Source organism: Candoia aspera, chromosome 8 (assembly GCF_035149785.1).
Source record: "Candoia aspera isolate rCanAsp1 chromosome 8, rCanAsp1.hap2, whole genome shotgun sequence".
In the NCBI taxonomy this organism is placed as follows: Eukaryota; Metazoa; Chordata; class Lepidosauria; order Squamata; family Boidae; genus Candoia; species Candoia aspera.
Genome location: NC_086160.1, coordinates 20,726,108 through 20,798,196, shown reverse-complemented (window position 1 = coordinate 20,798,196; position 72,089 = coordinate 20,726,108).

Below are 72,089 nucleotides of genomic sequence, written 5' to 3'. Positions count from 1 at the left end.
CTACATTGGAACAATATCTCAGGGCTTTTGTTAACTACCAACAAGACAACTGGGTCGATTTACTCCCATTTGCTGAAGTCGCTTACAACAATTCCGTTCATCAAACCACTGGCCAAGTTCCCTTTAAAACAGTTTTTGGACGTGACTTTGTTCCTATTCCTGAACTTCCTCATCCTCAACCGCTACCAGCCACCCTTGCTGAATGGGCAGACTCTCTTAAAGACTCATGGTCTAATATTCTACTGGCTCTTAACCATGCCCAGGCTGCCTATAAACGCCATGCCGATGCAAAGCGTTCCCCGGAACCATCCTTTGTGGTCGGGGATAAAGTCTACTTATCAACTAAATTTATTAAGTCTCCACAACCATCTAAGAAACTTGGCCCTAAATTTGTCGGCCCTTTTCCAATTGTTGCTCAGCTCAACCCTGTTACATTTAAACTTGATTTGCCCCACAACCTTAAACGTTTACACCCTGTTTTCCATTGTAGTTTACTCAAACACTGCCTGTCGTCGGACCGTTGGCATCCACAACCCATTCCTCCACCTCCCCTCATGATTGACAACCAGCAACACTTCGAAGTGGCATCCATCCTCGACTCCCGCCGCCTACGCTCCCGTTTACAGTACCTCGTCCGCTGGAAACATTTCCCTCATCCTGAATGGGTTGCTGCTCCAGACGTCCATTCCCCTCATCTCGTCACCCAATTCCACTCTGCCTATCCTGACAAGCCGGCTCCTTAGTTTCTTTTGGGGGGGCAATATGTCATGTTCCCATTCCAATGTCTGGTTAACATTGTAACATTTCACATGTCTTCTTCTGTTCCGTGTTCCTTCGCCCGGGGTTTTTCCATTCCTTCGCCCTCCGTTGTTTGGAGGGCTTGGAATGCATGTTTGGGTTTGCGCTCCTGTTCAAGGTTACTTTCCCAGGCGCGTCTAACAGCTTCTAGCACCTGGGAGGGGGAGCGTTCTGACGGGCGATGGGGCGGGATCTGCTTACAAGCAAAGCTTTTAAGTTTGTATTTGGCGCGCTTTTGCTCATTCTCAGCTTTCTCTGTATTTGCATACTATTCCTTTAATAAATCAGTTATCTTTAAGCCCGAGCTTGTGAGACTGAGTATTTGGGTTTAGGCAATCGTTACACAAAAGCAAAGATGGCATATCATCTGAAAATCAATGTTCTTCTGCTCAACTTGGCATCTTGAGAAACAACAGACAGATCATGTACACATGAAATGTATGTTTTAATTCTCCAAGGAAAACTCACAAACATATGAATGCTAGGAAGACTAGGATCCACAAGGAATACAAAGTATTATTTTCAGAGGAATATGATATGACTTGAATTGACTGGGGTCTTTTATTAACCATTAATTAGTTAACCAACCATCCTTGTTTTTTGTTTGTTTGTTTGTTTTTCCTGACATCCTGAATACATGGGTAGATATAGTAACGTAAAAATTATAGCAGCAATTTCAAAGGTCATTAAATAAGAGAAGCTAAAAAATGTGTATGATTCTTCCCAAGGGAGAAACCTCAAGAAGTTTCCTAAAACAAATTTCAGTGTCATCAAATAATAATTTTTTCATGCAATAACATATAATCATGGCAAAAACTTTAATTGAGAACTGATAAATTAATGCTCTGTGGACTGATTGAACATAAAACTCTACTTGATCAAGAGATGCCTTTTGCTTGAAATGTAGCTTTAGTGTCACTGACTCTTCAGCACCTCTCAGCCTACTGACCCCAAGATCCAATGGGGCATCTTTCTGTCTTTGTCTCCCTACGTATACTTGCTCCCCAACTCTGCCTGATAAGTTATAAGCTTTGACTATCCCTTCATGCATTTTCTTAAACAAAGCTTTGCTCTCAACCTGCTTCACTAGTACTTACTCAAGCAGGATTCCTGCTCTCTGGAACACTCTCACGCACAAATACAGTTTCTCCAATACCTTTAAACCAATCTTTTGCCGTTCAAACCATATTTCATTGTCATGTTCTCCATCAGCTTCTCACCTCAACCTATTACACCATCCATCCATCAGGAGATCATCATAGTGGCCCTCCAGATGAATCATTAATATCTGCTCCCTCTTTTCTTGATGATGATTCTACAGGGCACAGGAGTAGATTCTCTCATATTCCAAGATTTAGAAACTGTCCACAGATGGGGTACCAAGAAACAAGAAAGCGAGAGAGTGAGAGAATGGATATACAATCCAAGCTCAAAAGAAGATGTTATTTTCAGTCAGATTTCCACTGAATGATTAAGCAAGTGCTACCTTTCTTATAAAGAAAAAGCTGAGAAACTCACAAGATCTTAAAATGTGTTGGAACCCAAAACAAACATGCTAATGAATAAGTCTTGCAAGTTTCTAGAAACACTGATAAAATCCTTGGACTCCACCTTGAGAATGAGATGTTCTTTCTTCTCTGTCTCTAAGTGGGCTATCACAAAGGTTAGGTCACTGGTGAAATGAAAGAACTGATGGATGGTGAACAAATTCAGAACTGGTATCTTTTTAAAGCTAGAAATAAAGTTTCAGACATTCTTCTCAAGGTCTACAGATTATTTCCAGATGCTTTTATAATTTAATGAAAGCCTAAGTCTTTCTTCATTTTAACTAAATTAATTTTAGCTGCACTAAAGGGGAAAAAAAACATAAGCATCACAGCTTACTGTAAACCAAACCTGCCAAGGAATTAAAAACCTCATTTGCCTGTGCTAATGTTATTGCAATAATTATAAGAAAATGTGTGGTTTGTGAATGATTTGCCCAGAAATTAATATAAGGTTTATGAACAAATTAAGCAGATTACTTCTTTTCTGTTTAAACTGTCCTTTATATACTTCATAATCTTTATACTTAGCTACCTTAGTCTGATTTGAAGAGGCTGTACAATGACCTTTTTTGAAATTATGGTACTCCACAATTCAACACTTCACTAATGGGACTAAAAAAAAACAAAAACAGAAACAGTCTTTAATCCAAGTGCTGTGATTTTTAGAAACATTTTGGTGAGTCCAAGTATTAGCATCTAATTACATCATACTAATGCATGACTATGACATGAGGCATTTAAAAATCATAATTAAGGTAAAATCACCTCAGCTTAGAATGTAAGCTTAACTCTGTACATACTAATAGCATATCACTAGAGAAGACGCTTATTATTCCATTCATCTTCCCTCAGTAGCGAACCTCATGAAGTAAACCTTACAATATTATATGCTTTATATGTAAAGCCAATATTATGTGCTTTACAGCCTTCAAAATTAAGTTGGAAAGTATACTGTCTAGCCATCTACTTTTTATATTCTGCAGCCAATCTGTGCTGAATTATCTTTATGACTCAGCAGTTTATGGTGCAAGACCATTTTTGAAAACTCAGTTCATACAATGGAAAGTCTTAGTATAATGGATTCAGAGCCCAATCTAAATTGACTGGATATGCCAATTGGGCTGATTCTGTTCTCAAACATTTGCCTAATTGCGACTGTTTCACCAAAGAGCAGTTGCAATATTAAGAATGTTACAGGCTGTGTAGCAAAATCTCCAAACATAGCTGTCATGAGTAATGATGGCGAGCAGGAAGGGGCTCCCATCCAGGGTGGAAAACGCTTATTCAGTTTGTTAGGATTCTGTTTATGTAGCAGTAATAAACACTAGAGAACTACTTCTCGTCTCAGTGTGATTCTCATTGTTAGGACATCAATTCTAACAAACTCCTACTCCCATCAAAAGAGGGAGGAACAAAGAAAATAAAGGAGAGACATTTGGGAAATGTCTTCAGAAAACCAAGAAATTCGGCAAGCCATCCAACAATTGGCAGCAGCCCTGCAACAACACCAACAACAGGTAGATCTCCAGATCAACACATTACAAGCTGCCATGTTACAGCAGTATCTCAGGTGTTACACCACTTATCAGCAAGACAATTGGCCAACCCTGCTCCCCATGGCAGAATTTACATATAATAACTCTGTGCAATCCTCTACCATGATGTCTCCTTTCCAAGCACTCTACAGGGTTAACCCTCGGGTGTTGCCCTCCTCCTCCCAGCAGGGAGCTGTTCCAGCCGCGGCTGATTTTCTTAAAGAGCAACAAGACGCACAGGAGTTGTTAAGGAGCAGCTGAACAGGGCAAAGAGTGCTTACAAGAGAGCTGCAGATGCTCACAGGCAAGAGGGGCCAGCGATTGCAGTAGGAGACAAAGTGTGGCTCTCTCCAAGTTTTTGACCTCTACCAGGCCCTCCAAGAAGTTGGACTCTAAGTTTGTGGGCCCTTTCACTGTGGTACAGCAGATAAATCCAGTGGCTTATCACTTAAGGCTGCCAGCATCCATGAAAATCCATCCAGTCTTTCACAGAGCCTTGCTAGCCAAGGACCCTCCCCCAAGTGCCTTACGATCACAACTGCCCCCACCAACTCCAGTAATTGTGGAGGGGGAGGAGGAATATGAAGTCGAGGAAATTCTGGACTCTAGGAGGAGGGGAAGGGGCATCCAGTATTTAATACACTGGAAAGGGTACCCTGAGGAAGAGCGCACGTGGGAGAATGCCAGAGATGTACATGCTCCAGCACTGGTTCAGCGGTTCCATCAGCTTTTTCCTCACAAACCCAAGCCTCACACTCTACCAGAGATTCCTCACTTGGCTGAGCAAGCAGAGGAATTCGTAAGTTTGCACCTTCCACCCCCGCCTGAAGCCTTGACTCCAGTTACAGAGGAGGGGGGGGAACCACAGCCCTCCACCTCTGACTTGCATTTCCCAGGGGGGAGGGGGGATGACTCTTCTAATTATCTAGCTATTTTCCAGCAGCAGCCACCTGGGCCAGACACGTTATCAGACCTGGAGAGCAGCACTGATTGGAGGAGTTTTCCTTTGAAGAATTTCCATCGTTGCCCAGTTCCCATGGGAGCTTGGAAAGAGAGATGGACTCTTATCAGATCTCTGGAAGGGAGGGGGCTGAAATGGAATGTGAATCTGGAGGGGAGGGTGATGTCATGAATACTGATGGCGAGCAGGAAGGGGCTCCCATCCAGGGTGGAAAACGCATGCGTAGTACTGAGGAATTAAGCGGCCATTCAAAGAGACACAGATCAGGCCCGCCTTAGCTTTTGGGGTTTATATGTCTGGGTTTTTCCCACGCTTATTCAGTTTGTTAGGATTCTGTTTATGTAGAAGTAATAAACACTAGAGAACTACTCCTCGTCTCAGTGTGATTCTCATTGTTAGGACATTAGCACCAGTTAATGCATATAGCATTTCTACATGGTTCTGACTGGATTAAATTAAAGATGTACTTACCTACCATACTGATATAGGTGCATCTCATAATCATTCTTAAATGTAGACACTAAGGGCTTTTCTGCACTGCAGCCTTCAACTGCTTGTCTTCTATACATACACCAGCTGGAAATTGTGTCCTAAGATATCCCTTCCTGGATTTCAATTTCTTTGCCCACAATGGTGGCCATGTGTTCTCTCTGGATTATGATTACTTCTGCCCCCGTATTGATGAACTTCCCTGCTTATTTTTCTCTCCCATCCATGCCAGGAAACAGGGCCATCCCTTTTCTGAGAAAATCTCAACTCTTGTTAGTTTCACCAATTTAAAAAGAGAGGAAAAGATTCCACTACTGAACCAGCAAAAAATATCCACCCTTTCATGGCAAGCAGCCTAGCAGCCAAGTAGGAATGGACTGTTGGCAGCAGAGATCAAGGACTGGGGAAAGGGGCATTTGCCCCAGAGCACACACCAGCCAACTGGATCAGAGGCATCTGTATAAAATGGAATGAAGAACAGCAGATGGACTAGATTGGGAAAAATTAGTGATCTATAAAACTTATGACAATTGGTATCCTGCTCAGCTTCAAACCTTTGTATTCAGTTCCCAAATGCCTGCTAATTTTTCTTCTAATACAGTACCTGCAACATGTTAGAGTGAGCTGGCATGAATGGGAGAAGAAAGGCAGAAGGATTGGTTTACACATTTGGATTGATTTTTGTTAACATTACTTAGGATGTTTCAAAAGTAAAATGTATTGTCCTAAAATATAGTGTGCTACACAAAATTTTATGATTCTGCATATTCTGTAGCACAGAGCACAGCTGTGTAGATTAGACATTAAAGATAAGATGCCAGGAAGGAGTTTGATTCTTGCTGACTTTATCCATTCTATGTAGCAGGAAAGCAGATTACGCCGCTTAGAAACCAGGCAAAAATCTCATCAATTCCATGTGATAAACAGGGCTGATTATTGGACATGGTGCCTTCCCTGTTGGAATAAAGGCCAACTCAATTTTTTATCAAGCATCTAACTTTGCAGTAATTAGCAATGATAATATATTCAAATACATGATTTCTCACATTTTAATGAAGTTGGGGAACTGACCCCCCACATCACACATTCAATCAAATTCAAATCACGTATAGTGAAATTTGTTTTAGACAGTTTAATAAAGAAGGGCTGTAGAAGTCACAATAAAGATCTCTAATGAGTTTTTCCTGTCATACAAAAATCACTGTCAGTAAAAAGAGCACACAAATTAAAACAGATACTTAATAAAGAAGACAACTGACTCTCATCTTATTTAATAGGGTGTCTTGGAAGAATTGTTAAGCTGAAAACACCAGAATAATTAAATATTTCTAAATATTTCTCTCTGCTCTCTTGAGCAAAGAAAAGGAAGGGGGCTCCAAGTATATCATGCAGAGAGTTTTTCTATAGATTTATGGCAATTTGAAGTGGTTTTAAAAACATTTTTTTTAAAAAAATGTTGAAAGCTTTTACTCTGAAGTTATTTCAGCTTCAAACTTCATGTTTTAATACTCAGAAATATCAGATAAGCCTGTCAGAAACTATTTTAAAAAAAAAATTAACTATCCTTATAAATGAAACTTTAACACATTAAGTATTTCCTGAGCCTGATCTTGCAACTCTTTGCTCTTAAAACCACTGATGTCCTATACTTAGTGAAAGAAATATTGGTTGGGTTTTCTTAAAAAGAAAAACAAATGACTTATTTTATAGTTTCCTTTTGATTTCCTGCAATATTTTTTTCACACATCATCTAGATTTTAACTCTTGTTCCATGTCAAAATTCTCTGTATGTAATCAAGTAGATATCACAGAGGAAGTTAAACTGTCTCTTTTCCTTAATGTCCTAGTTTACTATATGATTGGAATTAGTATATGCTAGAAATATTTGAACATACATACCCCTAAACCAGGAGTCCGCTCAGTGATTTCAATGTGCGGCCCTATACTCAGATATGCAGGCCAACATTCATTATTTTGAAAGCACCTGGTGTGACAGTAGCCAGGTTTTCTGAACAACTTCCTAATATATTGTATGAATACAACTGAATACAACAGCCAGCCTTTCAGATGTTGATGAACTACATCCAAGCATATCTAACCATTGGCTATATTGGTTGAGACTGGGAGTTATAGTTCAGTAACTTAAGGGAGATATCTCTAGAAAAAAATCCTACTGGTAGAATGACTAATTCTGAGCTTGACAACAAATGGGATGGCTGGTAGAAGTTTGGTTGCTTCTACCAGCCATCCCATTTCCCCATGCCAGGGGGAATGTTCTTTTAATCTTGTTCCTCCAGCTGTTCTGCTGTCCAGAGGAATTATCATGAGAATGAGGGTGGCCTGGTAGCTCAGTATGTGGAACTTGGAGAAGAGGATTGTCTTCTGACAGGTTGTATAAAGTGTCTTATGATTACTGTTTCATCTGTCTAATATCTTATCTATTTTTTTATTTGGTATGGACAAATAAAACTTTTATTGTTGGGGCTGTTGTATTGTCAAATGTTGAAATAAATGCTTAATGATTGTAATGCTGATATTGCTGGTACTGCATATTGTTACTGAGTTGCTTTCTGCTGCTCATTTGAATTATAAGGTGTTTTAAATGAACTGCAGAAGAGTTAATGCAATATGATGGATCTGTTTTGCTGGAATTTAAATTGCTTATTCTACTCAAAAGTGGTTCAGACAGACTACAAGTGGAAAATGCGGCATGTAAATAAATTGACATGCTGAGCCACTTGATCCCCATTTTTAACCAAGGTAACATATATAGCCAGTTCATTTTTCCTTTCGTTTTTATTGAACATATGTAGATGAGAATATAAGCAAAAGGAAATAAAAAGCATATAAAGGAAGTATGAAAGCAAAGTAGAAATAATGAGATACAGGTGGATACCAAAAGGGCTAAAATATCATAAATTCTGCTATTATCTAAAATACTATTAATCACTTATAATACGGTATAATATATCAATACTGAAATACTAAAAACAGAAACCAAAAGTCCTTATTGAATTTTAAACTAAAAATACCTGATTAACACAATATAAATCCCTATTTAAGACAATAAACTACAATATATTAAGTCTGTACTAGAAACCTATTTTTCCATAAAACTAAAATGTAGACTAAAAAATATCCAGTTTAGGGGTGTGGTATAAATCCATGTATAAAAGTATAATCCAGTTAGAATTCAATTCTTCATCAGATTTGCTTTTTTAATTACAAAATTATTTTGGAAAGTTTATTTAGCCATTGCAACCAATTCTTAACCATGATTAACAATTTTAAAAAATCTATGACACTGCACAAATTCTCACCATATTGGCTTGGCATAGGGAAAACAGAACTATGTAAAATTACTAATGAAACTGTACTTGTGGATATTTCTTCCATACAAATAAAGAATCTGGATAAGAATGTGGCATAAATGTATACTATAGTAAACTTTCCCTAAACTTCGCAAATATTCACAGGTATGCAAATCATCCTAAAGTTTGGCTTTTATCTAAATATTTTGTCCTACCACTGAAGCCATTTAATGATGTGATATGCAATAACAGGGACTCTTATGTCTGCTTATTTTCCAAGATGATAAATGCCACTGTTTGCCAGCAATGCCCAACTGTACTCAAAACAGGCCAAACAGGCCAGTTTCAAAATACATAGGGCCATCAAGTTGATATCAGAAGTAGCAATGTTCAGAAGGAATACAGATGGCCCTTTAACTTCCCAGGAACTTCAAAGATGAATTTTAAAATGAAACAAGTTAATACTGTTCATCAAGAGATTAGTCTCCTGTGGCATGAACATGGACAAAAGTTTATTTTATCATACATGTAAATCAGTATCCCAGTACAAATATGTCTGTGCCCAACAACTTTTTTATGAATAGTCACTGCTAATTATCTAATTATCACTGTCTTATTTTTTCTCCTTTTCATTTCTGACTGTTCATTTTACATGCCCTCCCCAAGTATACTTGCAACTTGTGATAACACTCTGTGCATCTCATCAAAAAGTGTGTGCTGCAATAAATGTGTTAGCTTTTAAGATGTAATAAACCCAACTTGATATGAGCACCTTCCCAGATCTTGTTAGGGATGTATGAATTGGTTTCACTGTCTTAAAACCAAAGTTTGTTCCATACAATCCACGTATAAGGGAAAATTGCCAGAGTTGGAGAAAATGTATCATCCAAAGACCATTTCGTCCAATCTACAATTAGTCCAAGAAATGAAAATGAGATTGTCTGATTTAAAATATGGGCTGAACCTAGGCTGACCATACATCCCAGTTTGAATGGGACAGTCCCATTTTTAAAACTTTTCTAGACTGTCCTGTCATTTTAATTTAAATGTCCATCTTGTCCTGTTTTCTTAAAAACCTTACTTAAAAATTTGAAAGTTCCCACGAACCTGTCAGAATGCAGTCTGGCTTTGACTGGAAGGAGGGGGAGCTCAGCAGAAATGGCGGGAAAAAAGCCGCAGAGCTCAACCCAGCGGGAAACCTAAAAAGACCTAAAAAACAGGATCAGCTAAGAGGCAGTGATCAAAGGGCGAGCATTGGCTCCTTCCTGAAATGGCGGGAAGAAAAGAATGTAAAAGCACAGCCAGAGGAGGAACGGCTTGTCAGGGACAACCGTTCACTAGACTCTCCAGCCCAGCCTTGCCTCTCACAAATGAAGGAATCCAAAGATTCCCAGCCCGAGAAAACCGGAGAAGTTCCTGCCTGCCGATCCAGCCCATCGCCCAGCCCTGCCCCGTTTTGCCATCCCAATGTCCTGTTTTTGTCTCAAGGAAATATAGTCAACCTAGCTGAACCAGATTTTTTTTTCAACCCTTACTCCTTGTCTATACTTAACCAATTAGATTGAAAACACTGCCCCAATAATTTTATTGATCTTCACTTTTATAATCTGACCCCTTGCTTACCATTGTTGGGCAGATAATAAAATAGCTTCAGGCTGCATTCTCATATAAGATGAACAAGACCTAGGTGACACATTCTTCTATTATTCCATGAATACATTTGAACATATTTTCAAAGTAATTTTAAGCTAAAAGGTATGAACTTCTTAGCATTTATCAATTTAGATATTTTAATTAATTTTTAGGTAGTATCTCTATAATTAACATTAGCACAATTTGTAATGTATGTGCATAAAATGATTACTAACTCCATTCACTATAGAAAAGATAGAGATTCCAGTTGTAAAGAATTAGTTAGCATGTATATTAAAAATGATAGCAAAACATTTTTAGACCCCAGGCCATAACTCCATCCCCTTTTTCCCCTACATATGTCTTTCTTGGATTAAGTGCTTGGTCTGGTGTTAAACTGTGATAAAGTCTTTGAAACTGGTTTATGAAGAGGTAGAACAGATTGAATGTTGAGAGACAAAAAAGGGATGGAAATACAATCCATCCCAAAGCCTCAGTTAGTTCTGCCCAAAGTCTCTTTTTTCTTGGTTTTCTTTGGAAGACAGATCAATGGAAAATTGTAGGGTTTATATAATATTGGCCACCCTAAACCTACCATTCAGTGGAATGAGTTAATCAACTTAAACAGATTATAGAGTTTGGCTGTCATAACAGTGAAGCAAATTGTTATTTACTCATTTCATTTTTATGTTTTCATTATTAGGAATAGAAAGTGACTATGGGATTTTCTGCTTCAAGTACTAAAACAACTTCCCTGGCTTTGGGTCCTCTGCAGGGTGGGGAGCCATTTGAAGTTCTATTTTAGAGGCTAAAATGTCTTTGGGTAGCCCTGAATATTTGGGTTTATTTGAGAAGATATAAATTGGGCAAAGGCAAAAAGCAGCACACTTCTACAAAAGAGCAGGATAAATGCTTCATACCCACAGGCAGTCCAGAAATGACTTCCCATCTTTTTCACCATTCCCATTTATTTTGGTCTCAAAATATGCTTTGCTCTACTTCCCAAAAAGATCTAACTTATATCATCCAAGGCAGGTGGTGGCTGTCACCCAAGGAAGATCTCTGTATCACTTCTTGAGGAAATAGCAATCAATCAACCCAAGCATTTGGCCAGTAGAATAAGAACTGACTTACTCTCTCTGTTATTCCAATTGTGGGAATTTATGTTAAGATGACAAATATACCAAAATTAATTAAACATAGTTAGGAGAAAGCTAATTATAGAAAATATGTCACATTCCATTTATATGCCCACTGATAGAAGTAAGAGAAAATCCCTATTTCTGCTAAGTCATTAAATATATGCTAAGTATGGTTATGAAAGGAAAAGATGGGATACTGTTCAGAGGGAGGAAGATATAAATGCAGCTCCAGCTGTGCTAACAGCAGCACAATGATCCACAACTGTACCTTATGTGAACTGGAGGTCTGAATTAGATCATTATGTAAGAAACAGATGCTATGCTTTTAGATAAAAGAACTGGGATAGGGGAATAAGTTAAAACAAAACCCAACCTCAGAATGAATAAAGTATCTGCTGCAGTACCTTCTATTTCTTTCCATCAGAACTGTCAGCCAGAGATCTTAAAAGAGGAATTGGAAGTTACACTGCATGGCAGAAAATTGTATGCTACTGGCAGAAGCCTCTGGAGTTTATTTTCACTATTTTCTGATGGGTTTGCTGGGTCTTTTTAGAAAAATTGAAAATGTACAACCTGTATAAGTCTTGAAGAGGTCTGGTGTGCAATTTCACAGTAGGTTCTTTCAAAAGCAATTTTATTTTCAGCTTCTATACTTCATGGGGTGTGTGAGAGAGAGTTTTAATTTGTAATTTGGGTGTTACAAATTTCTCATAGCCTTCTTTGAGGGTTATATTGTCATGAGTGAATACTAAACAATTATTAGACTCATACATCTGAAGAACTGAAAATGATCCTAGGGTTTGCTGTAAGACTACCTACCTATAAAAATAGCCAAAGAGATGCCTCCATTGGGTAGCTTAAAATGAGGATAGTTCTAACATTCCTCTTGTAGTATTCATAGATTTTAAAAAATCCTTTCCAGGTAGAATGTAGCAATGAAAAGCAACATGGCAGACCTGAAGCTCTTTCTGAAGACTGGATAAGGTGCTTCTCTAAAACTAACTTAAGCTTGCAGTAAACTAAAAGATACCCAGCTGGGGTATAAAATATTTTAAAATGTTAATTACATAAGAGTATTCATACAAACTGCAGATAGTATGATAGTAGGGGCATTCCCTCTTCTCTCGGATAATAGCATATGAAGACGCATATTTAATTTTAAAACAAGGCATGCTTGATCTTTAAAAGTTGCATTTTATTTGTAAGCAGATTTGTGCAGATTTAATGAAATTAACTATATGATCAGTCAACTGAGATTTCTTTGATTGAATGAAATAATATCATGCATTAGAAAAGACAGAATATAGAATATCATTAATCCTTTGAACTGATTATGCTTCATTAGAAATAAATCCTTTTCAGTATTGTTGCTGATTATTCTAGCCTCCTTGTAGTTTATTTATAAAATTAAGACATTTATATACTGACTTTTGCTCTGAATGTCTTACAGTATATCATTAATAAAATGACATAATTAAAAATAAAATCTATATCAACAAATTAAATTATGTAATCGGTTTATGCATAATAAACCCTGAGTATCAAAATTCAGTGAGGGAATGATAGCTTTGAATATATTCAATTTAATTTTTTTCATTAATATTTAAATTTATCCTTGTCAAATTTCATTTCCTTGTTTTCAGACAATTTCTTGATTTTTATATGGATTGCTTCACTTACTTTAGTTATTTTTATGTTAAAAGTACTTCTCCCATTCTTACATTATCTGTTTATGAATTCCATGCAGAGATCTCAATCCCACTAGAAAGAAACAGATTCATACAAATTAAACTGTTTTGTTCTATAATAAACAAAATTGGTAGAGGGGAGTCACTGCCAGGGGTGTCACGGCCAGACTCCAGAGAGGCTGCCTAATCCTACACAATAAGCAAAATAAAAAGCTGAGATTCAGCAACAACAAAGTGTTGTTGTTTACAATGTTTGTACAACATTGACGTTCACTCACTCATACCCACCTATATATCTCCTGCCACAAATGAGTTGGCTCAACCTGGGTTTGGGAGAGACAGCCAAATGGCATGGGTGAGGATCTGAATGGAGGGATCTTACCACAGAAGCCTCTACAGCTTGTTCTTTTTATTCTTTGTCAACCAGCAGCATCTGTCACACATACCTTTCCAGATCACCTCAGCCTTTAAGGTTGCTGAGTCAAATGTGACTTACTGCATGGAATTAACTAACATTTTTATCTGTGGTTCGTTGTGCTCCAGTCCTTTTCTGATCTGATGAACTGCTTCCTGGTTCCATGCATCAGCACATAACCATAGCATGTACCCAGCTGCAGACCCCATTCTTCCATTCCCAGCTAGTGATAAATTTATTTTATTTTCCCATTCCAGTTGTCTAGGAGTATAATAATTATTGGTGCCAAGTTGCTAATTGTCTCCCAAAATCCAGGAAAGGCTAAAATATGGTTCCTTCCAACCAAACCTATAGCACCAAGTATTCAATCTCTTCTCATCATAGCATTATTTATGTGTCCCTTACTATGAACCTGCAGCCAGAACCCTAGTTCTACATAATCATTATATACAATGTTTAACTCTGACTGTGACATCAAACATCAAAATCCAAATCAGCGTGTTCTTGGACAGGTCTAGTTGTTTCCAGAACCAGAATGGTTCTTAAATTGGATTTTTAAAATGTGGTAACCAGCTCATGGATACATGATGAAACAAAGCAGAAATAAGAGAGCTTAGATGCAGTATAATCACTATGTGCCCAAAGAGAAATGATTGTTTGAGGAAGTGGTAAAAAGTATAAATCAGAAATCTCTAAATGCACTAACTTCATACTGAAAAACAGTTGAGTTCCTAAAACTATAAGAGAAAATCTTAAACTTACCTGCCAAGTCGCCTAGCAAACCACTACTTCCCTGCTAATTCAAGAGTTTGTACTTGGCTAACCTGACATCCTGTGAAGGGAATAAGGAAAAATAGAAGCATTTTTATAGGTGCTGCTGTAAGAATTAACAAAAGTAAAGATGAATAAACAGGTCTGCAACTGTGACTTTTCAATGCTTGGGACAAATCTGAAAAAAAAAATCAAAGAATTGGACCAGCAAACAATCACACTTCTGCTGAGAAAGGGCAAGGGTTTATCAGTTCAAAGAAAAAGGCTCTACAGCAGAAACTGATATGGACGCTTGTCCATACTGAAGATAATCAAACACAGGAGCAAGCCTGGTGGATGAGAATCACAGCCATAGGTGGAAAACAGAAAATATTCTCATTGCTGGAACTCAAAGGAAGTTTTCAGGCTCCTGTAGGTAAAACAGGTTCTGAGTGTTCATGAAGAAAGATGCCCTGAAGAATGAGACATGATGGTGGATCCCTCATGTTCTTGACCGACCAGAACTTGGCAGTAATCAAGTTCTCCAGATTTTCCAAAGGTAAACTAATTTCCTAGGCTAGAACTCAGCAGAAGTCTCAGATACAGTTTGGCTATATAAGAAGCTTTATTGAATATACAAGAAAGAAGCCATATAGCCATACACAGCCAGCGCCAGCATAAAGGAATGAGTACCCCTTATATCCCAAGTGGTTCAAACCCATAAGTTTTTCTTCCTACTCTTCCCATTAATCAACTAAATATTTTCATGTCACTTGGTTATTTTGAAGCTGAGAAACAGCTGAGTGTTTACATGATTTCCAACTACTGCCTAAGAACTGCTGGCAGTCAACATATTTCTCTGGCATAAAGGGAAGAGAAAATGCAACTAGGCCCTATAAGAAGATAAAATCATGGTAGCTAATGACACACTACTATACATGTGTACAGCCATATCTATTGGCTTGTGAAGTATGCTGTCTGCCAGGAGCGTGCATCAGGGAGGTGATAGAAGACTTATCCACTAACAATTATCTAATATATGTTTGTGTAGAGAGTCATAGAGAAGATCTTGGAGAAACAAAGAAAACATTAGAAAGAAACTCAAACTGGCACTGCCTTAATTTCCTGGGGTAAAGAAGGAGAGAAGGGAAAACATAGTCAGGTTTTAAGATTCTGTTATTATACCTATATCAATAAAGCAGAGTTCCATTCATTTTGGATAGGTCTAGTGGACTACCTGAAAGGGCTGACATCAGGGATATGTAGACAAATAATTCATCTGTATCATCACACACTTTCAAAACTGTGGAAAGATGATAAGTGTTTCTTCCAACTGATGGAAAAGAACCAGGAAATGAAAGATGTCAACACCAGGCTGCACAGGAGAGATTGGTGTCTGGGACCATAGTCTAGATGAGAGTTCGATGTTTTGTTAAAGCATGTTGAGCTTGAGTAGGACAGCTTTAAGTCAAATCCTGGTTGGGGGGGTTTGGAAATAAAAAACCTTGAAGAAAGGACCTCACATGAAGACTTCTGCATTATAGAAAGTGGAGGTATCGCTGAAATAGGACCTGTTAAATCACTCAGTGAAAAATCAGAAAGAATATTACCTCATAAAGTTCATAGTGTTCATTAGCTATACACTAATGTTCAGAGTATGGAATATAAATTGGATAAGCTTGAGCTCTTGGTTCAGAAAGGCAAATGTGATTTAATAACTGGAACAGAAACTTTACAAGATGGCTCCCATGACTAGAATATTTCAGTTGAATGATATAATTTGTTCTAAATGAATAGAAACTATAGAAAAGGAAGAAGAGTTTTATTGTGTGTTAAAATATTCATTCCTGTTCAGAAATCCATATGAATGAACTTGGCAATGCTGTGAAAAGCATCTGGGTTAAAACAAGTAGAGGAACAAATGCAAGCAATACTGTTGTCAGTGTCCACTTTCACTTGCCCAGCCAAGTAGAAAATGTGGATGATGCCTTCCAAAAGCAAACTGCAAATCTTTCCAAGAAGCATGAATAGTGCATGGAGACTTTAATTACCCCAACATCTGTCAGGCAATAAATTCTGTCAAGCACAGTTCTTCCAGAAAATTCCCAAGTTGTCTTGCTGACAACTTTCTTCTTCTAAGAATAGAAGAAGGCACAAGGAGGGTCCCATGACAGGTGAAGCTAAAAAAGGATGGGTGCAAAGATGGGTGCAAACAAGTCCAATGTGGGTATGCAGAACAGCAGGAAAAGCCAATTGGGCTACAGAGAAAGCTTAGTGAAGGACTCTGTAGGAAACAGAAAGAGGAATATGTCACAAAGCAAAAGAACAAATAGGTCATTTGGAAATGAAGAAATGGTGTTAGAGAAGTGTACTCAGAATGTATTGAAATTACAAAATGATGCTAAGAATAAAAAAAGGGGGATTTTTTAGATAGGTTTAATTTAAGAAGAAAAGAGTATGCCAGGTATTCAGGTAAAATGCCAACCAATAACAAAGAAAAGGAAGAACTGCTCGACTCAAATATTGGTTCAGTTTTCTCCAGCAAAAAATGTAAGAAGGGGAAAGATTGAACCATGAGATGAGTAGGAACATGGCCAGGGAATATCTCTCTACTCTGAAGGACTTTAAATCACCAGAACCAGATAAACTACATCCTGCCCTGCTGATGGCTAATCTTTGAGAACTGGTGAGATGCCAATGGCTGAAGGAGAAGAAATATTGTCCTTATCTTCAAAAAGGGAAGAAGAATATCCAATTGATTACAGGCCCAGAAAACCATACATTGATACCTGAGGAGATTTTAGAACAGATGACACATTAATATTTAATTTTTTTGAGGGAAAAGTGATAATTACCAGGTATCAGTCTGGATTTGTCAGGAACAAATCTTGATGAATTAAACCTTTGTTTTGATCAGGTAACTTCCTTAATAATTTTAAGAATGCTGTAGATATATCTAAATTTCAATAAAGCATTTGATAAAGTACCTCATGACATGGCGATAAGCAGCAGTCAACATAGCTGAGTTGAAAATTGTACTGAATTTGTACCTTATAAAATTGGAAAGAAGGATTGAGAGGGGTGCCAGAAGAATCAGCCTGACTCCTTTCACTGCTCAATAGCCTGACTCCTTTCACTGCTCAATCTTTTTTATTAAAGATCCACAGAATCTGACAAAATGGGCAAAAGGACAAAATGAGTGTTGTAGCAGTTTTGATACTTTTTAATGGCTGTGAAATGAGATCTTCAGTCAATCAATCAAATCTTTACTTTGATCATAGACCAGCATAAAGTACAATCAGGAAAAATTACAACCATTTCAATAATAACACTGAAACTTGGAAGATATAAAAAGATAACTAAAAGCTAGGATTGCTAATGTAATACTATAATCTATGGACTAAAGACAAGGAGGCTCTGAAGGCCACAAAATAGATGTATAAACAGAAAGATTTTAAAAAATAAAAGAGGAATTCTCAGCAATTTTACTTTCTTGACTACATTGGTAATTGGACCAGTGTAAAAGCACATGGTTTTAATAGCAGTTGTGTTACACAGACAGGTTCTCACACACATGGGGACTTTGATAATCTCCCATTAAGAACTGAGGAGGGTAAAACATCAAGCCTGAAAAAGCCTCTTTGCTGGGCAGGGGAGGCTAAAGTAATGTGTGATGTCACAACACATGTACAAGGGGGCTTTATTTTTATTTATTTAAAAGATCTATATCACCACCCATCTTAAATAACTCTGGGCAGCTCACAACGTTAGAAACAGTAACTCTAAAATAACCATAAAACAATAAAAGAGTAAAACGGTCAAACAAAAACCAAAACCCTGTGCCTTAACCATCTCCTTAGGATGCCCCGCAGCAAGCTCCAATTACCCTATTCCATTCTTTTTGTTCTATCTTATCCCAGCAGATTTCTGTTTTATTCTATCCTATCCCAGAGGATTGTGGATCCTATCCCATTCTTTCTGTTCTACCCTATCCTATCCCAGCTTACATCATGATAGCATATTCCTTGTTTTATCAGTGCCCGCACCATCCCCAGACATTCTATCAGATTTGCAAAACTGGATGAGATATCTAAAATAGGCCAGGATAGAGAAGATCCCACACAGATAGAGGAAACAACAGCCAAGCAAAGAAGGGTGAGAAAACTGCCACATATACACCCTAGCTGTTGCCTTGAGCATTTTAGAGGGGATGGGGAACATTAGTTTGTTTAGTTATGTACTGCAACTTTGAAATGTACTGTTCAGTCAGGGGGAGGGAGGGAGGGAGGAAGCCTAGTTTTTCAACAAGCCCACTCTGAAGGACTCTCATTGAATTCAAGAGCTTAGTGTTGTTTAAAGTTATTCATGTGTGACGCTGCCCCTTGCATTTCCTTAACACAAGTAGTAAGGCTGTTCGGAAGTGTTTTTAATGCAATATTTCGTCTTTTCCTGCCCCAGGGCAGAGAAGGGGAATCTCCCCTCAGAGGCCTCCTGTTAGTGGAGATCCAACAGCAGGCTTGTTAAAGTAAATTGCAAATGAGTTGTTTAGGAGAACTTGAGAGACTCATCTTCTCAAACTCATGATGGATTCTGGGTTAAACCATAGCTGCAGACTGTATAATGGATATTGTGCACAGACTTGGAGCTCAAAACACCTCTCCCACATGCATACTCCAACATACCATACTACTCATCTGATCAGGGTTTATTAACTTGGCATCATCTGAATTGTCTCCCAAAAGATAGATCATCCAGGGTATGGCTTGTTCCTTTCTGTAGTTGTTTTCACATTTATGCAGCTGCAGCTCAATACTCACAATAGAAATTTTGAGATATGAACCATTGGCATAAACCCTTGAAATGAACCCATGAAGAACCATGAAGAATAAGACTTTTCAGAACTTTCTGAAACCCAGACTATAATGTATGTTCCAAGCTGGTTATTTGTTACAAAATTATATATGGCAATTGTAAAAGACAGGAGTGAGAAAACCAAGTTGCTTAGCAGATGGATTTTTTATTATTATTTCATATCAGCAGCAGAGCCAATAATTGCAGACCTTAATCGTTGGTGTTATCAGTGAAAGTAAGGAAATACGCTAACTTCATCAGTTCAATTGTAAGAGGAAATTGTTATGCCATTTTAAAACCATGATTACATACATACTATTTTCCTCAGCTGCATTAACATCTATAAAGATGGATGATCCACATTTATTTTATGAATAGGCTATTCCAGTTTCCTATATAACTACATGTTAATCTCAGCCCAAAGCCTTGCCTATGATTATATCCTGTACTAAAATTTATGAATGTGTGTCTCTCTTTATCAAGCAGAGAGAAGAATTAGTTCCATGATAACGTAGTGGGCATTTTCAGCGTATAATTCCCCTAAAAACCTATTCTGATAATTGAAGATTGTGATTCAGCAGTGCTGATAAAACTATTTTCATTCTAGTTTTCTAATAATTCCAGTCCAGATGATTTGTTTACTGCTGGAGGAGGAGGAGAAGGTTGTCTTATATTTAACCTGGGTCAGTATTCCTGGGGGCATTTTACTGAAACTAGTGTTAATGTAGGTTAATGCATTCAGACTTACATCTCTGGTTCCTATTCTAATAGCTATTTTCAAAGATCTTCACTAGATTTAATGCCTATTCCATGGTATAGAATTTTTTAATGAATTTAAACCTGTCACCAGGTGAATAATGCCATTGTATTTATATGTCATTTATTTGCAGTTTTTTAAAATTATCTATAGATAGATAGAATAAAATCAGTGATAACGGTTAACCACCATGGACGGGTTATGCCAGGCTCACGAGATATCCAAATGGAGTAAACAAGCAAATATAAATAAATAAAGTTACGCTCACTGCATTTGAGAATTTCCCAGCAAAAATACAGATTGTGTTCAAGCACATGGCAATTTGTTCTTTGAGACGTTGCAACACTATTCTACATTCTACTAAGACAGATTACTCTGTAATCAAATAAATATTCATCAAAAATTATAATATTCAAAACACAATGCGTGGGATTCCAGAAGAGTCACATTTGGGAGATGGGCGGCTCTATAAATAAATAAAAATCTGTCATAGATCCTAATGTTATCATATTGGAAGCAAAGAAAGGCTGCAATGTAACATTGCTGAATTAGAAGTAAAGCAGGCAAAAGTTTCTTCTTCTACTGTGTCTGTTAACCTGGTTATCATTGTCTACGGGTTCCTATTATGGCTAATAACTAATTTGGGGAGACCAGTGTCAATGATGCAGTTATCACTGTATGGATTTTCTGGATGTTATAGTTCCTCTGAGCTTCCTATTTCTGTACCCATCCTCCTTCTGATGTAGTAAATCACAGTCCATAAATTCTTTGGCCATAAAATAGTTATTATTTATTTGAAGATGCCATAACACTAATGTGACTACCCAGGTGGGAACAGTTATAATCAGCAAGACTTCCAGAGTGCACACAGCTATGCTGTACCAGAGGCATCTTTCTTTTTATCCTTACCACAGCGTGGCCACACCTGTCCTGTTCCTGTTTTTTTCCTCATTTCTATGATATTCCAAGTGACTAACAGTGCAGCATTTTTCATTCTAATGACTACATACATTTTATGCCACTTAAAGATTGTTGTATTGCATCAAGAAACCACATTTTAATGCCTAAAGGTTTCTGTGAAATATCAAAGCAGTCTGCAACTTTCAATTTCACACCACCACTGCCAACAACTGTATTTCTACTGGATAAGTATCTCAGGTATTTACCACCAGTCTATCACACTGTAAAGAAAAAGGTGAGAACACCAGCCAATTAAAATACTATTTTAAAAAGTTAAAGTTTAGTCTATTTTTGTGCTGAAGTTCATAGAATATTAAAACCATTCAGGATCTCACAAATTATTCCTATGAGAATTGAATAAGGTTAAAGATTTTAGCATTGCCTACTTTTTCCCTACGTAAACAGTATGGAGACTAGAAGAACAAAGCTGTCCTTTGGATTTGGGACTTCATTCAGAATAATAAACCTCTGCCTCTAGCTGAATGCCAACAAAATTACATGAATATCTTTTAAATGCCTGCAGAAACCCCAAAACCAAATATTTATTTCTTATCTAATGGATGAAAAGAAGATTATAAGACCATTGACCAAATTTGAATTATGTTGTGTGACTGTAAAGACACTACTTAGAGTTTGATTTCAATTATTTATGGGTAGTTATTCTCAATTTTGTAAAACCTCATACTTAAAATCTATCTGGGAACCATCTGTGTGTATTATTCTCTGTTCACAAAAGGATAGTATTTGTTGTAACAATATTTAAGGTCAGTTGCCTCTCAGCTTGATGCCTCCTCTTTCAAAATGTTGTACAAATGTCAGGTGTTGAAGAAGGTGTGGATAATAAGCATAAATAGTTATGCTGCACAAAATCAAAACTTTCTAGGGAGAAGTTTTGCAATTGATAAAGGATACGATGATCAGAAAAATCCAATTAGTCTAATATTCATTTTGAAGAAAGAAAGAAAGAAAGACAGACAGACAGACAGACACCACATAATTAGGTCTTGATTTCTCTCCTGTTGTGCACAGTATGACTGAAAACAGCAACATTGGTGGTTAGCTTCAAATCTGTCATGGCAAAAGTGGTTATAGAGAATGTGAAAGTTAACCTGACCTCAAGTATTTTTTAAAAAAATTAGATCATACAGCTATATTTGAGGATATTTGTTTCTTTTTCTTTTCTGTTACCTATGAGGTTGTCCTCCGTCATTCAACTATTTATTAAAGAATGTTTTATGAACTGTATATTATATTGCATTGCCATTTGAAAAGAAGCATATACAATAATAATACACTTTTAAAAGGATTTGGATTAAATGGCCCCTAACAAAAGACTTGGCATTCATCAGAAGTCTTTTGTTGCATTTATATCCCACACTTTCTCCAGGAATTTAAGACAGCTTTACATCTGAGTGTGACTAAGGAATAATGATTGACCCAAAGCTATCTAATGATGATCTGCAGTTCTAATCCAGTACTCTAATGACTACAATAGTATCCCTTGCAATAGGCACTAGGAACAGAATTAGGAAATGAGTAAGGGGACATTTATTCACTAGAGACCTTATTTTCCACTTCAACCCAGAAAGCCCCAGTACAAGGCTGACACTTAATGTGATATTTATGAGATCTAGCACAAAGTTGAACGTATTGGAAGGAAGGAGGAAGAGGCAGGAGGAAGTTAATGTAGTGAAGTAAAAACAAGCATAAAGGATGAGAAAGGGTTACTACGAGACAGAAAATCAGTCTGAGAACAAATGCATGGGGGATCTGTTTCCAGACACTGGATAATCCACTCAGTGTTCCTCATGCTTACAAGTCCTTATGCCTTGGTCTGAGCTCATATTGCTGACTAGTATCCAACATGGGTTGGTGTAATCTGTGTAGCAGCTTTCCCAACCTGGGCACCCTTTAAATATGGATCAACTCCAAGAAGACCATTTCTATGAATTCTTGTTGTTGAACACTAACATCTGGAGCCCTGAGGTTGTTCTGGTAGCCTTTCTTTCAACAAAGATCTTCCGGATCTAAAGGCAATTTCACACTACCACCATTTTCACTTTCCTGTCTCTCCAAAAGAGTTTGGAACTAAACTTCACTGGTCTCCACTGCTATTTGTCCTGAACAATGGGGAACTTGCTGATAATGCACTGAGCCAATTTTTGCCTTCTTCAAGTGGCCAATAGTAGAGCACACCAAAAAAAAAAAAAAAACCTGCCACTATTGAATCATGGAGAAAGAAAAATCCCCACTATCCTATTTAGCATGCATGTGCGCGCGCACACACACACACACACAAGCCAACAAACAAACCACTGCTGCCCAGAAAGTAGGGAGAAGGAAGAGTTCCTTCTACTGAGATAGTGGATCACTCAGATGCTCTAAAAGAAAAAAACAAGTTTATTCCCATTTGAACTAGCCTAGGATAGACCCAGGAAAACTATTCTCTCAAAAAAGAACCAACATCAGCTGATCAGACAGATGCAGAACTAATTTTGAACTGCCCAATGTCTTCACATGGAAGTATATGTAAGGAATTCACAGCTACAAGAGTTGCAAATCCAGTCTATAACCATTTCAAAACTGAATGCAGGTCACAAGCTTCCATAATCACTTGAGCTGTATCTGTTGTCAGAAGTGGGGAATAGGAATTTTACAGATCATTACTCTGAATTTTAATGAACCTTTTCCCTTCCAATTTTGCACAAATATGCCACACCAGCAAGAAGGAAAAGTTGCTTCTAATATTCCTTTTTGCTTTTCCTAGAGTTGTAATACTGCCTAAGTTTCACTAAAAAAATGTAACCATCTAAAATGGGGTCTAATTCCTTTACTTTCTGAAATTAGCAACAATCACACACATGCACAAATTGTACAAAGGGGGGTACATCTTCAGTGCACTCATAGCGTCATGCTGAAATAATACAAATATCGAGGACAGGGATATCAAACCATTTCTTCTGAGGCATTTCTTTTCACTTCCCAGCCTTTTGTAGTACAGAAAAACAATCACAGAATGCGGAGCATTTTCTCTGCAGGTTTTTCTTCATATAAATCCTTATCGTCTGTCACTGGCATAAGATGCAGAAGCGAGGTGAGATAATGCAAATGCTCAAATGCTGTCAGTTCAAATGTGAGCAGGCATTGTGTGAGATGATGAAAAAGGCTCTCTTGCATTGGAGCTTAAGCAGAAACTTTCTAACGGGGAAAAGAATAATATTCTAATCCTGACATAAAAAATCAAATTAAACCTGCGGCAACCAGCTAGGCTCCTGCAGTATCTATCAGAGGATATTTTTTAAAATTTGTTTTGGTTTTTTATGAGAAAGCCAAGAGCCTCGGAGTCTGTTTTCCTTATGATATTTTTTTATTGCTATTAAAATAACAACAACAACGACAACAACAACAACAAAGTAGCTAGGGAAAATAGCTATTCACAGAATAAAAGACATAAACAAGACATAAATCAGGAAAGAAGAGGAAGAGGCTGGGCAGAGAAAGCGAGAGAAAGAAAAAGGGACTTCTTGCTCTACATTTCAACAGCACCTTGAATAAAATGTGATGCTGATGACAGAATGTCAAGTGTGAGAAGGCTGTAGGAATGATAACATTTTCTCTTTAGGATAATTACATGCTACATTTTTTTTCCAATCTGGACCAGATCCATCTATCCACCAGCACCAAATAGTTCAGGGCAACAGCAGTTTCAATTAAACATTTGGCTACTTTGCAGAGTTAAAATTGTCAGGTAGCAAGGCTTTCCTAATTTTCCTTTCCATTTAAATCAGATAAATCCATCAGTTAAAAATATATACACAACTCAGAGAGCACCACCATTACATTTTCTCCATAACAGTTTTTACAAAAACGTGGGGGCTTCTTTCCTTGATAAATAAATATTTCATTCTGTTCCACCACTGTAGATATATTGAAGCAAATGTTTCTGAGGGTTCTGGAGAGTTCAGTTCCACAGGTATTATTAATCATTTAGTGTATATACATTTTCTGAAGGAATTTATTCAACAGTTATTGCCACAGAAGTAATATCCTGTTTTTTCGGTGCATGAAATATTAACAGTCTAGCACAGACACTGCTGCTGACTGCACGTGGTGTTAACAAAGTCCTTTTTTTGGCCAAGAAAGTATAACAGACACTATCAAAGTATTAACAGTTAAAGAACAGCTAGATTTTGTCCTAGAGAGCTAAAGTAGAACTTGAGCAGAACATGTGAGGTCCCTATTTATTGACTGATGTTTATTTCCAATGTTTCTATGCTACTTCTGTCAACTGAGTCTAACCCTACGAAAGCATGACATATATAACCACATTGTCAAAATATGCCATAATAAAAATACATATGGGGGGAGAGATGGAGACCAATGCAAAATATATAATCAAACCTATATACAATATAATGTGTTGTGTGTGTCCATCACACATCCCAGCTACATTCATCTATTCTGTTCTTCAGATAGAATAGTCCTCAAATACTCCCCAAATAAGCCAAGTCTTATTAGATTCCTGAGCATCTAAAGTGAAGGTGCCGTTCTTATTTCAGGAAGTAAGATAGGAAAAGGGAGTCCTAGCAGAAGATACTTGCTTCCATGTTCCTTCTCACAGTACCTTGCAGGGGATAGAAGTTTCCAGCCTTCTCACAGATCTGTACTGGAACAAGATCTTCTGGAGTTGGAGAAATGGTAAGTAAATAGACTAAGTTAATGTGAAAACAACAGAACTGAAGGGTTTGGTTAATCTAGCAATAAATGTGTGAAATCTAATTTTCAAAATAAATCAATAGAAATAAGTGGGTTTATATCACATTCACCTAAATGGGATTTATGTGCATCCAATTCTATATTAGCCTTTGAGAGGAATGCTTCACAATACATGGAAGCACATTCAAATGCCTTCTTTTCAAATAAAGCAGTAACTTTGCCTGCGAGGTTCATGTGCCAGCTTTGGAAGCTGCTCCTGGCTGTTTTGCAGAGACGTGCATGCTCAGCCATTTTGCTCCATATGGTGCACTTCTCTGAAGACTTTGCACAGTCCTACTCCATATGAAGATCCAGGTTTCTGCTTGCACATTGAATGCAGACTATGAGTGTCCTCAGTTTATAAGCACCATTGCCAAGATCTTAGTAACAGAAAATGCGATTCTCACAAAGACTTCTCTAATGAGATTTATTGAAAGTGAAGGCGAATTAGTTTACAAGAATCTCAATGACTAGATACTTTCATTTTTAGAACCTAATTTAAATCTCAGTTGCTAGGGTAGTACTTGTCTAATTCTCTTGCTAACCACCATTTGATAGACAAGAGAGATTGCTTTTCGTTTTCCTAATAAATGAAGAATGTGAAGATGTTTCAGAGGTCACTTTGTTTTCCAAACCATCTTCCTCTTTCCTGGGTTCTAAGAAGACCATAACAACTATTAATGCTAAAGTTTCTACAATTTATAAATGAAGAACAGAAGAAAGATGTAAACATATAGTACAGTACATTCAATTGTTTTGTCTCAGGCTATTTTGTCTGATTAAAAAAAGCCTTATAGTAACTCATTCTCTAGTAACTATGGTATCTATGTCTAGTAGTATTAGTAGTGATGGTAATTAGATTTGTTGTAACCCTGCAACAGTCTTCTCTGGATTCCAGTGTAGCCAAAATCATTTCTGAATGCCTTGTTCAAGTGAAGGCAGTTCTTTTGCCTGTTTGGCTATCAAAATAATTGCCAAATACAGTAATTCATCTTTTAATGATGTCACCATCTTCAGTTCAATCTCTGTCAGAAGTAGCTCCTTCTCCAATGTATTTCTTGTGTTGGATATCCCTCAGGAATGAATCAGAAAATTCAAAAATCTTGTTGGCTATCAACTGTACTTTTAAAGATCCCATTGCATTTTAGTTATTTATTTCAGTAAATATCTAATGCAGAAACGAGACCAGGTGGCACACAAAAGGAGAACGTTCCCAGCTTATTGAAAATTACAGTATTACAACTGTGATTCAAATATCTTTTTACAGTACCTGATATATTTTAAAAAACAGCTGTCCATTAAAGGCAATGATATTGATATTATGATATTATGAGGAATTCTTCCATCTTCAGAGCTTCCACTGGTTACTTGTATTTAAGTTCTATTGAAATCAAAGAGTTTCAGCATAGCTTTTTTTCAGCATCTATTTTTTTATTTGTAAAAACAATGCTTTTTTTAAGTCTTACCATGTTCATCAACAAGATTAGGAATTTTATCCTTTATCTCAGTGTATACCAGTCTGCAGGAGGAATGTGTTAGACTTTTTTCAAAAAAACTAATTTTAGTTTTTAGTTGGAATTTTAACACATACACACACATACACGCAAGATATATTTCAGGTTTCAACTATAAGGATAATTTATAGCTCGCATTCCATACTCAGTAGTTGTGCTATTTTATATTCTAGTACTTTTGCAATTCTTAGATGAATACCATCTGGTCTTGCCAACTTATTTTTCTTTAGCTTATCAGATTCATTGGTTCCACTGAAACGGCATCTGATTTCTCTTTAGTTGGACATCATTTGCATCTCAATGCAATTAGCATCACCAGCTGGGCAAAATATGTCCGATTTCCAGGAGGGTACAACACCTGCACATTTGAAACTCTGTGCCTTGTCTTTCATTCCCTTGTTCATGCAATTTAAGGTGAGTTTCCAAGCTCTTCACCTAAAGAGCAGCATTAAACTTATAGTGATTTTATGCAATTAACAGGTATTGAAAATGTAATAAGCTATTTATTCTTAATAGGGAAGAGCAGTAGACTCAAAGATCTTGACCTTAAAACACATTGCAAAGTATTTCCCATATACTGCTGCCTCTGGGAAATATTTGTTATATTTTTTTTAAAAAAAATCTGTCATCCTGATATTTATAGAAAAGCTTAAATGGGATTTATCTCCTAATCATCATTAATATCCACATTTTCATTAGGATATGTTTGGATCTGCAGATTTGTCATCAGTTCAGATTTTATTTGCCATGCTCCATAGCAGAACTAACAATGTCATCAAAGAACTTGGCCCTGTGTGAGCATCTACTAGTGTTAGCCTTTCAAGGTTCTCCAGACTAGTAGTACAACTATGAATACTAGCTCTACTTTTATTATAAGGTTACATTAACAGTATCTTGCAAGTCTGAATGTATTTCTTCCCCCACCCCACCTTTACTTTTATTCTACAGAAAACTAGGGAGGGTCCCTTCAGAGATGCTTCCCACACTTCTTCCGCTTCTGAGGGCTGAGATGTGTTTTGCATGATGGTTGTCTAGTCTGCGGCTCTTGCTCCTGCCTCCCAGTGTCATTCCCATGTACCATTACAACTAGCCAGGATCTGTATTTTGCTATGTTTTACAAACTTGAGACACAGTCAGGTACCTTCCATACACAATTAGCTTTTGCAGAAGAGTTTCTGATAGAACATATAATTACCCTATATTTTCCACCTGTTATCTTATTTTCAGTGCAAAATATAGCATTATCTCCTCAGGCCCTATTAGCTCTATTATTTCAGGATACCTATTAGAATCCAGGCCAGTGGTGCACATTGTTACAGAGATGTATTTGATTATTTTTACTTTTGCAATATATTACCATTTTTTACAACAAATATGTTTATATTACCCAGGAAATATGTTTGGTATGAGCACAACAGAAATAATGTCAATTTTATTCATTTTTATAAAACTTTATTAATTTTCAAAGTATAGTTAAAATACAAAAGTTAGAATACAGAAAAGATAGAATACAGAACTAAAGAAAAAAGAAAAACTATAAAAGTGCAGAAATAGATAGAAAACATAGAAGGAAAATGACTTCCGACCTTCTCCAACACAGATATAAATACATACTATACAAATGTAATCTCTTACCATTAGTTAAACCTTTTGTAACCTTATTTCTATAAAATCAAACCATTTAACGATCAAAATCCAAAATCAAAACTTCATTTTTTTTCAGATACAAGGAAATAGTCCAAAAGCGGTTTCCAAATAGTAACAAATCCAGACATGGTATTTTTTCTTCTCAATGCTGTCAACCTAGAGTTGTCGCAACACAAGATGGGTGGTGAAGAAATATGATAGATATGATAGATAAATAAATAAATCTTAGCCATTAGTGCCAATTTCATCAATTTAATCATCCATTCTTCCTTTGTGGGAATTTGTGGATCTCTCCATCTTTGTGCATATAAAAGTCTTGCTGCTGTTGTCATATATAAGAACAAAGTCCCATGCTGAATCTCAAGCTGTTTATCCATCAAACACAAGAGAAACAGTTCTGGTTTCAATTGTATATCCACTTTAAGGATCATTTGAATCATAGGGCATATTTTGTCCCGGAATTTCTTAGCCCTCTCACAAGTCCACCAAAGATGGTAAAAAGTTCCTTTGCCATGAGAACATTTCCAACAAACATTTGATACTCCATTAAGCATTTTTGATAACTTACCTGGTGTTAAATACCAGCAGTACATCATTTTATAAAAATTCTCTTTCAAATTATAATTTGAAGTAAATTTCAACCTTTATTCTACATGTTCTCCCATTGTTCAAGCACCATATCATACCTAAAGTTCTTAACCCATTTAATCATACAGTCTTTGACATAATTGTCTTCTAAAATCATTTGCAACAGCATTTTATACATCTTTGTAATAACATGTTCATTATTTGTACAAAGCTCCATTTCAAATTGTGTTTTTTTCATTAACAAAATTATAAACGTTTTTGTCCAAATTAAATCTTTCTGACAGTTGCATGAATGTAAACCGGTGACAAGTATGACCTTGCAATTCTAATTGCTCCCTTGTTTTAAGTTTAGGTTCACCTTCCTCAAAATTCAACAAATCTTTATGTCTTAACCAGCTTGGTTTCCCCAGTTTCTCTTTAAAAAAAGTTTCTTGAGGTGACAACCACGTTGGTACATTAGGAGACAACCTTAAATTTATATTTATTCCAGATCCTCAATATGGCATGCCTAACAAAATGGTTTTTAAAATCTTTATTAACTTTATCATGGCACAAATAAGTGTGCCACCCAAATCTCAGATCGTTTCCTTCAAGTTCCAATAATTTCTTATTCTTCAGAGTCACCCAGTCCTTCATCCAAAGCAAACAACAAGCATCAAAATACAATTTCAAATCAGGTAAACCTAAACTCCCTCATTCTCTAGAATCTTGTAATAATTTGTATTTAATTCTTGGTTTCTTGCCTTGCCAAATGAACTTAGAAATATCCTTCTGCCATTGTGTGAATGGTACATCTGTTGTCAAAATCAGTACAGCCTGAAAAAGAAACAACATCCTAGGCAGAACATTCATCTTAGCCACAGATATCTGCTCCATAAGAGACAATTGTAACTTTTCCCATCTTAACAGGTCTTTTTTAACATCATTCCAAATTTTAACATAGTTATTCTGAAACAGCATGCAATTCATATTTGATAAAATCACCCCCAAATCATTTCAAATCTTCAGCAAAGGATCGTTACCTTGTCGCGGTGCTGGAGCTTGAGCACCTCAATGATGCCATGAGCTAAACCGTGAAGGGCCACCCAAGACGGGAAGGTCATGACAGAGAGGTCAGACTAAATGCGATCCCTGGGGAAGGTAATGGCAACCCACCCCAGTATTCTTGCCGTGAAAACTAAATGGATCAGTACAACCAGAGATATGTCGGTATACCATCGGAAGGTGAGACCCCCAGGTCGGAAGATGGTCAAAATGCTACTGGGGAGGAACAGAGGATGAGCTCAACTAGCCCCAGACGTGATGACGCAGCTAGCTCAAAGCCGAAAGGATGGCTAGCGGCCGACGGTGCTGGTGGTGAACAGCGAATCCGATGTTCTAAGGATCAACACACCATTGGAACCTGGAATGTAAGATCTATGAGCCAGGGCAAATTGGATGTGGTTATTGGTGAGATGTCAAGATTAAAGATAGACATTCTGGGCGTCAGTGAACTGAAATGGACTGGAATGGGCCACTTCACATCAAATGACCACCAGATCTACTACTGTGGACAAGAGGACCACAGAAGAAATGGAGTAGCCTTCAAAATTAATAGTAAAGTGGCTAAAGCAGTGCTTGGATACAACCCAAAAAACGACCGAATGATCTCAATTCGAATTCAGGGCAAGCCATCTAACATCACAGTGATCCAAATATACGCCCCAACCACAAATGCTGAAGAAGCTGAAGTAGAGCAGTTCTATGAGGATCTGCAGCACCTACTGGACAACACGCCTAAAAGAGATGTTATTTTCATCACAGGAGACTGGAATGCTAAGGTGGGCAGTCAAATGACACCTGGAATTACAGGTAAGTATGGCCTGGGAGAACAAAACGAAGCAGGACATAGGCTGATAGAATTTTGCCAAGACAATTCACTCTGCATAACAAACACTCTCTTCCAACAACCTAAGAGATGGCTTTATACATGGACTTCACCAGATGGACAACACCGAAATCAGATTGACTACATCCTTTGCAGCCAAAGGTGGCGGACATCTGTACAGTCGGTAAAAACAAGGCCTGGAGCTGACTGTAGTTCAGATCACGAACTTCTTCTTGCACAATTTAGGATCAGACTAAAGAGATTAGGGAAGACCCACAGATCAGCTAGATATGAGCTCACTAATATTCCTAAGGAATATGCAGTGGAGGTGAAGAATAGATTTAAGGGACTGGACTTAGTAGATAGGGTCCCAGAAGAACTCTGGACAGAAGTTGGCAGCATTGTTCAGGAGGCGGCGACAAAATACATCCCAAAAAAAGAGAAAACCAAGAAGGCAAAATGGCTGTCTGCTGAGACACTAGAAGTAGCCCAAGAAAGAAGGAAAGCAAAAGGCAACAGTGATAGGGGGAGATATGCCCAATTCAATGCAAAATTCCAGAGGTTAGCCAGAAGAGATAAGGAATTATTTTTAAACAAGCAATGTGTGGAAGTGGAAGAAGACAATAGAATAGGAAGGACAAGAGACCTCTTCCAGAAAATTAGAAACATTGGAGGTAAATTCCAGGCAAAAATGGGTATGATCAAAAACAAAGATGGCAAGGACCTAACAGAAGAAGAAGAGATCAAGAAAAGGTGGCAAGAATATACAGAAGACCTGTATAGGAAGGATAACAATATCGGGGATAGCTTTGACGATGTGGTCAGTGAGCTAGAGCCAGACATCCTGAAGAGTGAGGTTGAGTGGGCCTTAAGAAGCATTGCTAATAACAAGGCAACAGGAGACGACGGCATCCCAGCTGAACTGTTCAAAATCTTGCAAGATGATGCTGTCAAGGTAATGCATGCTATATGCCAGCAAATTTGGAAAACACAAGAATGGCCATCAGACTGGAAAAAATCAACTTATATCCCCATACCAAAAAAGGGGAACACTAAAGAATGTTCAAACTATCGAACAGTGGCACTCATTTCACATGCCAGTAAAGTAATGCTCAAGATCCTGCAAGGTAGACTTCAGCGGTTCATGGAGCGAGAATTGCCAGATGTACAAGCTGGGTTTAGAAAAGGCAGAGGAACTAGGGACCAAATTGCCAATATCCGCTGGATAATGGAAAAAGCCAGGGAGTTTCAGAAAAACATCTATTTCTGTTTTATTGACTATTCTAAAGCCTTTGACTGTGTGGACCATAACAAATTGTGGCAAGTTCTTAGTGGTATGGGGATACCAAGTCATCTTATATGCCTCCTGAAGAATCTGTATAACGACCAAGTAGCAACAGTAAGAACAGACCATGGAACAACGGACTGGTTTAAGATTGGGAAAGGAGTACGGCAGGGCTGTATCCTCTCACCCTACCTATTCAACTTGTATGCAGAACACATCATGCGACAAGCTGGCCTTGAGGAATCCAAGGCTGGAGTTAAAATCTCTGGAAGAAACATTAACAATCTCAGATATGCAGATGATACCACTTTGATGGCTGAAAGTGAAGAGGAACTGAGGAGCCTTATGATGAAGGTGAAAGAAGAAAGTGCAAAAGCTGGTTTGCAGCTAAACCTCAAAAAAACCAAGATTATGGCAACCAGCTTGATTGATAACTGGCAAATAGAGGGAGAAAATGTAGAAGCAGTGAAAGACTTTGTATTCCTAGGTGCGAAGATTACTGCAGATGCTGACTGCAGTCAGGAAATCAGAAGACGCTTAATCCTTGGGAGAAGAGCAATGACAAATCTCGATAAAATAGTTAAGAGCAGAGACATCACACTGACAACAAAGGCCCGCATAGTTAAAGCAATGGTGTTCCCCGTAGTAACATATGGCTGCGAGAGCTGGACCATAAGGAAGGCTGAGAGAAGGAAGATTGATGCTTTTGAACTGTGGTGTTGGAGGAGAATTCTGAGAGTGCCTTGGACTGCAAGAAGATCGAACCAGTCCATCCTCCAGGAAATAAAGCCAGACTGCTCACTTGAGGGAATGATATTAAAGGCAAAACTGAAATACTTTGGCCACATAATGAGAAGACAGGACACCCTGGAGAAGATGCTGATGCTAGGGAGAGTGGAAGGCAAAAGGAAGAGGGGCCGACCAAGGGCAAGGTGGATGGATGATATTCTAGAGGTGACGGACTCGTCCCTGGGGGAACTGGGGGTGTTGACGACCGACAGGAAGCTCTGGCGTGGGCTGGTCCATGAAGTCACGAAGAGTCGGAAGCGACTAAACGAATAAACAACAACCCCCAAATATCTGACCTTTTTTCAATTTTAACACCAGTCTTACCCATCAACAATTCTTGATTATGCATAGTCATATTCTTAGTCAACATCTTTGTTTTTTGTTTATTTACTTTAAGGACAGCTAATGACCAATCTCCTTCAATTTCTTCATCAGGTATTCAGCAACTTCCAAAGGATCCCGTAGTATCAAAACTAAATGGTCAGCAAAGGCCCTCAATTTGAATACTTTTTTTTTATTTTTAGACCCTTTGTTTGATCATCTTGTCTAATGTCTCTATTCAAAACCTCCCAAACTAAGATAAAAAACAGAGGAGACAAAGGGAACCCTTCTCTTGTTCCTTTTTTTATATGGCATATACAGTGTCAATTTTATTCATGATGGTGCCAGGATTAAGGAAGTTTGGGATATGAAACCATATATGTTCTTAATCTTTCTTCCACCCATGGTAGAGGGCAATGGTTGTTTCTACAGTCCTATAGTAACATGTGATTATTTATGTTATTTATTTATTTAATATCCCACCTTTATTATTTTATATAAATAACTCAAGGTGGGGAACATACCTAATACTCCTTCCTCCTCCTATTTTTACCACAACAACAACCCTGTGAGGTGAGTTTCCATAACTTTTGCACCACTGGCCTGGATTCTGACAGGTGTCCTGAAATAATCCTGAAACTTATCTTGTATTTGAATCAATATACGTAAAAAGAAAATCAAAGGATTTTTTTCAATAAGTTTATTAAGGATTATATTTAACAGATAAAACTAATACAAGCACCTAATACAAAAATACATTGAAAAAAAAGAAAAAAGAAATAAAAAATATTAAAGAAGTGCAGAGCACCCTCTCCACCCCCCCCAAAAAAAAAACAGAAAAAAAAGAAGAAACTTCCCCCTTCATCTGCAGCAGATATATTCAACATTAACAACTTATCACTGTCTCTTAAAATAAAACCAAATACATCTTAATTCCATACCTCAGCCCATTTTCTATAAAGTCATCTCTAAATCTTCAGATCTCCTTATTAATCAGCAAAGGACCAGTAAAAATTAAAAGAAAACAGAAATAAACAGTATATAGCCACCTCATCCATCATTCTGAATCATATACTGATCAAGCAGAGGCATTCCAGAAAATGAAAAATATGCTGGCTTATTTTATAGAATGCAGAAGTTTAAGGATTTCTTTTAAAATGTTGTGGAAACAGAGCTATATACTCCAGCAATTAATTTCACCTTTATTGAGAAAGTTTCTGGTGATGAATATAGTTTTCCTGTTGCTGGTATTTTTTATTGTCGTTTTTTTTCTTTTACTTCTTAAATCATGACTCTGTAGTTGACCTCACATTCTTGTTTTGAAAATGAGAACATAGGAAATGTCTGCAGAAAGATAATTAGCAAAAGCATCGTTTAGGTCGAGTCAGATTATTTCTCTTAGCTTTTAAACCAAGTGCTTGAATTTTTCACTTTCCTTTCTCAGAGAGTGAATTTTGAACTCAGGCACACTAGCTATACAGAAGAATAATCAGTCAGTGAAAACAAATACATTTTGTGCCTGCCTCTGTCAGTCAGGAAAATAATTAAAAACATGAGTGCTTATGTGGTTCCTGAAGAACTTCAAAAGTGTTCATAATCACGGAAAAAAGAATGCCATCTGTTCATTGTTACAACGTCTTAGGTGTTGCTGCTTTATTCTCCCAACAATACTAATAAAGAGAAGCTGTCAGGTCTTTCTAATGAAAAAGACATTTTTCTCTATCTCCTTCTTTCCTTAAAAATGTGTTCAAGATCTTCCCACACTTTTCAAGTTTACCTCCAGGTTTGGGAGGGCTGATCTCAAATTCATCCCAGCTTAAAGGGGCGTCAATCTTTGTCACTTGTTGTCTTCTAGACCTGTGCATCATTTATAAACATACTCATATGCACATTCTCTGTGGAAGGCAGAAGCCAGAAGAAAAGGTCACTGTTCTATAATGGTAGAAATGAGATGCTTGTGAGGGAGGAATAATAGTAGGCCTTCCTCAGATCTGAATGGCCGGGCAGTTCAGGTCAGGGTGGCAAAGGAAAGGAGTAAATTGTTAAAAGCGAAGCCACTGCAATTTCACAGACGGTGCCTTTTCTAAAAGGAAGGCAAGATGTAAGAACATGTGGGGTGACAGTCATGTCTTTGAAAAAGCTGTGACTCTGCTCACAATATCCCAAGGGAGATGTGCTGGTAAGGTTGTTTGCCTTGCTTCATCTGGGCTATTCATCTTAAGGAGCAGTTTACTAGGTGATAATATATTCCAGTGCTGTGAGCTCTTAAAAAGCAGGATTTTTAATAGTTCTCTTTCCTGTGCAATGCATGTTGCTATATTCATCAAACACCCTACTATTAGAAAATCAAAGCCCTTTCAGTGGTGGACGGACAGGTTTTACTACCATGAAATAGCCACAACATTTCTCAGTAGGCCTCAGTAATGATTGTAACTTAGTATCTTTAGTGGGAGGTTGGTAAAAAACGGCAAGAAGACAGTCACGTGGCAACACAATTCAAGCCAATCCAATGATGCATGCACAATAAGGAGGGCTTCAGTCACGCCACTGCTACCACCACATTGTCTTTTTTTATCTGCCTCCTGTGGACAGCCCTAATTTTATATCTACTGGCTGAACTTTTGATGACTATTCAGCTTTAGAGCCAGATAAGAATATGGTAAGTAAAGGATAGAATGGGAGAGCGTACTAAAAGCAGACGTAATATCTTCAAAACGGATTCAGCAGAGATCTTGTATAGCATGACATTTGGTTTAGAAACACAGACACACCATGTATGATGTTAGCTACAATAGCCCTTTAACATAATTACCAGGGGATAATTACATGCAGCCACCTTGTTGTTAATGTTTTCATATCTTACGAGTTTGCCAAATGTGAGAAAATGTCTTTGCATTTCCAAGAAGAGGTGTGTGTGTGTGTGTGTAGCATAAAAATAAAACATTTTAAAGGTGATGACTAGACTACTTATAAAATAATATTTCTTTTTAAATAACATTTTAAAAACGGCTAATATTTCTCTTCCATATTCTACAATCCTCTGCTTTTCAAGCAAGCATGTTCACCTGACATTGCTTGCAACCCATCACAGGACAACAATCTTTTTCCTTTTTAAGCTGTGTATGATGGCTCTTTTGGACTACATCCAGCAGAATGCAATTCAAATATGAAAGCTTCAAACCACTAGATATTAGGCTACATCCTCAATATGTCCCTAGGTAAAAGATTTTTACAACTGCTGGACAGCCAATGTTTCTTTTTATGCTCTTTTCTGTGTCCTTTGGAACAGGGATGATGTTTCTAAAGGGGACACTTCAAATCCACTTTTAGGGGATTATTCAAATAAACCTTTAAGGACTTTTATGAGCATGCTGATAAATTTGCACAGGTTTTTAAGGAGCCACAGAGCCTTTCTGTTTCCTTCCTCTATCTCATTTCAACCTGGATGAAGATAAAGATGAATAGCAAATTCAACGAAACAATTGAAGCAATCACATCATTGGCTTTTCAAAACCATTTGGACTCTTAACATTGACTCTTCTCTCTCTGACCATCCTAAATGAATTAGGGTTTAGGATCATATCTGGGCAGAATTAGCAGACTACATATTTGACTAAATATACTGGACCTCAATTCGCTTGAAGGTTTTTTTCAAGAGCCAATTCACACAGAATGGTTTGATTAGCCACCTTCAGTTGTATGAGACTTATACCTAAGTTGTATAAGATTTTTAATGCTGCAATATAAAATTGAAGCATTAAATTTTGGGGAGTTTGAAAAGTTTAAATTTTGGGTATCTGAACATACCTGCAAGGGCAACAGATTGGTGGGGGAAAATTAAAATGTCAGAACAGAACCAGATAAAAATCTTCATTCATTTACTGGCTCATTTGGTAATTTTCAAATTAGTTTATCTTATACAGTTATTTGAGGATTAAATTGTGAAGGCATAATGAACACTGCCCTGACTTCCTTGAAGGAAAATCCAAATATGAAATGTATTTTTTTTTTTAAAAATGATACATGGTATTGTGAAAGCAATATGGGGTACCAAAGGAAGGAAAAGCTGCTAGATGCCACCAGCATTGCTAATCATACTGTTGTAACAGGAAATAAAACCCCTATTTAATATATTTACTCACTAAATTGTATATTCAAGATCAAATTTGAAGGATTCAGAAGGCAAACTTGGTCCAGAAACAGAAATAGATACATTAATAGGTTGGTGCATAAATATAACAATGGAAATAAGAAAGAGACAGAGAAACAAAAAGAGAACAGGCTGGAAATGTGCTCATCTTTTCTGACTTCCTGGAAATTTTTCCAACAAATTCTACCTACAAAGGAAAATTGTATCCTTTTACCAGAGTTATTTTCTTCCCAGCTCATGACTGCTACTTCAACTTCACATTATTTCCCATTTTCCTCCCAATACAGGGACTAAGTTCCAGAGCTGTGTAGCATTTCCATAAAGATGCTTTGGACCATGTGGGAACATAAGTTACCTATTTTGTAGATGTATCTTGCCCAAGGATAACATGGCTGTCCACCATTTCACCACAACCCTCATATAATTAGGTTTGGTTAAAGTGTTGAACTAGAACCTGGGAGGCCTACCTTCATGTTCATCCTCAAGCATGGACATTCACTGGGTGATCATGGGCCAGTCACTATCTCTCAGCCCAACATATCCTTTAAAAGTTGGGGGGGGGGGAAATAGACAAATGATGACTACATAGCTTTCATTTTTAGAGGGAAAGTGGGCTATGAATCTAGCCAATGAATAAACAATATAATTATGACACACAAAACCAGACTAAGATTAACCATGTTCCTAAAAGAGGATAGATAGTATAAGATGGCAGGAGCAGTTGAAGAAGATAAAGCTAACTGGAACACAACTGAGCTGAGCAATGAAAGCATTTGAATTGTGAGTAATTGACCTTAGGAACTGGTCATACCTTGAGGGTTTCATATTGATATAAGGAATACTGAGTGTTGGGAATAGAACTTTTGAAAGGCCTGCCTTCAAGTTCATATATTAGCTAGAAAAGCCAAAATGTAGTATTCTCAAATTATTATCTAATGCATGGTCCAAAATTAAAGGCAGGAAGGACATCGGTTTTTGAAATCTGTTCTCAGGTGGCAAAAATGTTTAGTTGCTGCCCATGTTCCCAATAACTTAGTTGTTGCTGCTTCAGTATTTAAACAAATAATACTGTGTCCCTTCTTTTTTCCCCTTTTATTGATCCTTGTCTCCTTCTGTGGATCTTTAGAGTTTGCTCTATGTGATTCCAGCAGATGCTTTTCCTCTATGGTGGCTCTGAATTAAGTCTTAACTGGATCATAGGGTCCATCTCTTAGCATATCTCTCCTCTTCAGCATTTTTCTTGTTGTTCTTCATCATCCAGATGTTTCTCTTGCTTTTTTCTTAGAACCAAAAATGTTTTTATCTTTACACCAGCTACAGATATCAGAGGGGTCCCGAAGTTTATGTTAACATTACCTTGTGTCATAGGAGATTTGCCAAAGAAAATCTGTAGCAGGATTAAAAGAACTTTGTTTATCTACAGTACACTCCTTTGATTGTTTAATAGTTACCTTTAAAAAACATGTACACACTTTCTCTTCTACCAAGCCAGCTGGCTTGACTTCCTAGTGGAATATTTGTGGCTGTAAATCCCTTATAGTTTTTGGTTACTGGCATTCCAAAAAGCAACAGTTCGATGAATAATCTTTCCATCTTTGCTTTCAGCACTTCCACTTTCTAAACCATAATTAAAACTGAATTTTGCTTTTGTGGTACCCCCAACCTCAGTGGGCACATATAATATATGCACACTCTATTATTGAGACAGTGGGCCCAAAGGAATAATGTTTCTGCATGAATCCAGACTTGGGCAAGAGAGATTTAAAACAATCTCAAATTCCCACTCAGCTATAAAGTTGGTTTTATAACGTTAGGCTAAACAGAGTCATTATTTCTCTCTTTATAACTGTTATATGTTAAGTATATAAAGCCATAAATCCCTTCGTGGCTTGTGACCACTGTATCTGAAGGAATGCTTCTTCCCGTATGTTCCTACACATGCTGTAAAGTTATCCTCAAAGGCCCATCTCTGAAACTCCACCCAAGCTGAACTATAGAACATAGCTGCCAAGGACCATTTCTTTCAGTGGAAATCTGCAAAATCCAGCTGAACCCATAAGGACAAATGTTATGATCTCAAGAGAACTATATATATGAATCTGTCAAGCCGGTTATAGCAACTCACAGCCTAGAAAGCAAGATACTCATAGATTCAGAATTCGTAGGTTTAGGGCAATGAGCAAGAGATTAGGAAACAGAATCTTGGAAACTGGCTATGTTTACCTTAGTCCTCATTTATCAGCATGTTAAGGTGGAGCTTCCCCACCTTAGTGCCTTTGCCCCACTTTCCAAATGAGTCTTAGTTTAATGGGGAGGATGCTAACTGCTTCTCTGATAGCACAACAAAGTTGGCAGCATTTTGGAAACATCCATTTTCATTCCCAGATGCAGAATTTCATCATATAATCTATCTTTGAACTATCTACAAAAAAGTTTAAGTCATACCATTCTAGGATTTCTTTCAGAACCCGAAATAAATTTATTATTTCATAGAAAGTATTGTCCTAACAGTCAGCGAACAATGAAGTTCCTAAAAGAGAACTGATTGTTTTGGGGAACAGATGTATCATCCATTCACCAGGGATGGTATAACTGATTCTTATATTCTTGATCATCTTATGCTGAGCAGAAGGTTGGATTAGAGGACCTCCAAGCTGCCTTCTCACTTTATAATCCTAGGATTCTGCCTAACTGCATGGCTGAATTATTCCATGGCTCAATATCATCACCTGGAAAATGCATTTGCATAAGCAAATGCATTTGCATAAGCATAGTTTTAAAAGTTACAACTCCACTCATCATCTGCAGCATAATATGTTGGGTAAGCACTAATTGCCATCTAAAAAGACAATAAAGCCAACTGCAGCTTCAAAGATCCTGCCAGAAAATCGCTTAATATCCCACTTACTTTGACTAAATTTCTGAGAGCAACTCTTCATCAGTTATTGCCTAAATTGTCCAAAAAATACGAAGATTGAAGTCTTTGAAATGATGGGTCACCATGTTGTTTGCAGAAGGCCACCCAGAAAATGAGTTAGAGAAAGCAAAATTTAGCTTCCTTTTTGAATAGCAGTGTAGGTACCAGCCTAGTTCAAGAAAAAAAATATGTAACCTTTAAACCAGTTTTTTTTTTAAAGTTCAGTGGAGACACCAGAGTTATGAATTATGATTTAGCAGCTAAGCCAGTCCATGAGAGAAAAACTTGTCTCATATCCTGATGGTACTTCAGATAAAATGCAGGAGGAAGCTGTGTCAGTGTCTGTGATAAATTGAGCACTCAGAAAGCCCTGAATGCAAAATTATCTAGCAGATGATAAATCTGCTATAATAAATGAAGCAGGAAATAAAGCAAAAGAAAAAAGGGGGGGAGAAAAAGAAAAAAGGGGGAATCAGGAGAAACTACTATCTCTGCAAAGTTCAACTTCCTTTACAACTAACTTCAAAAAAGTCACATTTTTCTCCAGTTGGTATGAGTTGGCCTTCCATTCACAGTTATGAATCTGAGTTAGGCACAACAGCCAGCCCAAAACTTATAATCATAGCAGCTCTTGTTTAAGATCTGAGGTTCAGTTCACAAAAAGATTTCTAACTTGACTAGTAAGCTAATGTCCTGCTGACTTTAGGACTCCATGTAATAAAAGTTAACAGGCAATATAATACCAGAAAGTTCAATCTAAGGATAGTTAGTGAGCATTGCAAATATAAAAGATATATAGACATAAATATTCTCCTCCTCCTCCTCCTCCTCCCTCTCTCTCTCTCTCTCTCTCTCTCTTTCTTCTTCCACACACAAACACACACTTATGGTAATAAAATGCCAACAGACCTTGGGAATACAAACAGCAACAAGAAAATTAAGGGAGGAAACAGGGCTGCTACAGAAAAGATTCTTGAATCCAAGGGAAAGCAAAGTGTGAGAAAGTTAGAGGAACTCCACCTTAATTACACCAGGTATGAATTATACAGGAGAATTACTTGGGTAGGCTTTCAAGATTCTGTTACTTTACCCTATTAGCAATAAATTAGCAACCTTCCTGGACTTTTAGAAAGGCACTTATCTCCTATGTGTAGAGAAATGCAAAGATAATTTTTAAGAGGGTACGCAAGAACAGTTACGGCAAAATAAGAGACAGCTCAGTCCTGGGACAGGAGAAGCTGCAAGAAAGCAGCTCAAACTAACCCTTCCTTGAGTCTGTTTGGTATAAAAGGGGGTAGTAAGAAATTCTGGCAGGCTTTCAAGATTCTGTTACTATGCCATACAATAATGTCCTTCCTGGAATGCTTACGGTGTGCATTTTCTGACCTCAAAGGGCTGACACTGAGCTCACCAGCTTCACACAGGGCATGACACTTATGCACATGCCCAGCAAACATGTCATCAGGCTTTTATCAATGCCTTCAAAAACACTCAATAAGACATTAACAATGTTACAAAATACAGGGCTTTTCTTCCTTGTAAATGCAGGCTTTTCTCAAGGTTGTTAATCAGGAGACAATATAATTTTGGAGAATAGTGGCAAGCCATAGGTGTGGGTTTTCCCAAGCCAAGTTTTTCTGCATTAAATGTTTAAGCTACTTCCCACTGATAGGGGACAGCTGTATTTAAATTTCACATTCTAAATCTGTCATCTGAAAGGAGTGCTTTAATCAGATTAAACATGGATTTTAAGCACCTGTAACATGCTTTAAGAGTGTAATTGTTGATCAAGTAAGGACATCGTATAATTTATCTTTATGTAAAAAGGCAATACATTGACCTATTGTACCTATATTAATACCTGTTCTAGAAGTGTTTTTGCCCATTTTATATCAGGTCCTTGATGGTGTACTGAAATTGATTTGAATAGTCTCATGGGTCATCTTAACTCCATAAAGTACACAGTGCTGTGCCACTTTGAAATCTTCAATTCTTGTAACCAATGCCTTTAGCTGTAGCATTTTTATAGAGGAAAAAAGCCCTGCTCATGAAGATACAGTTCAGAAGCTGGAACAGTAACTCATACGGTTTAGGCATGTCCTCCAATTTCCATATCTGGATTTGAAATTCATGGGATTGTCAACATGACTTGAAATCAGTCATTCTGTGCCAAGAATGCATATGTTTTCTTGACAATATCCCCAATATTTGAAATATCAGGACATCAAGAATTGTGCTTTACTTGCACATGGAATGGTCCAAATAATGATGTTACAACACTGGAAAGATACCTGCTTTGATCGATACCTGCTTTGCTGGACTAATTTTATGATATGTGTTGGAATGGGGGAGGCATGTTCAACAAAAAGACAAAAAAAAGACTTTCAAGTAATTTGGCAAATATTTTGGAGCTGTTATTATACAGATTTCCTTATTCTCCCCCTTTTTTAGTATATTACATCACATTATCACAGTTATGTCTATACGTATATCTTATTGCTTTGCTTTATATAACAAAAGTATAGTTTTTAACAGGGAACCAAAAGGTTAATGAAAGCTTGGAATAAATAAGGTAGCTGGAGATTCATAACTGTTATGTTCTAAACTAAATTGTGTGAAACTTAGACTGAAGGCTTTTTGTTTTTAAAGATCATTATTAACAAGATGGAAGAAAGCAATGACAAACTTCATACTTTTTTCAAGAAAACAATATGGATGTATCCATAATGTCAGCCGGAGTCAAGCTGAACTTGGACGAGACTTTATCTTTATTAACAAGCTGGTAGCTACAAATCAAACTTAATTCATTTAGCCCATGACTTTCAACACTGATTAGCAATAGGCTTTCAAGCAAAGGATTTTTTTTTCTAAACCTACCTAGAGTTGGCAAGGATTAAACCTGAGACTTTTTGCATGCAAGCCATGTACATGGAGGATGTCCAAAATAAAATTAAACAAGAATAGGAGCCTAGTTGCACTCAAGTATAAGGAGCAATGCTAGAAGAGTTCAGACATCAATAGATAATAGTAAATAAAGGAAGGGAAAAGTGTTACTTCACACCTACCAGTCTGCTCCCAAAAGTCATACATTTATCTAACTTACACAATGAAAGTCATGGGCAAGCTGTACATGTCAGAAAGGTAACATACATTCTTTGACATATTCAGTCATTGCTGTTGCCATTGCAGATTAGGACAGAATGTCAGTAATTATAGGTGGAAGTAGAACTATCAATCTTGGAAATGAAGAATTCCAATACTGAAAAGTGCTCTAGTAGGACAGGAATGAAGTCTAAGTGGATCCCATGAGGAAGCCAGGAAGTCACAGCCAACTCTGGGGCAGAGGTTTACACAAGAGGAGTCTGTCATTGAAGTGTACAGCAAAAACTTACTAAAAAAAATCAGATGGAAGGCAACTGAACCCAATAATTTGCTGAAATGGAGCACCAAACATGAGGCTACTCATTATAAACTAAAACCTATGATTTGGCTCACCATAAATGATATTATAGTTCATTTGGACTACATGTACAGTAGTTATCATTTTCTTCCTAAATGTATAAAATCTGATTAGAGCATTCTAATCATGGATGGCATTCAGAGAGAAGGACTATAAAATCATACTCACAGTACTATCCCAACTTTTCTAAAAGCATTTCTATTTCCCAGTTCTTCAAAAGCAGCTTTCAGATGCTATTAAAATAATCTTCCTTAGATAGGAAAGGAACTGTGCAGACTTTTTAAAAATCATTCAGAATATTTAAGGAAATCCCAACCATCAAAACCAATCACTTGACAATTAGCTTCCATAAAAATGCATCTTCCTAATATCCTGAGTTATTTAGCATCTCTTTGTCAAGTTCAGGTCTTGTCAAAGATGAAGTATTGCCTTAAAGTACTCCACAGTGTTAGCTCTATTCAGAGAAATCTGAAAGACACCCCATATAAAGCTGAAGCCTTTAAAATACCTTACAGAAATATAATGACTCCAGAACAGAAGCATTTGGTTCATTCAGTAGCTAATTTATAACTTTTTTTCTGCATCTAAATTTGCACTACAGAAATATTTTTCCAGGACCATTTTACAGAACATTAAAATAATTTTTTTATAAATATCTATGAATATATTAAATATCAATGAAATGAGGAGTTAATGAAATTATAAATTAAACCAGCTTCAAGAGTAATCAATAATTTGAAAGGGCTGGGATTGATTGGTTAAAAAGGGTTTATCACCAGGGTCCTAAAAGACAATTTTCTGTCAAGGAACCCATTGCACAGCTGGGGCTTTTCACCCCAAAAGCCCTGTCTTGGGCTGAAGTACACTTCTCCTTAGGTTGCAAGAGTGGGAAGTGGAAAAGGTCCTCTGGAAATAAAGGGGTGGGCTTTGTTTCCTTTTCTTCCGCAATCCTGTTTTGTTCATTTCAAGCATTATGGACATTTAGCTCCATGATAAATTCTCAAGCTTTCCCAATTTAGTTGGGCTTCCTCCAAACATCACTATGAAATATATTTTATAAGCTAAATCCATCTGTAAGTTACACAAATATGTAGCAGCCCAGCCCAAGCATCCAAAAATGGATAGAGAGCTAATGAGAACTAATTCTCAGGCTTTAAAGAAAATCAGTAGCAATAAGGTCTTAATTGGGATGCAAGGCTAGGAGGGAAAACAACATATTGAGAACATATTTCTCAGCACATATGGTTCTAATAAAAAAAGTTCCACAAATTCAGAAATGTGCAATTACTTAAAAAAAATCACAGGTCCCTGGAAACCATGGGGGTACACAAGAAATCATGTATAACTTATTACAAGTTACTTCTCAGCATCAAACTGAAGGCCAGTACTGTAACACTATATTTTAGTAATGATGTGCAGTGGAATGAGTTCTGCCATTGTTATATGAGCTATTCGTAAGACAAGTGTTTTAAGCAAGCCTGAAGATTCAATTTCACAAGCTGACCACCCAGTTGTGAATCACAGACCAGGTGGGGTGTTGTGGGGGTGGGAGAAAGAGATATCAAGCTGCTTCTTATCTACAAGTATACAGTAGAAAGGTGTCTTTGTCCAAAAGTATTATACTCTTACAAGAGTTTATCAGCCAAAGCTTTAATCCTAATAATGTATATATTCTCTCATCAAGCAGAACTGCAGAAATGTCTTTCAATTATAAACCCTGCCAGAACAAAGGAGTCAGTTTCCACTTTAAAAAAGACCAACATATTATTTGCAATAGAGTGCAACTGACCTCTATTTGGTACTAACCATGTTACACAAAAGTAGCTTAGGAGAGTCAGTCTAATCACTTCATCCTCCTATACGAATTTGCACTGCTTTTTGTTTCTTTGTTTGTTTTCATAAAATAAGCATCTTACTCTTGAACTCACCAATTTGAGCTCTGGAATGAAAGGCAAGACACAAATCAAATACAAACAATATCTGGTGAGGATTTTTATTGCAAAAGAATGTCTGCAACCAGCTTCTTCACTTGATGGAATTCATTGGATTTCTTTGATTCCAATGGTGGGGTAGATATAGAGGTTTTCAGAAGGGAAGAACAAAGGGGAAGTTCTTTATACCAAGTCCTTAAAACTCAACATTACTTACAATGTGACTCGTCAAATGTTCCTGAATTGTATCTACCACCACTGACTTTGCCAGTGGTCTGGGATCCTGGGAACTGTATTTCAGCAACATTTGGTAGGCAAAGATGCCCTATTCCTGGTTTATAGGAACTAGCAGCTGGGTTGTATGGTCCTAGACTCTTGAGTTTTCCCAAACTTACTTGCAGATGAGATTTCAGCATTTCAATATTCTATATTGGGATTGTTTAAATACAGAACAGGTACCATTCTTTAGATGACTTCAAGTTGAGCTGATCCTTGATGACTGGATAGAAAAATGCCCACAGAATTGCTCTCTCCCTATATTATGTAGGTTTTCCAAGGACATTTCCTTGATAGTCCCCTCCAACTTGTGCATTTCCTTCCCCTTCCACTGCCTTCAACCCAAGGATCCTTTTTTGCTCCTATTGTGTACTCAATTCTCAGAGCCAAAATATTGGGGGGCAGGGGGTGCTTGCTGATCACCATCAGTCTTTTTTTGGTCCAGAATCAATTTATTGGTTCTACTTACAGTCTATGATATTCTTAAAAGCATCTCAAAATCAATCATGTTATTGCTATTTCTTGCTTTTTCTCTGGGTCCTGTTTTTATAGTCATATATTACTACTGGAGGAAAACATTGTTTTATGATCTTTTTTGAAATGAAAATATCCTCATCCTTCATGATCTTGTCTAAGTCATTGCTTTCCTTCCTATGATTAATCATCTCTTTTCATGGGATACAAAACGGATATGAGAGGAAACAGGACGCAGTGCACAGGGTAATATGAAAAGGGCATAGCTACATCACATCCATGATTGCAGTTGGGATTTGAAGTCTTGGAGTTTGTAGATAGTATTTAAAAAAAAAAACTTATCTAAACTAATTTAGAGCTTCTACTACATTTAAAAAAATGGGCTTCTAGCTTCATAATAAGGAGAAATTGTACCACCAGTTTTGCACATTTATGCCACTAACTGAAGAGCTCCAAGGGCTGCAAAAATGGACTCCGGAGGCCACATATAGCAGTGGAGCTTGCATGTTGTCTACTTTGCCCCTTATTCCTTTAGAATACTCCAATTGGTTTTTCCCAATACAGAAATTCAGAGATTCCTTGAGAAGTTAGCCAAAAAGTATTTGTATGTTGCCATAATATTAACATGCTGCTATGAGTTGTAAAGGCTTTCCACATCAGCTGACCTCACTGAGTATGCACCTCATAAAATTTATTAATGAGATTAGCTGTAATGAACGATTAATCCATCTGTAATTTGCAAGGAGATCAAAGGCAAGTTAATAGAGGAAAGGAATATCTTCAAGGAAGACCTACTCTTTGAGGTGCATGATTTCACTTGAGATAAAGCACTTTCTTTCAAGAGTCTGCTGAAAGCAAAGTGTTGCATGATATTACAATGCACATCAACCCCAAACCAGCCTTGGTTCATAGTTGTCTCCCTTGTTAGTTAAGTAAAAAATATTGGAAAAAATTAAAGGATCTGCAAACTCTTTTCTTTTCAAAATTATATAGAGAGAGTAATATTTTATCATTACTATATCAAGACAGCCCTAAAGCTTAATACCAGCAATATTTCCACCACATTGAAACTTAAGGGTTTAACAAATCAAAGCCTGTAGAGAATAAACATAACTTTCTTACCTTTGTGCATTTTTAAAACAGCTTTTAATTAAAACACAAATAAGTAAGGTGATTAGTCTTTATTTGCCTTACCTTACTGGGCATTAGCAAACAACACAAGTGAAGAGAAACATAAAAATAAAGTCTAGTTGTTTGGAGCATGCCACATGAAATAACATCGCATGGAACAAGTTAATGGGTAACAAAAAAAAAGTTTCATAATAAATTAATATGCCTAATTAAAATAAACCTCAATGAGACTACATTAAAATCTCATTTTCTCTTTAAAAAATTCAATAAAATGGTACTAATTAAATCATGCAATCGTTAAGGGCAAGGAGATTTATTTGATGCTTCATCTATTTCATGCGGTTATCAAAAGCCATTTTTAACAGCTTGTTTACAACTCTTAGACTTGACACAGAGCTGCAGCAAGTGTTAATGTCAGCAAAGAATACTTTTGAGTATGCCAATGCAGTGCACAACTCCTAAGGGTATCTGTAGGGGCATCCATAGCAGTGTTTTAAAAAAAATAGACGTGTTGGTTGGTGAAAGTCTCGCCTGTTTTTTTACATGCATTGCATGCGTTTCAATCAGGTGGTTGTGTTATCATCCTTACTTTCTTTTTAATCCACACACCCTTTGAACAGGGTAACTGAATCTTGACGGGGAGATTCAACTTGTTGCAAAAACGGTGGGGAAGGTAGAGAGGCAACATGTTCATGGTCCCACAATCTGCCTTAAAAAGAAGATGCTGCATGGTAAGATTTGATTCAGATACTAATTCATCTGAACTGATCTGTAAGACAGATTTGGGCTGGCACAGCAGCTACCTGATTTATCTCAAAGTGAGATGCAGATCATCAGAGAATTCTGATTCCCACTGAATGTCACAGAAAATTCACAGATGGTTATTTATGTTTTAAAAGGAATAGAGGAAATGCATAAATACAGAATATCTCACTCTGGTGGTGAAGCCAACCCAAAAATCTCAGAGAAAAAAGACACATAAATTTCGCTAGATTTCTTTATTGTTAAAAAGTATTTGTCATGAGCACTGATGGTGAGCAGGAGGGGGCCCCTATCCAGGGGGGAAAACGCATGCGTAGTACTGAGGAGTTAAGCAGCCATTCAAAGAGACACAGATCAGACACGCCTTAACCTTTGGGGTTTATCTGTCTGGGTTTTTCCCACACTTCTTCAGTTTGTTAGGATTCTGTCTTATGTAGCAGTAATAAACACTAGAGACCTCCTTGTCTCGTCTCAGCGTGATTCCTGACTGTTAGGACATTTATTATGATGATTAGTATTATTTTCTTTTTCCTTGACATACTTATTTTCAAGCACAGTTGGCTCTTCTAGGGGCTAAAGCCTACCAACTTTCAGATAACTAGGTTGAAGCCATTAGTGCACAGCTAGGATCACTGAATGGAGCAGAGCTTAACACAGCAGAGAAGCTGTGCCCAGAAAAAGAATATTATCTTAAATAGCTTTAATGAGCATGTTAGAGAAATACAGGTTATTGATCTTACACACTCAGCCCTCCCAAGCACTCAGCCCTCTGTTCTTTCTCTAAACTTAATAAAGGATTAGCCCTGTAGCTGCTAAGAGCTGCATGGAAGAAAGAGGCAAGCACATGGCTTTAGGCCCAAGATGGAGAGAGAAGGAAAACATGCTTCTTCTCAGAATGGGGAAGAAGGGGGAAGAGAGAAGGAGAGAGAGAAGAAGTGGGAGTGGTAACAAACAGCTTCCTCAACAGCATGGAGAGTTGCATTGTGGGACAAACTCATTTACATGCTAATTGAGGCATGCCGACCTCCAACATAGGTGAGGAGATTTGTGCAAGAGAAGCCGGTTTCCTTTTGTTTTAAGAGCAATTCCTAGCAAAACTAACTTTGTTATGGTGCTACAATATTTGGAACCTACCAAATTACAAAAATGTATGTGCAGGGGCTTTTGTGCCAGTTACCATCAAAGTTAATTTTAAGATGTGTAGCAATGGAACAATAATGGATATGTTTTCTAAACTGCATGATTAGATAATAAGGCAGTCCAATAAATTCAGTCTCTGAGTTATTTCATGAGGGAGCAGGATCTAGTTGACCTTGGCTGATCTCTGATAGTAAACAGGGTTGGACCTAAGTAGTTGTATGGGATGGTACAATGAAAAACCAGGGCTGTACCTAGACCAGCAAGTCAGAAAGCCTCCTAGAGGAAGGCAGTGGTAACCTGCTGATGTATTGTTGTCAAGAAAGCTACAGTGATATGTCACCAGCAATCAAGTCAACTTAAAAAAGATTTTATCTTCTGAGAAGGTCCAGAGTCCAGTCTAGTCTGCTTTACCATAGAAAACCATATAATTTCTCCAAAGCAGCATGATTCAATTCAGAATTCAGCTGAACCCATGGATGCTTCCATTTCATATCACCAGGCCACATGGATTATTATTAGCTCTGATCTCTGATTATGCACTGTCTTTTTTTGACAAACATCTTCAGATGATAGCTTTCCCCTGTAAACTCCAGCCATGTTGAGGCAATATACATAGCTGGGACTTACCACACAAGCAGTAGTGAGCAATGTTGAGGAAGATTTTGCATAGGCTCCTTTATGACCACTCAAACTCTGCTGGTTTGAACCTGTAAGGAAGCTTCACATGGAGATAGATATGTGTCAAGGCTTCCGCACTACAGGGAGCCATGTTATATTTGTGGACCAGCTCATGGCCCCGTTCTTCATTGACATAAACTGTGTGACTTATAAAAAGGAGCAGGTACAGTACTTATTGCTACTCATGGAATGAGTGGCACATTTATTTGTATTGTCTGAAAGCAGCAATGGAGTCTAATGGACTGTATCATAACAGGATGACCTAGACACATCTTCTCAGGGAGGCAAGCCACCATTTTTGCTGAAAGGGAAAAGTTCCATGATCATTCATTTGCTATGTTTGTTCTTTAACATAAGAAGGACACATAAAATGCAGTCATCGTTCAGGGTTTTTTTCAGATAGTAAAACTTATAATGAGTGATCATATTGCATAGCTGGTGACATATTTTCTTCTATTATATGGAGACCTCATTTAATTTGTTCCTAATTTATACCAAATGTTCTGGTGCCTTTATCTTATTCTGATTGAGAAGCACAAGGGTTGTCTTTGGTAGAGGAGGGAGAAGAAACATTTCTTTAAAATTTAATACCTCCTTGGAGTTTCTCTTCAGTGTCGGTACCACAGTACACCACAGGTTTCCAAAACCCAAGGCCTTATGAATTATCTCCTTCTTTCTCCCCATTTCCTTTTCTGCCTTAAGATCAGGCGCAGTGTCAGGGAACCAGACAAATAAGCCTTCTGATACAATACAGATTTGTAGACCTTTTCTAATTCACTGTTTACCAAAGGCATTAAGTCTTCCCACTTCCATCTGTCATTCCTGAGTATATATTGTTAATTTCGAACCTTTCTGGATCTGACCCAGAAAGATCAGATGGACGTTTTGGAAATGAAATACATACATATTAGAGTTAGTATTACACATGTTGCAGCAAACTACAAACCTAGGTCTGCTGCTTGAACCGCTGATATTTAAACCTTAATATGTATTTTATGTATTTTTAAAGTTTAATAAAAGTACTTAGTGTATATCACCACCAGAAAAACAATTTTTTTAAAACCATGCATTAAGAATAAATTGGAGACCACCCAGACATTTAAGATTGGTTGCTGTTACTCCCATCCGAAGGAAAAAGATCTCTTTTCTTAACAGAAGAAAAGATTTCATTCTAGGGAGATAAGTAGGAATGCTTTCAGTAGACTGAAATTAATGTGTTCAGGCATGCCTGTCCTCTTTTATTGGACTTTTAGGCAACATATAACTGAAGAAACATGGGACAGCTATTACCATTATTATCATCATTATAATTTATCATTATGGACACTGTCATTCAATATTTAATATTTAAAATCGATAGATCTGTTGTGGGGACTTCTAAAAGAAGAGGCATGTCATGTTCACTGTACTGTATAAAAACACAGTGGATCAGAATCAGGAACAGGCAGCTCTTTCTACTCTCATGCATGAGCAGGAACTTATAATCTATGAATGGGATACCAAACACTCAGGTATTATCCCTGGCCAACCAGCATCCTATTTTCTCAGAAAATAAATCTCCGGGGCTTCCTCCCAGGCTAAACTGATGTTCTTTCAGTCCCAAATTACTTTGGAACCCTAGGAACAATTTTCTTCAAAGCCCAAAATATACAAATCAATGAGCCCAAGAAAATAGTACACTTTTGTACATGTACAGAACTTGTTAAGGGCGTAACAAACTCTGGCCCTCTCTAGAGCTATAGGAATCTAAGAAAGGAGAGAGGGAAAACCTGAGAATAATTAGGGTGACCAAAGAAGATACCTTAACTAGCAGAAAGCTATTAATTTATTTCCGTGAATTATTATTCGGGCCTAGAACCTGTTGCTTGCAACAGAAGTTTCTGCCAAATAAGCATATACCAGGATTGTAGCTTCAAATGATGTATTGGGATATTTGGATTGAAAATTTTCTGTTACCCTTCTCATCTGGAAGACTTTGGGCAGATCACAAGATGTCCTGGTTAAGGTATCTTCCCTCAACCACAGAACCTTGCTGGGTGACTTGGTCACTCTCTCTCTCTCTCTTTTTTTATAAGAATTTTATTAAGTTTCAAATGGAGATAAAGGGTACAGAAAAACAAAAAACTACAAAAAGAGAAAAGAGAAAACTAAAAATGTGGAAACACAAGATAATTTTTTTTAGTTTACAAAAAGAGGTGACCTCGACTTTTAACAGCAAGGATATACAACAAATCCATAATCAATCCCTTACTCAATATTAGACCAAGATCACATTATTTCTATAAATCATACCATTGGCACATTATAAAAATCACTAAGTACAGTTGCTCCCTCCCCTTATATTAAAAGAAAAAATATGTGTGTGTGTATACACACACATACATACACACACACATACATACATACATATATCCTAATCAATTTCCCCCCCAAAGGTAACATTTATTTATTTCCTTCCTACTACTATTCTATGCATTCCTGTCTACTATAATAACGATCAAACTAAAACTTGTAATTTGATCCCTCCCTTTAATTTCTTCAACTCAACTCCAATCTTCCTCCAGAATCTCAGCAGAAGTCAGAGACATTCCTGTCGCTGTTAAATTCCTAAATTTCATCCACAATATCCCCAACCGGATGAGGCATTTTAAAATTCATATTTTCCACAATATCCTGAATGCCTTACATAAAAACTTAATAAGAATCAGAAAAAATCTGCTTGAAGTCTGTTTGGAAGTCTGAGAAAGTCTGTTTGAGGTTCTCCATGTCTCATGCAGAAGACTATGGTGCCCTGTAGAAGCTTAACCAGCAAAGTCGAAGATACGAAGGAATGTGTTTACTTGAGCAAGAGTGAGATTGCAAACAATTCCCCAGGGAAAGTAGAAGCAGAAAAGTGAAAGTTCAAAACAGCCAATTCAATGTGTAGGAAAATACCAATTTCTTCAAATTTAGTACAAAAATAATAACAGGGACACAATTATTTACTCTCAATATTCCTTAATATTTGGATGGAAAACAAGCCAAAACTTTAAAAAAAAAAATTTTTTAATTAATCCCAAAAATAACAATAAGCACCAAGAGAGCCTGCTTCTCCTTGCCGTAGAAAGCCTCTCTTAGGGTACATATACTTAAAAAATATATAAATTGAGTGATTTAGAAATGGGGTGGCCGGTCTTAATGTCCCTTTAAGGGTACAGTTTAGCTTGGAAAATGGTGACGTCCCAGCCTCCCAGCAGCTCTTACCAGTTGAGTGCAAATGCTGTTTATGATCTCCAAGCTGCAAGCCACCATCCTGGAGGACAAATGGGGTGATTCCAAGCGTTTTCCTTTCCCAGTAAAACACTCCTGGACTTCAGGAAAAGCCCACCTGGGCCCAAAAAAACCTGCCACATTGTCATTTCTGCCCACGGAGCCCACAAACACAGCTGTTCAGTCTGCCATGTCCCCACCAGAAGTCTGTCAGTCACACTCTCTCAACACAACCTACATCACAAGGATGTTGTTGTGGGTAAAATGGGAAGAAAACATTCAATATATGCTGCCTTGAAGTTCTCAGGAAAAAGTGAGATATAAATCTAATAAATGTATGGATAAATATTAAACGTTTTATTTATTTATCAAATTTGTATACCACCTGAGTCCCAGTGACCCTAGGCAGCTCACAACTAAAACAAGAGAAATACAGTTAATAACAAGTGAAAAATAAAATATAGCAAGAAGGCAGATGGGACAGGAACAAAGCAAAGGGTCATTTTCCCTTGGCAAAGGCCTGCATGAAGAACCAGGTCTTCAAGGCCCTCTAAACAGAGTGGGGTCCATCTGGATCTCAGCGGGAACCTTATTCCAGATTTATATATGATTTAGTATATAATAGTATATAATAGTATAAAATTAATATTAAATAATACGATTTTATAAAAGAGAAATCTTGAATAAAAAGAACAAAATTAAGAATAACCTCTGTCCTTTTCAGTTAAAGTCAACACAGAGATAGGATAACGTTTAAATGAAAAGTCTGCTAACAGCCTGCTCCCTAGAAATGGACCTGCTTTAAATTTAAGATCTGCTTGAAAAGTTAGGCAACTGGATAGTATTTTTTTTCCCAGAAAATGTTCTCTCAGAAAGTTTGGTAGCCTGTAGGTCTGTGCAAAGACTTGATTTTGAAATTTGATTCAAAACTGATTTAATCACTGCAGCAAATCAACTTTCCAAATTGGTTGTCTCTATATCAAGCCATCATTTAATAGCCTTTTGCACTTGTTCAGAAAAGAGATTTTTTTTTTCCAAAGAGTACTGATTTTCTAAGACAGACCAACTTGGTTCAACAATCTAGTTCAGAGATTCGGATTCAGTCAAATATTTAAAACTGGATCTGACCTGATCTGCACACCTCTAGTAATCATTATTTTTATCATTTAGGAACATGTTATATTTTTTAATTATCCATAGCTTTAAATAAAATATAAGCAACTGAAGCTTTTATTGATTGGCTTTTTCTGATTTTATTTGGTCTTTTCCTGCTATACACACTGTGCTTGTACAACCCTGTTAATTATGTAGGAAGCTTTTAATTGGAAACTGATTTTAACATAGCAGTTTTGAAAGTTTGTATGTAAATACTTGAAGCAGATAAATTACTTCAAACAGCTGGAGGAAGGAAACCTGTTCTGTGGATTATGTGCATATTTATGACTCATCCTACATGAAGAAGATGGTTACAGTGAATGAATACAAGGGAAAGATAGTAGCTTTCCCTTTCATTTTTGAGGTTGGTGACAGAGAAATGATGTCTTAGTAGAAGGACACAAAAAAAACTAATAATATTCCAGACACTCGTATAGCATTAAGTGAATTGCTAACCATTATCTTTACTCAATGTATTCATGAACAAAAACAGAAACTCTAGCAAGGAGATACTCCTATATAATATCGCTGACGGGATTTTTTTTTAATTGGCTAGCATTAGACAAATGTTATTTATCTTATTTTAATCACTTGGGATTCCTGTTAAATCATTAGTGTTTTCCTACAAAGGGAAATGTATTGTCTTTCACTCCAGAGCTACTTTTGGGAAGAAATTAATTCCTAGGGGTCCAAGGTAAGCTCAGTTATATTTATGTTTAATTTGTACCAAAGGTCTATGATCAATTAATCATTTATTAACTACAGCTTTATACTATACCTGCTATTTAGCTACCAGGATTTGCTAGTGACCTAATGGTATTCCAGTGGTTGGCTAATCAGCTGCAGTAACCATATTTCTTAATGGCATGTTGATGTTGTAGAAGAACATTTGGGAATACTACACTAACGAGTGAGGGAGACGTTGGGAGGGAAATAAAAGAGTAAGGCCAATAAAATTTTCCCTCAAAGAAAAGTAATTCGAATAGTACATTAGCTGAACCACTTCTGGGCATAAAACAAAACAAAGCAGCAGACAATTTGGACAACAGCATTCTTTAGAATTTCAAGGCCCAGGAAATGTACTTTGTGGAAAACCAGATTTATGGTACCTTCCAACTATGATAAATCTTTGTCCCTTCAAACAGAAGCAGCCACATAATGAAAGAAGAAAGTGTCCACTGGTTCACATAAGTAAGCTGATTCAAAAAGAAAAGTTTAGCATTGTAGCACTGGGGCAGGGAAAGATAAGAAAGAAGCTGGCCTGGAGGAGGTTGTTTGAACCTATTTTATTCAGGACCTGTGGATGGAATTCTATTTGCTGCCCTTCCTGTCCCAGAAAACTTAAAAGATCCTTCCACTTTGATCGTTTTATGTTCCTCCCTGAACTGGGACACATGCTGATCGAATGGCAATAATTATGCATCCTTTTTATACATCACCCAAAGTTAATATCAAATAGCTGGACACTATTTCCTTCCCAATACATAGTCATCTATTAGGAACTGCTGAAATTGATGTACAGTTGATGTGTAATGGATAAAAAATATCTAAACTATGAGTCAGAAAGTCATGGTTCAAATTTTCCGATTCCATAGGCTCATGAATTGGTCTTAAGCTATTCTCGCTCTGCTTCAGTTCTCTCCCATATCTGAAGTGAAAAATAAAAATATTAATTTATCTTACATGACTGTTGTAAGAATTAAATAACATACATAATCTATATACCGGAAAACATGACATGGATTTTGATTTCCCATTTTATATAATTGTTATCATTACTATTATTAATCATCAGTATATGTGGAACGCTGCACAACAGCATAAAAAATATGTGCAGGATTAAGAAGCAATCAAATGTAAGAAGAGATTAGTGATAAAAAATGCAGTTTGTTAGTTCAGCCATATAGGGTCAAACTATAAATAGCATGAAGCCATTTCAGGAATTCATTATTAGAACCAAGTACATGTACTGTAAGGAGATCAAAAACACAAAAAAAAGAGAGAGAGGGAAGTACAGATCAGGGGGAAAAAATCCACTACACTCTAGAAAAATCTTATTTTAAATGGTTATATTAATTGTATGTTGATAAGGTGGTCAAGGAGTGTTTAATCTTTTTATATACAAGCAGTTCAGAGGCCATCAACAGAGGCATCTGCAAAATCTGATGATTTTGCCAAAAGGCAGGACAGCAGAACACAAGCATCGTCCCTTTCATATTTGCCGGCAACAACATAATGCATATCCAAAAGCTTGTTTGTCATCATTTGACTCTTCTCCCCATCCCCATGGACACTTCTGTTCATCAGCATTTCATAGGATGACTTTGACATTCCAGGAAGCCTTGTAGTCATAGAATATTCATAGAAAGCAGGAGAATTCTCCTGATACAAGCAGGAAATGCTGTTTCCTGGAATGCTCATCTTCCTGGAATGCTCAGAAGGAAGTGTTAGAAATGCAGCTTCAGAAGCATCACATAGTGGACTTTGTAAAACTTGGGAAACAGGATTGTTATTTGCAAAATATGGAATGTTATGGAATATCTGCACATTCTTCCTTTATCAGGAAACACCTAATGGTTAGCAAGAGCATTGATGAATAGCTGCCCTAATGAACTTAGAGATAAATGGAGTAATAATGTAAATTTATCCAGATGCCAGTTCTATAACCTAGGCCCCTTTTTCCTTTCAATAATTCAGATTAATGAGAATCTATGAGAATCTAACTATCTTGGTTGTAAGTAGCTGCTAGGGCTTTACACATCCACTTTTTACCTAGTGACTATTGAGGAGCAGAGATGGTAAGCAAGGAACCCTCTTTATTCCTCTGACTGTGCTCTAATTTCTCCTAATTACAAGATTAATGGCTGACACATATTGGTATTGGTTGGCCCTCACACAAGCCCAGCTGTTAGTTGGGCTTTTCTTAAACACAGGTTTAGCACACTTTGAAGAAGGTGATAAAGCCATGTTTAAAAGTAGGATAACTGGCAGCAGTGGGTAGATGTTGATGCAGTGGAAGTTTTTCCAAAGCCAGTCAGCCAGCCCACATTAGCATTAAACCCATGTTTAAAAATAGCCCAGGTAACAGCTGCACTGGGGGATTGTGCAGTGCTCTGGAAGGGATCACTTCCACTGCATCACACAATCCTTCTCCCCAAGGCGGTCAGCTTTTTGAGACAGCTTATCACCTTATCTTGCTACTTTCTCCAGGTGCTGAAGGAGGTAACTTTCTTAAAGGCTTCCAATCTTACAGAGGAATTGATCCAAGGGAACAGGACATGATGGATAAACTCCCTTCAATCCCATTCTAGGCAGCTTCCATTCTAGACTAGAAGAAGTGGCAGGTGAAGGGGGAAGTTTGGGCAGATCATTAAATTTATGCCCACCTTGCCTTCCCTACCCCAACCCTATCCCTTTCCTTCATAGGCAAAGAGAGATTAACTTTGTCAGTAGTTAAATCTGCAGGTCTAGCCATCTGTCAAGACTATTACCTGCACTGTTGCGATTGGCAGCTGGGTTTTCTGGGAGCTGGTGATGTTGAAGATAGTAAGAGCAGATTTCCTTGCCAGGGCAATAAGAACACTGTCCTCCAGCTGCAAGCCAGAACAAATACAACTAGCATTGGCAGTGGTGGCAGCAAAATCTGTGCCAGATTAATTTTCTGTTGTCCCGTAGTTGGTGGAGAGCATTTTAACTAATCAGGGAGGAAGACTGCATAAGTTCTTCCCTTTATCTACTCCCTACAAAAAGTAACTTCCTTCTCCTTTCCTCCATCAAGAGAAATGAAGACTTAAGACGTACAAGCTTTCCACCAGATATGGAACTTTGCTAGTAAACTTTCTTACCTGTCCCTTGGGACCTACAGCATCTGCCTCTAGAATGTCTTAATGGCCTTGGTTCTATTTACTAAATATAGACCACAGTGAATGAACAAAAGAATGACAACCAGGGTTGGCTCAATATTTTTCTGAACACAGAGTCCCATACCATTTATATGCATAAAAGAATATGAAGAAGCCCACAGCTAGTTTACAAACACCTTAAAGTAAGTAGAATATCCTTTCTCCCAGCTGACTTTTCACTAGGAAAAACAAAGGCTAGCTGAATTTGTCTGATAAGATCCTATAGGCCATGAATAGCCAACTTTCTGCCCACCAAACTTTGCTGCAGAGATTGTTTATATTCTGACAGAAAGAGACGCTTAATTCGTCTTGAACCTCACCATAGTTCAGAAGATAAAAATCACACAGACACAATGCAGTAGATGCCAATACTTAAAAATGTTTTCTAAATGAAAGCATTGATTCCCATTTTATGATTGCAGTTTGCCCGATATGGGTTGATTTTTTTCCCAGGGCCATATATGGAAAATAAGGGTTAAGCTTGCCTTCTGTACACACTATATTCCTCATCATCATCATATAAGATGATGATGATGATTCAGAACCAAAATACACTGAGATTAAGTTTGTTATTGATTTTCTTAAAGTGAGAGTAGTAGCTTCTTTCCTGGGACTAAAATCATTATTTGTGGGGAGAAAACTCTCAGCAGCATCACAGTAAGGGAAGAATATATTAAAAACACTCTCTATGCACAGCGTTGTCCTAATCCTGACAAAACCATCACCAACCCACATTTACGTCCATCACTTTTAAAATAACATAAATTCAAGTTACACACTTAGTGTCCTATAATAGATTGACATTCTGTAGGTCGGTAACAGAAATTTGGAAAATAAATTAAATAAATATTTAATGGAAAAAGCATTTACTGCAAAGGCAGGTGAAGCTGACTGAAAATCCAGATCTAATCATTATGTGGACACAAAGACTGCATAATGGCCATCTAGTATTTTCAGATACCTTTCCAGATACCAAGTTCTGACAAAAATTGCATCACATCCCTACTATATAAATGCAGAAATATCCTATTCTATAAATGCATTTCCCTACCTTGTGTACAGTGACCAGACCTGGGTTCCAACAGTAGATGGCAACAAAGAGATTCAGAAAGCTGTCTTTGCCACCATCACATGGCCATGCAGATTTTTTTTCAACCAGACTGAGCAGCCCTAACATTACTACAATTTTCAAAAAAGCAAGAGCAGAATAAACCAACCTAAGAGATCTGAATACATACACAAAACCTCATTTATCAGGAGAGTGCAAGTTTCAGTCAGTGGCAATCAGTGAGTTTACAATTTAAAAAAAATCAAGCATGGCCAACTAAACAGTTAAAGACTCCAGTTGTACTCTTGAGAAAGAATGAAAAGGAAAATTATCTCCTTGAAATCAATAACATTTAAGAAACGTTCTCCAACTGCTCTCATTGCTATTGGCCTACCCGTGCTATATGCTTAATTAGATACTTTGTTAATTTCCATTTATTATTATAGCAATGTCACGGATTTCATATTTTCTGACTCGGATTTTATATATGCACTTTCTAGCCTGACCCCAGATATATGTGAGAAAAAAAACTTTGTCATACACATTTCCTAATACTTTATTTCTTCATTGTATCAATCCAAATGTTTTAAAGTGGTGTGGAAGGACTGTCATTTCCACTTGTAGGTTGCTTCCTTGGACTTCAAACCTTGTCAGCACTGCAATACATTGTGTACAGTCTGAGAAAGTTCTTTTTATTCATCACAATAACTTCATCTAGAACTTTGGACTGCAAAGGGCATAGAAGTGAGTTAGCATCAAACAAAGAAACTTCAGAACCCATCACTTGAACTTTCTCCATGAAACTGTCCTTGAGTGATGACCACTGCTGTCTCCTGGAATACAGTTATTTCAACCAACTAATTTTGTGAAAAGCATACTGCAGAATATGCTTTTGATACTAAATGTGTCAGTAGCTGTATCTGTTTATCCACAGATCTGTCCCATTCACATATAAAACGGGAGGTACAGCCTGGTTTTAATATTAGACAGGCCAGGGGGTGACCTTGTGTGTTCCTTTTAATGTTGTCATCCAGGAACTGATTTGATCTCATGCAGAACCAAACCAACCAAAAAATTAAATTCATACATTGTACTAAGCCATCTTGTTGTTGTTTTATCTAGAGTTTATTGAATAACCCCTTAATTAGCTGAGTTCACACTTTATATATTATATGCTATGGTTAACAAACTTTAATAGCTAAGCCAAAAACCACATTTTGGTTTAGTGTGGTGTCTAAACTCACACAAAACACTTTGTTGTGAAACTGTCATTTTTTCTTCACTCACTTTTACCAAGCATCAACATCATCGTTTTCTTTTTGTAGGGTGACCATATTTGGGTTGCAAAAATCTAAATAACTGCTTACTGTAGATGGCAGTTATTTACAGTAGATTTAGAGTTTTCTGTATCTCTTTGCAGCTTGTCAGCAGTCATCCAGAATTTTGCAGGCCAGATGTGGTCACCCAATTTTTTGAGTCTTCCATTTCTTTCAAGAATTCTGAAAGTTGCTTTTTTAAGCTGCAGTGTAAATTCTGCAGGTTTTGCAGACAATTAAGTAATAATAAAGAAGGATTCTTTGCTTGTTTGTTTTCCTAAGAAGCATGGTTTGAAATGCATGGTGCAAATCAAGAATTCCTTTACTTAAACTTTCATGATTTTAAACATTTTTTTCCTTTGTTTAATCTGAACACATTTTTTTCCTTCATTTCTTTTTCCTTTTAAGGATATGTCTGTGTTTTTCTTAACCTGTTTACTTTTGTTCAATCTGTGCCCAAGAAAGTGTATTATCATGTTATACCAAATAATATGAATAGAACAAATGAGAATACATGCACACACACACACACAAAAAAACCTATGCTGTCCCATTCACCAGTAAGAAAAGTCATCTGCACATTTGCATCTAACTTAACCTAGAAACGAAAAAATTGTACTCATAATTAAAATGTGTGTACTGAAGCTTTCTTTTAATTTGCATAGAATATATATAGAAGAGAGGGAATCTGCATCTTCCTCATAATATCATATGAGATATTATAAACAGAATGTGTTAAATCTGTTATAGCTTGGATAAAGTAAACAAAAGGCAAAAAAAATTAAATACCAAGGTTTCCAAGTTTCAAGAGTATGTATACAAAGTTCTTAAGGTCAGAATTCTAAAACATATTATAAACAGTTATGACTCCCTATTTTAATTTCTTTAATGCTACATTTTGATATATATTTATTTGGGAGTAAAAGCACCACTTACCCTAACACTCTACAAATCAAAAGAAATCAATCCATGTCAGATCACTTTTTGAGGGTAACAGCAGTTCAGAGGTATTCCTGATGGATTTAGAAATTATTGTAAGTGGAACCACATAGGCATTAAGCCTGAAAAATAAAGCCATTAGTTCTTTTAAATAATGGAAACACTACTGGGGATTTCACTCACCTCCCAGCCCAAATGATATTATTATTATTATTCTCATCATTCTCATCATCATCGTCACTTTTGTAAATTGAAAACATACCACACACAGGAAGTAATAATATAGCTGTAACATTTCAAATCTCAATTTTTATTCAAACTGATCGTTTACATTTGGCATATTGCCTTCTATAAGCATCTGCAGATAGTTATGTTATATGGTGGGCAAAGGGGACCTGAAAAATCGCTGGTATTATGGCCAAAGTCATAATCCAGATTCCAGATTCTTAAACCTATTGAATAAATGCCCATTTTTATCACTCTAAAGACTTGGAATAGACCTGCTTATATGTGAATAAAAGGTACGTTTCTTTAGAGTTCAGATGGTGACTTCATAGATGTGTTCATATTGTTTTCTTGGAAAAAGAAACATTTCTTAGAAAGAAAAAACAATGTAAGTCATGGCATGTAAACATTAAGAGCAATATAAAATACTTCATATGGTGGGTATCATTTGCAGAAACCCACTAAAAATAAATGCATTGGCATTCTTTTGGCACCTTAAAATCAACCAATTTTAACATCAAATTTTATTTTAGAAACTGCAGAAATTTACCATACACATAGACATACAACATGCATAGAAACACACACACACACATTGTATTTAGGCTATGGCAAGACTTAAAATGGGAAGCTTTGAAAAGCCTATCACTGCAAGTAAAGCATCTCATCTTGAAGTATTAGTTTGTTTCAGTGGATTTTTAAAAGCACAACCAAGAGGAAATACAGAAACAAGAAAAACAAAAAGAGGAAAGAGATTTACAAGTTGTATAAAACTGAACAGAATGTTCAGAGTAGGATTGATTAATACTTCATCTCATGTCAATCTGAGATTACAGAAGCATTCAGAAGCATTATTAAAAGTCAATCTTCAATAATCAACAAAAGTAGCCAGTATAATATGACACATAAATCACAATTAACAATTAACAAGTTTCTACCTAGTCTAAAAATTCTATTCTTATTTAACAATTAAGCAAAAGCTAATATATTACAACCTAATGTTAGGAGAAACCTAAACTTCAAATGAGGTACAAGTGTGTAGGTCAAGTTATAATTCATAAATAGTTTCCAAGTTGAATTAGATTCTGAAGTGTTAAAGCCACTGCAACAGGTTCAAAAACTGTCCCTGGATGCCTGCACATGTATGAACATGCACAAACAATACTTCTGGAACCAGCAGCAAAGTGGCTGTGCATGTACACACATGGGCAAGCAGCCAGGAAAGCTGTTTTAACTCTTCCAGGAGAACCCCTTCAATTGCACCAAGATGCTTTGTGAAGTACCTCTTGTCAATGCTTTGGAGTCCTTGGTGCTCTCTGAGCTTTGTTGTTTTCCTGCAGATGTTTCATTGCCAGACTAGGCAACATCTTCAGTGCAAAGAGGGAGTGGGCCTTGCTCTCAGTTTATATACCGTGGCTTGCCCTGCTTGTGTTGGTGGGGGTGTTGTTCTCTCCTTGGGAGTTCTTTGATTGGGCTGTTGTTTGCTGCTTGGTTGATTGCCTGAGTTAATAGTTCCTTGATTAGGGTGTATTGTGCTGTTTGATGGTTCATCTGGTGTTAATCCTAGTGTTGATTTTTGCATATCTGGGTGTTGATTGCTGTCAAGGGAGTGTACTGGTCTTTTGGCTTTTCTATTCTCTCTTTTCAATGCTTTGCAAAGCCCCATTTACATGTTCAGTATCTGGAAATGCTGCTAGTAAAAGAACCAATGGGGTTATCTGTGAAAGATAATTCATGCATTATATACCAGGAATGGCAATTTCTCAACAAATTTAAAGAAAACAGTGTTTTAGTCTTTTATTATAGGAATTCCTAGTTATCCTTACTGTCATATTATCATGAATGAATTGCTTGTTAAAATAACATAGTACAGATGGCTATATCAATTCATAAATATACCAGTGGCAGAACTGCAGGCATGCCAGTACTGATATTCTAACACCAGGACTGTTTCTGCAATCATCTACACCTTTTTCATTCTAAGTATATGTTTGTGATGGAGCAGCAAGTTTTTTCTAAGGGTTTGCTTTTCCACAATTGATTTGATTTCTTTCTTGATCTTTTTCACTTACCATGGACTTCATTAGTTTAGGTTTTGGTTTTTGGTTTTTTAACGAAGTGCATTTATTCTTTACTGGAATTCTTTATTGGAATTTTGTTTTAAAACATCTTCTCATATGGCAGGTTCACACAAATTATTCCCTGATCAAATGAAATTTGATAAATCAGGTGCACCCCAAAGAATGCAGTGTTCTTTAAAATGTATGTAGAAGTTGATGTATATGTCTGTGTGGATGAACTCCTTGAAAAGCTTTAACATTAATCTTTTGTTCCCACTATATCACATAATATTGGAAAAAAAACTGATATTGTGCTGATACTTCCATCTGTTACCAACTTTGAAGTCCCATTTCCTTCAGATGACTTGTTTGAACAATAAATGAAGAAGTATGCAAAGAATATAATGCTTTATTTTCATAAATTCAGGGGTTTGTACCAGATGTCCACTCAATGGATACTTTTTAGTGTCAGCTTCTGCCAGTTCATGGAAAATTGGTGATTTTTTTAGAGACCCAGAATTCAGATTTAGTGTTGTTACAAATCAGTTTTCCTATGCTAACAACTGGATAGTTCTGAGAGGTTTTTTTAAAGGACAGAATATATTACCAAAAGAAGACGTTCTGTGCTGTATTATGTTTTTCCTAATACTCCGAAGCATTAGAAGATAAATAGATGCCTAGACTCTCTAAGAAAAATGTATGCCTAGACTATCTTCCAGTGATGTTGAGGCACTCTAATCATGCAGCTTCCTTGTGCTGATCAACAAAATACTTTCCACTAAATTCATAAGAAAATAAGAGAAGTTCTGCTGGGGAAGACTAACGACATATCTACTGTTATTTAACTGCCTTTTTGTTATTTATTTTATTATTTATTTATTATTCAAATTTTGTTACTGCCCATCTCCCCCAAAAGAGGTTGTCAGCACCTGATCATTCGAGCATTCACACAATCACAGTCAGGAGGCTGGGATTCCTTTAACTGTTTTAATGCAGCATAATGAACTGTACAGAAGGCAAGCTGCGAATAAAGATTTCCTGCTCACACCTAACTTAAAACTACATTCTCTTAGTTAGTCCCCTTTCCCATGAAACCATGTCACCCCCACTCCCATCCAGATGGTATTCCTGGCATATCTCAACCCCGTGTCCTTGATGTCCTCCATAGGGTGAGAGAACTTTCAGTAAAGGTGTCTTGCACTTTCCAGCTTAAGCAGGGCCACTGAGAATGCCTTATCCAACCATATCCCAGTCTCGCATTCCAAAGATCCTGGATCTGAGCTTGTGAATTCAGCAACAATAAGTGTTTGCTTATTCGACCCTGTCTCAGGATGCACTGCACAAATCACTGGGTGCTACCCACTGGTCAATTACAGAAATATTCTGACAGCACAATAGTCAGGTAGAAAGCAAAATCCAAAGAACAGCTAATGGAAGGAGTCACTGAAGAACTTTATATATAGTTCCATTATATGCTGGCAAAAATGTAGCCAGTTTTAATGAGAATAATCACTCTGTCAAATCTATCTTGTTCAAAATGAATATGTATGCTGCTGACATTAATATGTTCTCCAGACAGCTCAGCGTGCATTTGATGAAGGACTGGGAAATGGTACAATACCTTCTACAATAGGAATGCACAAGGAAGCACTAATTACTTAGCAGGATGTCCTCAGAACTATTCCTAATCGTAAGTCCCATGTGAAGAATGGTTGAGCTAAAATGGCTGTTATTTTAGTTATTCAATGCTTCCTGTATTTAATGTATAAAACATCAATAAAAGCTCTGGGGGAAGGAAGGAAAATGTATATTAAAAATCATCTTTTACACAGATTGTGTGTGTTATATGAATCAGTGAACTATCTTTCTCAAAGTCTCTTTTCATAAGATTAATATTTATGGTGCAAGATTATACAAGTCTAGTCAAAAGTGAGTCTAATGGGATTCACTCCAAGATAGGAATGTATAGGATGACTACTTTAGCAATTTGAATACCTACCTTCAAATTATGTATTAAAAATAATTGTGGAGTTTCTTGTGGTAGTCAATAAATGTTATAATAAAAAAATCATATTTGTATAAACTGAAGTGACAAAATTGCATGTTTTCAATTTTTAGCATAATTGTTTGAAGCAGACTCTTGTCTTCCATGGCTGTTCTTCTGTCAGCTTTGATTGCTAAATGTATGGCAGGCAAACACAAGAAAGCTTACCATAGAAAAGGATTTGCATTTACATATCCCCACGTAGAACAAGAACATCTGAAATTGACGGTGTAATTTTTTTTAAAAAAATTCAGTTTAGGAGCTACATATCAATTATCTACAATCAGCTTTCAGAAAAGAAGACCAGGTTTTTTTAATCTGGAAGATCATATAAAATGTAGTATTTTGTAATACCACAAATATAAATATAAATATTAAAAGTTAACAATTTCACATTAACTTTCAGGAAACATGAAGTTCAGCTGAAGGCTTTAGGCAAACTATGTGGCCCTGGTAACACAGGTAATGTGTTACCTTAATTTAAACCAATCCATGGGACATGTGGCAACTGTATAATGAAGAGAGAAAACATTTGGGCTCATATTGGCATATTCCAGTTATAGGAACTTTTTTCTTCCCTGTTGGCTTCTCTACCATCAAATGCTAATGTACTTTAAATCTTAAATATGATAGTCATAGGTAGGTATTGGTTCATGAACATGGAATCCACTAATTAAATAGGAAGCCTCTTCCTTCTTGTTCCAGTTTATGGTTTTGTTTATTTAATGTTAGGTGTGAGAGCTGGTTCTCAAATTGAGATAATCCATGTAAGACATAAGATAAATCCTCTGTGCCTAGTCCTTGGTGCATCAGACTGAGCCATCCCTAATCTTTGCACATTATGCAAGTTTCAGAATTAGGTTTTAGCATGCATGCAGTAATATGTTTATTAAATCTATGCATATGTGTAGGATCAACACAGAACATCTTCACTTTATTGCATGAAGATGAGGTAGTGGCATTTATACAGTATCCTTTCATGTAAATAGTAATCATAAGGAGTTTGCATAAGAGAAACATTATTAAAATGGATTAAAGATTAAGGGCAGAAGAACCAGCTATTCAGGATTAAGGGATTAGGTCCCTGTGTAGTTTATACTGTAGTTCTGCAAATAGGACAGTATAATTTGGAAAACGAAGTCCGGTAATGTTTTCAGGTAGACCCCCAAAGGTAACCACATTAGGAGAAGAGATAGGAGTAGGCCACACATCCCAGTACAGGTGATGAAGGTGGACACTTGGACCCTTGAGATCCAAGCCCAGAAGCCCATCCTGGCATCAGAAAGTAGTAATGGGGCAATGATGGCAAGAATCAATCAGATCCCTTTATCTGTTTTTCCCAGGAATGGTGTTTTCCTAAGCACATTTTTAAAAGTTATGATTTCCATTTCTATTATGGGAAGGAAAATGACCTCTCTCTTTTTTTAGTCCTAATGGAGTAAAAAATGAAATGCTCACCATTTGAAATTATAAGGCATTTATCATTGGGAAAACTACACAATAAACAGTTTAACAAAAACCCAGTGAAAGAGGCACCTTCCAGCTAAATCTGAGGAGCTTGTAAAAATATGCCATGGGTCAGTTTTCCTCAACTGCAAAAAACAAATTCTACCCCTGCACTGCTCTTATCTTATGCTGTGGTTTGTTTCTTTGTTTTGCCTTGTTAAAAGTGAGACAGAGACAGAGAGAGCCATGATGGCTTTTCCACACATCAGGAATATTCAGTTTAACAGCAACACTTATCAGTGCAGGATATGTTTTCTGCTCTGCCTGCAGATTCAGGAGTTCAGTGATAGCGCTAAGCAGGATGGGCAACTTTCTTGCCATGAACAAACACAATCCCCTTTTTGCTTTCTGTCCCCCTTTCCTGGGACAGAACCAGTGGCACAATTAAATTGCTGGAGGAGGTGGATCCGTTTTTTTCTGTCCATTATTGCTTTGATTTTGTTTTGGTTCATGGGGCAACTTGGAGAATTCAAGGGCTAAATTCAAGGGTCCTGGTTACAAGAAAGCTTTTTGCATGTAAACAGCCAACCCCCACTCTAAAAAAAAGAGAAGAAAACTGATAATTTAATTCAGATCTGAGGTTTGAGTGGGTGGAGTGGGTTCCTTCTAGCCTCTTCAATGCACCCTTTGTTCCCCTTAAAGGCATCCATCCCCCACACCTAAAAAACTAGGAAAATTCATTTAGGAGGATTAAGGAACAAAACTGATATTAAGCCATCTCAAGGTTTAAGGCACCCAATCTGCTTCTTAAAATTCCTCCAGAAAACAAGTCCAAAAGTGTTGGTTCCACACATTCCATACATGTTCCAGTTCCCTGGATTTGGAGATCTGCATACATTACTCTAACTTTAAAATATCTCAAGAGTGCAACAAAGGGATAGGGTGGGAAAGAAAGTGAACAGTTAGGAAATGTTATCACCTGTGTTCTTTATCAGAAATTCAGACTAAAAGAATCGCACCATTAAACATTAGCACTTTACTTTCATTTTAAAAAAAACTCTCACTCTCCCTTTTTACTCTCCATTTCATCTTGTGTATGTAGAAGTTCTCCTTATGGGAAAGCAGATATCAGATATCCATATGGTGAGCATATCTGAAATGATATATTTTGAAAACATCTAAAGCATTATGTATCTGGTGCTTAGCCCTTTGACTAATTCCCAATTTTTCTCACTCTGTCTACTCCTTGGTATCTAGGGTTGTTAGTTACTGGGTTTGGGGAAGGGGGTGTTTCTTTTTTTCTTTTCTTCTTCCTTAAATCTTTTGTTCCTTTCCTTATGTCTCTTGATTAACGTAATGTAGTTGTGGTTTCATAGCTCTTATAGAAGTAGAATTGCTAAAGACTGGAAATAAAGATTTCAGAGAAAGGCAATATAGTAACATTTACAAGATTGGATGCAAGGAAGGTCCCACGTCTTCTGGTTTGTTCATTCAGATCTACACGTGTTTCCAGTTCCATTAATGAAGATGGAATTAACCACTCACACGGAGCTATTAGAGCTGGGGCACTGGAGTCAAGAACTTGTGAGGCTGGAGGCTCACGTCCCAGCTCAATCAGCAGACATGTTGTGGGGAGGGTCCCTGAGCAGCTTTTGATGGAGCTGTGAATTAGGCAAGACCAAGGCCATTTCCCAGTTAGCATCTTCTAGAATCAACCAACCATTGTTTTGCCAGATTGAGGGTAATGCAGCAGAATTTTTATCCCTTCAGTGTTAGCTGGATATTGCTACAAAGATACTTTAAGTTACTAGAAAGTAACTGGCAAAAGACTGGGGAAGAGCCAAGGAAGCAAGGAAGTACAAAACCCAAGGAAAACCAGAAATAAACTTGAGGGGGCAGTGGAAAGGAGCAATAGTTCCACATACAATCCACAGTCCCCAATCCCTGATTTTACCCAATATTGTGAGTCCTGTCTTTCCCCTATTAAAAGCAGTCAATAAGGAGGACAATTCCAAAAAATAAGCATGGGGAACCAAACCACCTGCCTCTCATTAAGCATTAAGCTAAAATTTATTTCTTTCCAGAAGAAAATCCAGGCCAGTCCCAGAAGATTTTATGGATAGGTCCCAAAGAAGCCACCCACCTCTGCTAGAGTCTGGGGAGAATTCTAGAACTCAAGGGTATGGAATTATTCTGACTAGAACATGGAGAATAATGAATCCTAACATGAGTTAACATACTGTGCCTGTTCTATTAAACACATCCCTGGTGCTCCTATAAAGCAGTAATACTCTGCCAAAAAACAAAGTAACTTCCTCCCTTATTTTGTCACCACAGTTGACACACAGACACACACACAACATTTCAGAGATGATAAAGCAAGATCATCCAGTGTTTATGGGCATTGCCACTGAATAGACTGTTTGTTAGTTTAGCTAACAATCCATCCCCAGTGTGAGGGATGGACCAGTGTGAGTTAAAAGAGGGGAAATAAGCAAGTTTGCTGGCTTGTGTGATCTGCTGGGCAAGCACACTTTGCAAAACCTGCTAGAAAGGCACAGTGGTGAAATGAAAGCTTTTTTCCTGGTTTCTTCCTGTTTTCGCAAAAGAAGAAGGAAAGTCCATTTGTTGGGTTTTTTATTGAAAGACTGACAGTTTCTCTGTTCACCTATTGAGTAACTCAGTGAGAGAAAGGACAGGGCTGAAAGTGCTCTCTGTGAGCTCAGCAGCATGGTCAATGTATGTGGGGCCCCCAAGACTGTGAGGACAAAATTGGGGGAAGTGCTTGCTGGGATTGAGATGGTTTCGGGATGACTTGCAAACTGAATGCATGGTGGAATGGGATAGTTCAATCTATTCTTTACAATATTGGTAATTCACTAAAGGAATCTTACTAAATGAAGAGTAGAACACCCAGTGCTTCTACTCCTGGTCATACCTAGCAATTCCTAGCAAATTACAAGGAGGGTATGTTGTTTCCCATCTGTTCCATGTTATTCAAATCTCTCTTCCCTCCAGAAAAAATATATGTTTACCACATGGCAATTTTCTCTCATTGGCTATCAAAAAGTACACCAACTTTTACAAAACATTTCTGAGATCAGCTTTCATTGAATTATGCTCTATTCTGAAGGTCGATGACCCACATTTGCAGTACCAACATATGGATCTGTCCACCTATACAACATCAGTCATTATCTGTACTCCTACAATCATTTATCTTCAGAAATGCCCCTGCAAGCTAAAGAAGTACCCATAATAACCTGTAATTTTCAGCTGAGGAAATGAGGCAGTTGAAAGACACAAATGAGATCTGAGGTACAGACAGATAATGGGCCAAAAATCTCTTGCGGCATAATTCAATACAGAACTATCCATGTTTTTTTGCCCTTTGGATAGAACTTAAAATGATGGAAATTATAGTCTTTACTTTGGTTTTTCCTCTGAGGAGATGAGGGTGATTATTAAATGCAACCCCCTCTCCAAGTCTGTTGTAGGTAGCATGTTGTCATTCAATTTAAAAGCATGAAAACTTGAAGAGTTCAATTCATGTGTGTGTGTCTGTATGTCTATTACAGCTGTGTAAATCAACCTTATTTTGAATTGGAGCTTCTACATACACAGAGGGCAGGATCTGTTCCATCTGTGATTCAGAATTAAGGGCAAGCTGATCTGATTCAAGCTGCTTCAAGGTTTGATTTGGGGGGGGGGGGGTGTTCATCTATAGACTATAATGGAAAAACTTCAAAACTCCTGAAGCTGCTTAATTTCGATATACTGTATTGGACTGATAATAGCAGGATTGCTAGACCCTTCAGAAGACATTAACCTTGCTCAGTTCCAACTGTACAATACTTTTTTTTTTAAATACCCCCTCTGTGTCTTCTTTTTAGGGTAGAAATAGATGGGATGCTTAAAGGACAACTTAACAGCTTCCAAATCATCCAAAAAAGAACCTGTAGCAACGCTGACTGAACACATTCCATTACAATTTTAAAATGCAAATTATTTTTATTTTTCCACCTATTTGGGGGGTGCATCAGGCTTGGCTTGACACTGAAGAATTAGTATTAACTTTCTATTGTGGGGTAGTGTGCTTTGCTGTTGATGATCAGTGGTTTTGCGGGGGGAGTGTCAGGAGAGTTAGCATAGCATATCGGATTATCTGGACCCTTTTTAGTCAG